Source organism: Trifolium pratense, linkage group LG7 (assembly GCF_020283565.1).
Source record: "Trifolium pratense cultivar HEN17-A07 linkage group LG7, ARS_RC_1.1, whole genome shotgun sequence".
NCBI lineage: Eukaryota > Viridiplantae > Streptophyta > Magnoliopsida > Fabales > Fabaceae > Trifolium > Trifolium pratense.
This window is the reverse complement of record NC_060065.1, coordinates 9,893,781-9,965,869: the sequence shown is the minus strand read 5'-3', so window position 1 is coordinate 9,965,869 and position 72,089 is coordinate 9,893,781. Positions and strand designations below refer to the sequence as shown.

Genomic DNA, 72,089 nt, shown 5'->3' with positions numbered 1-72,089 from the left:
CAGCAAATATAATTGATTTCCGTTGAAAAATAAAATATGGGTTTCAAAATTCTTGTTGTTTTTTTTTTGGATTAAAAATATCACATTTAAAACCATAATCACACAACAAGCATCTTAGATTAAAATAAAAATAATTCAATTAGACTCACTAATGGAATAAACTATTTTCTGAAAATATGACATGAATTCAAATCTTTGAAATAAGTTACAAAACAAAGTAATATATTAATAACCCAACCCAGATGTCACTATATCAGAGCTATATCCAACACTAAAGTATAAACAAGTCAATTGATTAGTCTAGCAAAGGCATAAATATAAGGCCAAGGAGTAGGCCTCAACTTCGTTCTCTTGAAAGAAAATCAACTTCACTTTGTGAAATTACACTGATACTTATCTATATCAAATAAAGCATAAAATAAGAGGACACACAAAAAGAAAGGGGTGAGATACTTTTCAAATCATGTTAATTGGTATAACAACAAAAGTCAAGAGAAAAACACACAACAAACATAACATCACGCGAAGATGTTTGCCTGAACACTAATTCGCAAATTAGAATCATCTTTGCCTCACTCCACGGCAAAGTACCTCATGGTCATAGTGTCAACCGAGTACCATTCTCGCCTCTCACAGACTAGGTGACTCAGACCTAATGACACAAACACAACTATAGCATCACCTAAGTACCATTCTCACCTCACTCCACAGCTGGGTAACTCAGACTCAATGATACTAACACAACTATAACATCACCCGAGTACCATTCTCGCCTCACTCCACGGCTAGGTAACTCAGACTCAACGATACTAAGCAAGCTATAACATCACCTGAGTACCATTCTCGCTTCACTCCACGACTAGGTGACTCATACTCAATGATACCAACACAACTATACCATCACCTGAGTACCATTCTCGCCTCTGACTCCACGGCTAGGTGACTCAATGATAGTAAGTCAACTATAACATCACGCGAGTACCATTTTCGCCTCACCCTACGGCTAGGTAACTCAGACTCAATAAATCAATCAACATATAGCATTCCCCAAGCACTTCGCCTCACTCCATGGCAAAGTGGCTCGAACTCAAGGAAACCATATCACAGAGCACAAAGAACCACATGGCATGCACATACACATTTCAATCGGAACATAACATGAGCACCATAGGAACTAGGTGTCATACACAAAGTGTCACTCGAGTACCTACTCTACCTATACTCTCTCATTTCTAACTATGCTTTTTAAGTCTCTTACAAAAATTTGCCAAATTTCCTGGACCATTCCATGTGTCTATTTTAATTTTTTCCTATTGTCTTTTCTAAGAGACCATTAGATGCTGAGGGGTTAACAGAGTGGTTCAGGTCATAGTTCATGTTAATTCTTTAAGAGTACAAGAGTTCCTTAGATGACTAAAAGCATCATAATATTATATATGTAGCCTACTATGCCATAGACTTAATATCATAGCAGGAAATTAACAAGACTAAGATAAAATCTCAATTAGCTAGTTATCACTTTTCATTCTTATATATATTCTAGCTGGCAGTACCACCAATTATAAATACACCCAAAACAAAATCCAACTTACCTAATTGCTTTCCTTCAACTAACTTGGAACCAATTGATCCAATTTTCCTACTTTTTTAGGTTCATTGCATAATTAATGTATATGGTCTAAATTATCTGCACACATGATTAAGAAAGTGTATATCTATTTGAAAATTCAAGATATGTTACATGTAGCAAATATATCTATTTGAAATTCCTGTAATTTCGTCAAGTATCCCTTTTATAATATCATGAATTTCATCCAATGTAGAATTAGTTACAAAGACTAAAGTATCATCATATTTCATATCTATAAAATACAAATTTGATAGCACGGCAGATTCTTGATAACTATAGGCTATTTGATCAATAAAAAGAAAATAGTTTTCCAAGAAAAAGATTCATTTACCCAGCAGTCAGCACATTTTGGAGGGTCGTGATTGAAAATCATTCCATCGCAAAGCTGCTCAAACAACCAATACGCAAAATTCAATTATAGATCTATTTGGCATAAGGATACATTAACGCTATAATCCCTATAAAACCAAAGGGTGTGCTTTAAAAGTCTATCTATTTATTGCTAGTCATACTAAATAGCTTGAACTTACATATTTACAAAAAGGAAAATCCTAATCGGTGCTCCTCGGGCACTAGTTAAGAAACCAAAAGAAGTAAAACTATCATGAAATTTGTGTAGTCAACATCTTAACTAGTGCCTGAGGGGCGGGGCACTAGTTAGAATGGCCCAGATTTGGATAATGTTTTTTATAAACACTTACGGAAAATGAAACATGAAAAGAATCCCACAATAACGACGATTTATTTTCCTCAACAATAGCTTCTCATATCAAATTTTTAAAAGCTCTCCCATTTAACTTCTCCGCAAACACATACAAGTTTATAACGACTTTATTTGTAGTTGAAGAACCTATAATCTTATTTTGATTTTAGCTTCTCTCATATGCTGTAAACAAATTCAAATTGAACCTTAATCATTGAAGGACAAATATGAAACAAGTTTCCTCTTACAAAAACCCTAAAATTATATTAAAAAAATGACTTCACAATCACATATACCTTAATCTATGTTTGTGAATGATGGCAGCTAAAAAATGATTACTAATCAGTGAAGTGTTACTAGTTATCAGAAATCAAAGAAATAAGCGTGACCTGATGGAGCCAACCTGAAACCAAAGAGTGGTCTGGTTCGCTGAAACTTTGTAAAACCTACAAACCCAAATCAAAACAAAAATGAAAATTTGTGTGAAAATCACATAATTATCATAGTGTAGTGTTTACGATAATCACAGAAACGTTTCTATAATTGAATCAATGAATGATGAAGAAATCAAATTAACCTAAAATTGATCAAATAAATAAATAAATAAATCAACAGAGAGAGTGTAGATCAGAGAGAGAGGATGGACCCGTCTTCGCTGAGAATGCCATGAGGGAAGTTAGGAATAGGAGAAGAGAGAGTGTAATTGTAAAGTTTGTTTCCGTCGCGAAAAATTGAATTGACAAGCAGTGGTGGGTGTTGCACTTTATTTTTTTCTCAATTAGAATCAGCATAGAGCATAAGTAATGGTGTTTGTTTTCAATAATAATAATAAATAACCCAACTGTGTTAAAGCATTACATTATCTGCACACTCACAAACAATGAATATAATTCTCTTCTCTATCAGCGAGAAGTGAAAGTTAATTTAGAAATTAGAAAAGAATAAGAAAATCTGAGCAAGTAGAAAATGAAAGAAGTAGATACCTTGAATTCGTTTTCCCTTTTCCGTTTTTCTCCTAATCCCCTTTTCGTTCAGATAATCAGATGTGCGGTGGTGGATGGGAAGGGAGCGCCGTCGACCCGTCGCCGGAGTCTATGTAGATGTGCGGTGGCGGTAGTGCGATGGGCGGTGTGGTGAAGGCTGAAGAAGTGCGCGCAGAGAAGAGTGCTCTTCGTAACCGCAGCTAAAGGCTTAGAGGGAGAGGAACGAAGAGTGAACTGAATTGGGTTTAGGGGGTGTATTGGTTCATAGAATTTTAAAAGAATTTTTTCTAATAAAAAAATCTGATGGTATTCTATCAAGACTTTTACAAAAGTTAAATAAATTATGTGGTATTCAATTAATACAATTAAGATTTTTTTTTCTTCAGGGCAACAAAATATGTTGGTATTCAGTTGAGATTTCTCACATTTTTTAAAATGTCTATTGGTATTCAAAAGTCTACGGATTTTGATGGATTCTTTTATGCGATGGATTTTGAAAAACTTTTTAGTTCAAAATACACATAAAACTCTCATCTAACAATCTCACCTAAACCCTTGAGACTTTTCATGATTTTCCAAGACTTTTTTTTCTTTCTCACCATCAAGTTCTTCCTTACTGCTTGAAGCGATATTATAACCACTCTAAAATATTGTTCATCGTTCTTTTCACGCAAAGCAAATCGATATATGAAACATGAATAACAACCCGATAATCGTTGTATACAATATAGTGTCACGATTCATTATAGGATATAGACATTGAAAATATATACGACAACAACATGTTTCAACAACAGCAACAGAACCTTGTTCGTCATTTTTTTTTTTAAATTGTTTTTTTTGTTTATTCATTGTTTTTTTTTTGTAGAATTTTATTCATTGATTTTTTTATTATATTAATGATTGTTGATTTTTTAAAGGAATGATTAATTTTCATTGATTGATTCATTATTATTTTAGAAAGGATTTATATCGAATTTATTGACTCATTTAAATCTTAAAAGTCTATAAAGTACTTCAAAATCTCAAAAGTCTGTGTCATAAAGTCTCACAAATTCTTGTGTTAAGAATCTTGATTGAAAAAGTCATTCAAAAAAGTCTTTTAAAATCTCATAAAATCAATACAATCTCAAAAAGGTTTTTTAAAATCTTCAAGATTTTTTTTTTCTAAAATTGTCTTGTGAAATTTTAATCCAATAAACCCCATTAGAGCATCCACAATGGAGCACTACATTTTTGAGTACTTAAATGGTCCCACATAGACACATCATCAATTTATTATTTTTTAATAATAGCACCTAATAGGTACTCAACCCTTCCAATGGAGTATTTCTTAAAAAGTTCTAAAATGGGTCCATCAATAACTCCACATCATTAAAATTTGAAATTTAATTTAAAATAATATTGCCAAATTAATTTTTTTTGAATATATTAAATAAAGTGAGTTCCATAAAAAGAAGAGAGAGAGTTCTTATATTAGAAGTAGTACCTATTAGGTACTAAAATGTGTTGTGCTCCAATGGTAGTACCTAATAAGTACCATAAGTACCTAATAGGTACTACACCATTGGAGATGGTCTTAGTTCATTTTTTACGTTGCACAACGGTGATTATTGAACACGATGTAGTCTTCTCATTAAATAACAAGGTTGGTATTCTCATTCTATTTAATTGTATGTGTTTGGATAATGGCAAATAATTTATATATAAATCATCATCATCATCATCATCATCCGTTAACAATTTGAGATATATAGACTTTGTTTGGTTACAAGCCTTTCCTTGTTCATTGAGTTAGTTATATTGCTGAATCTTTAGCTAACTCTGATTATGGCTGATTCAAGTGATGCATGACATACGTTTTTTAAAACTTTGAATTCTTGTTGATAATATATATATATGGTCCGTAAATGATATTGGCCTATATAGATTTATCGTTAGTTGGTTCAGTAATGATTGGTGTTGAACTTGGTAGGGAGGACCGCGGTTCGATCCCCCGCAACTGCGATCGGGAGGGGGCTGGAACCACTTGATGCCAGAACTGACCCCCGAACCAGGTTCATCTGGTAGTGAAACTGAAAGCCAAAATATATATATATATATATATATATTGAGATTTATTCCATATGCTGTCACATACTAATATTAATATTATCATTATTATTATTATTATTATTATGTTTTAATAGTGATCCTAGTATCACAGTTCCTTTAAATTTAAGAATGGTTGGTCATAGTATCATATTCCCTATAATTTGAATGGTCTTAGTTACTATATAAGAATGGTCTCGGAAACCATATTAGAATGGTCATAGTACCATATTAAAATGGACTTAAAACCATAGCGCATAATTCTTGTCCGATTCTATAGTGCAGTAGTTATCGGTATCAGTAGAACTGAGCTGGAGACTTCGTGGTTGATCATCTGTCTTGCACAATTTTGGACAGTGTCGTGAAACGTCTTAAAGAAAGCGTATTCACCCGCGACTCAGTTCAATAATCTCTTTGGTGGCTGAAAATTATTTTTAAAGATTTTGAACCTCGAAAACAACATAATGGCTCCACGATCAATTTCTTGAAACTTCTGAAACTTTTGTTTGGATTGGTGGTATGAGATGGAATGGAGTGGTATGTGGTGGTATGAAGTGAAGTTCCATTGTTTGGATTCTTTAAAAATGAATGGAATGGAGTGGTATGTGATGGTATGGATTCCATCCCATTCCATCATTTTCTCTTATTTTTCTTCCCCTCCAATTTGGGGTGTATGAGATGGAATACAAAATGTCCAAACAATGGAATACATTTTATGCTCCATTCCATCCCGCTCCGCTCCATTCCATCTTATTCCATTCCGCTCCATTCCGTTATGTACCATCAATCCAAACATAGCCTAAATGAACAAAATAGTTCAGCAAAGCACCAAGGAACAAAAGGCTAAACGTAAGATTAAACCCGAAATCCCATAGTTTTCCGGATTCACAATCAGTTAGAGAGTACAGATGAATACTAACAACTACAATAGATAGGAGCACCTGTGGCATAGACATATTTAAACCCACTACAAAATTGAGAAGATTACAATGCCGCAGGGATCATCAACTTGACAAGTAACAACACAAGTGGAAGCGTCAACGTGGGTAATGGTTTCACCAAGGAGGATGCAGCAGAAGCGCCAGAAGAAATCCCACTAATAGGGCCATTAGCAGGAGTAAATCCTGTTGAAGGCATGATTGATGATTTGGGCGATCTTCCATCGATTCCGTCAAACGATGATGGTGATGGTGCCGGTGCAAATACTGAATCTCTCTCAACAGATGTAGGTGGGGCGATAAGAGGGGGGAATTCCTGCTGCCCTGCAGCATCATTTAAAATATATATTTAGCAATTTGAAGGCGTCTCAGAAAATCTGACTGTAATGCTGTCTACGATGCACATTGCTATGTTTTTTGGTTCCTTCCATCATTTAAATCAGTATAATAATGCTACATGATAGGAAAACGCGGTCACTCTAGTTACCAAAAAATATGACACTCTGCGTTCGCACAAGTTGCTGTCATATAGCACATAGAAATATCATGAAGATAGAAGTAGTTCACTGTTTGCATCTCTTAACATAATGAAATTTTAGACATTAAAAGTATCATCCATTCAGAATCAGTCCGTGTTCATGTAGCTGAGTAGAAGACCTAGTGGTACTGACTACTGAATCTGGCCACCTAATGCAAATTGTATCGGTGACATCTCAGTAGATAAATCATTCAGAGTAAAAAGTTTAAAAAATGATGGTTTATTTAACAGTCAAAGAATGCCACTCTGCAATGTAAACTGACCTGGACATCGAGGCTGAAGGGATGGAGTCAACCTGCAAATTAATCCAGCTTAAATTCAAAGACCAGTACAGCAAAATATACATTATTGAAATTTAAATGTCTCAATGAGAAAAGCAGGAATGCATAGGAGAAACATACGTTGTTGCTATGGTGCCATTAGCAATACCATCATAAATGCAAGAAGTCACATTGCAACCACCACTAGTTTGTTGAATGGTAACATTGCCGAGCATAAGGTTGCTGTTTTTACATTGCATGCTGGAGCAAGAAACAGCTAGTGAAGCCGGCATACAGTACAAACTGCAAAGGAAGTAATAAACTCAGATACACAAGTCATGGAGTCTTTTCATTCTGAATCTCAACAAGTGTCGTGTCAAAACTCAAAACAGTAAAAATTGGGGGAAAATTTCACGGATCAATTTATCATTAAAAAAACTAAATCGAAAACTTCACCCTGAATATTTTGCCTACATTTTCAAACTTTTGCCTCAAACTAAAACGACCCTACACAAGAATCTAGATTTATGTATAAGGAGAGTAAGGTATGGATTGCAAACAGAAAAGGAAAAGATGCTTAGTAAGTACTTTAAGTTTCGGGGTCCACAGCTACATTGCACACAATGGCCTGCTGTAATGGCATAACTTCCATTAGGGACAAGCAAGCCAAAATCAGAAGAATATTTTGGGAAATTTGAAGCACAAGCTGCAAAATGAAGAACAAATGTTAGCAATTAAAGACCATTACATTTACACCATAAGCTTAATAAGTCAATGTTTAGATAAACAACTTTATCAAGCACCAATAGCATTAATTGCTTATCATATAAGTGCTCATGTATAAGCTATGATTATAACAAAAGATAAAATAAAGTCAAACTATTTTCCTATAAGCTATAAGTTGTTTTCAAAAGTTATCCCGAAAGCTTATGGAGGGAAGCTAAAAACAACTTATATACATGTCATAAGTTGTTTCATAAGCTCTCATAGATAATCTCAAATAACTCACATTTAGTAAATTATAGAAATTACAAAGAAAAACAAAACAAACAGAATTTGAAAAGTTTAAGGGCGAAGATAAAATCAAGAGCTTATAGCATAAGTGCTAAATCCCATATAAAGTGTTTATGTACAAGTTACTTTTATGACAAAAGATAAATGAAATCAAACCATTTTCCTATAAGCTATAAGTTGTTTTCATAACTATCTTAAAACTGAAAACTTACGGTAATAAGTTGAAATCAGCTTATATACATCCTAACCCGTTTCCATAAACTGTCAAACAGTCTCACAAGTGTTACGCTAGTAGATAAGCTCATAAAGTCAATACAAACAGACCCTAAATTCAATTATAGAAAGTACAAACAAAAGCAAAACAAAACAAAACAAAACAAAAAACACAATTTCATAAGTGCTTGTTTTTTGCTCTTAGCCTAAGGTGTTGATACAACCCTGTGAGGTTCCCTCTCAACGGCCCAACAATAAACTATCTTGAAACCTTATAGCTTATAGGAACTTATAGCTTATATACATGTCATAAGTTGTTTTCATGACGCTCACAAATATCAATCTCATAAGCACTTATGCCGAACAAATCAATCCAAACAGACCCTAAATTAAATTATACAGAAAGTACAAAGAAAAACTAATACAATACATACAGTATAAAAAGCTAAACATGAAGATGAAATTACCCGGAATCGGAATAGCAAGAATATCACCATTAGAGATAGAAGTACTTCCCAAAGCATTAACATTCATCAAATCAGTAAGAGTAGTAAAATACCTAGCAGCAATAGAACCTAAACTATCCAACGGTTGAACAACATAAGACAAATAAATAGCAGGCAAAGCATTATCAGAACCATTGAAACAAGTACAAGGAAGAGGAACAACAAGATTCTGTCCAACATCAAGAACATTAACATCAGTTATAGAATTAGCTTCTTTAAGTTGATCAGAAGAAACTAAACCACCATAAACAGAATCAGCAATAGATGAAAGAGTATCAGAAGGACGAATCTTATAGTTTGTTGAAACAGATTTACGAATTCCATCAACACAAGAACATGAGATTGGGATTTTGAGGTAAAGTTTTGAAGGAAGGATGTGATGTTCTACGTCTGGGTAAGATATGTCAATTGCATTGGCGGTTAGAAGAGAGATTGGATCGATTTGAAAAAGGGAAGAAACTTCGGAGACTTTGAGGTTTGTGTAGAGTGTGTAACCGAGTAATGCATTACATGTGTCTGAGTTTGTGCATGGTTCGATTGTTGATTTTGAGGTTGTTGTTGTGAAGAGTAGTGATGATGAGAGGAACAAGAACAAGATTTTTCTGTGCATTGTTGCAATGTTTGAAGTTGAAGGGTTTGTGTTAGGGTTTTTGAGTTAGTTGTTCTTGTTGAGAAGGGAAAGTTTGAGTTTGAAAAGGGGAAGAAGTAGAAAACAGGTGTGTTGCATTATATGCATAGAATAGAATAGGACAAGTGAAAACACAAAGGAACACTGGTCGAATAGTCAGATCAGGTCCTCGATTATAGAGATTTCAACGTTACTTTGTCTAGCTGGACTGTTTTGTCCCTCTGTCCAAATTTTTCAATTACTTTCATCATTTCTGTGCTAATTTGAGAGTTACTTTGAAGATATGAGAATAAAGGGGTGTTTTGGTAATTTAACGATTTTTGAGAGTTAGACATATTATAGATTTATTATTGGCAAGTTCTAATATGCACAAGTGCACCATATGGTGCACGGTGCACAATTATGTACAATATCAATGGTGCTCTTGGTCCTGGTCCCCAATAAAAATATGACACGTGTTTATTTTCTTCTTGCCAAAAAATTTCCATAATTTACAAAAACAAAAAACCCATTATCTATAGATTTCGGCCCCTTTTGTATCCAAAAAAAAAATCATTATCTCTTTCGGGAAAAAAAAACTCATTATCTTCATCTCACCATGCAGAATAATTATCAATTGTCATTATTATACCACTGTCCCTCACAAGAACTCAATATGCAAATTTGCCTCAACAAACACTATCACCGTCGACCTGCAAACACTTATCTAAATGAGTAAATCGCAACAAATGCAAAGAAAAAAATATGAATAGATTTGTAAATGTTAAATCCATGTGACAGATACGATTTCCATCGAGGATTCTCGTCTGGATATGTTTATCTCATGTGACTTAAATTATTGATTTGATTGGGTATGTGGAGGTTAACCGAGTCTCCTTGGTGAGTAACTAGTTTATCGGGATAATCTTGGCAATTTGTGAAGATATTATAGGGGCAAAAAGTAGTGTACTGACGTGTAATAATTTTATTGGGGAACAGGATCAACAGCACCATTGAGACTGTACCTAAGTTTTCTCCAAAATTAAAATACATATGAATATGATAGATTCTCTTCTTTCGACTAAAATAAAATTATTTATATTCCATATATACCGTAAGAGTTAAGATTAAACTTCTTACCACTTATTTAGATTCAAGATTTCTATTTAAGGACTCAAAATCCTCAACAATTGACCCCAAATCATTAATTGATTTCCTTTATTCTTGCTTGTAGACAATATGGTGTGTCCCACATTCAAGCTCATTCAATCTGGTTGGTGTGGGTATGGTATGACAAGTTTTTTTAGGAATTTAGGCAAAGAATTATAGATTTCTTGCTACCTTCACATTCGTATGCAAAAAATAGTCAATAAAAAAACATACGTAGAAATAATCAATAAAAAAAATATACTAAAGAAAATCTTTGCCTAAATTCTTAAACATAGTATTTGTGTAATAATTGATTTGTTCCATATTAAATTATCTATTTGATTGTTTCATGTATGTCAATGTATAATTTTGACTATAAATATATTTAATTATTTATTGGTAAAAACTTAAAAAAAAAATTGATATTTTGAATATATGCATTGAAATAAATTCAATAACATCTTATATACTACTAATATTTGTTTTTATTTATTAGTAGAAAATCAAAACATATGAGTAGTTTTCTTTATATGTCTTGCTAAGGGTACATATGCCTTTATGATACATGTTAAGAAATTTTAAATTTTAAATTAAAAAAAAAAGAAGCAATTTTCATAGTTTTAAAAAAATTAATTAAACTTTGTCAAAAAAGATAAAAAAATAAATTAAACGACTTAGACATAATTACTATACATATTTCCTTAACTTCTTTTAATAAAGAAATGTTGTTCTCATATGAGGGAGGGTCAAATTCATTAACCCTGTAAAATTGACACTTCTAATCGAAAAATACGTATATGGCTACAAACATTTGACCATTTTATTTAGTCACACTCACATAAAAGTATATATCATTTAATTATTTTAAAAATACATATTATTTAATTATTTTCTTTTTCTATATTTTATGAAACAGTGATCAAAATTTTGCGACCACTCAAAACTTCCCCTACTCCCCCCACCCCCAATGACATTTTCATGATTTTGAATGGCTACAAATCAATAAAAACAAAATAAGTTTCCAACAATAATTTTTCTCTTTAGTAAAAACAAAAAACAATAATTTATCTCTAAAATTTTAGCTTCAATATTATACTACGTTCGTACCAAATTATAAATGTCTACTGTGTACCGGACACTGAACTTTCTTTAGAGGTGAATGTAGCCAAGACATTTGCACGCTTGTTTGTTTTGCAAAAAGAGTGGCACACTTCCACTTTCCCAATTAAATTTCAACCACTTGATTATCAATTCACCTTACAAGAGAGCATATAAAAAGAAGCATTGTAGATTTGCAAATTTTGCATCGTTTCTCTGTTCATTCTCAAACTTCTCGCTTCCATCCATTTCCCTTTTCTCGTTTTGTTTTATTCGTTTGAATGATTATAAGATTTTCTCGTTTGGCAGGCTTTCCTTTCGGTCTTCTATGTGCGTAAACTTTTTCTCGTTCCCTTTCCCATTACTTTTGCGGTGACAGTGTTTTGGTTGTCCGCTTTTCCATTGATTTTTTTTGCGTTTTATGTATTTTCCAGTATAAATATGTTTGCTTCTGATTCATTCCTCTCCTCATCCATCATTTGTGCTCTCCTTTTTCCTATTATGATTTGCTTTTAATTTTTTATTTCAAGTTTGGAAGCTTGTTGAAATGGTGCTGGTTGATGCAAAGGTTTGTATGGTTTTTACGAAATTTATCTTTCTTTTTATTCTTTCTTGCTTCTCATTAGATTTTGTGTGTTTTGATTGTTTAGTTATTTAATTAAAGGGTTCAATTTTGATTCGTTTTTTCTTTTGCAGGGTTTGATTTTGATTATTTGTTGCGTTTTAAGGTTTGAACTTGTTTGTTGTTTTATTTGGTATTCTATTTTGTATATTGTGTAATTGAAGGTTAGTTTTTTACATCTAATATTTGTGATATATTCTTATTCATACCTAGTTAAGTCCAACTTTTTTAATCTTACATTTTTTTTTTAATTTTGCAAAACAAATGACTATCTATCTCTATCTCAATTTCAGTCATGAACACATGGTGTTTGTCCATACAAATTTCAAACTCAAATTTGATACTTGATAGACAAAAAAAAAACGCATAAAATAACATAACATTGATTTAACAAAATAAAATAAAAAAGTCAATTTAACTACACTACATAACCAGGAAAACATCTTATAGATATTTAAGTTGTTCACATCATTGTTTAAACAACATTAATTTAACAAAATAGTCATCAAAATAAAAATTTAAAAACACCTAGAAGTCGTTCTGAAACCCACAAAAAAAGTTCCACGAATGTGAGCAGTAGCTCACATCTTACGTTTTTGATACATCTCTAAAATCCAAATATTATCTTCCAACTCAAACTCACACACAATGGCACTTCATTTACGATTGTACTCATCAACATCAAAATCACCTAACATACAATGTTTAAATTTTTTTACAAAGTTGGTATTTTTTATGTTGCTGAATGCATTTCGTATTAGATGACACATACATAGACTATGATGAGCATTCATAAATACCCTTCTTATCGTGTTTCTCATTGCTAAATCCTCATCGTTTATAACTGACACCGGAAGCTTCACCTCCATTGCTTCAACAAAATTTTGCAAAAGTTATACATATTTTTCTTCAGTTTCATCACCCACAATTACATTGCCAAATATAACACCTTGGTTGTGATGGTTTACTCCAAAGTGTATTATATCTTATTTTTTATAGGTAGCATCAAAAGGCAAACATATCACCAAACAATGATTAATCCATACGACTAACCCCATAGATTATTGTCTTTGCATAGAAAGGAATACTTCTTTGTATATAGTTGTGTCTACATAAAACTAAGAGTGAAAATTTTCTTTTAAGTTTACTAAGAAAATAAGACAAACACCAAAATTGAAATACGAGTTACTCCCTCCGCTCCAAAATATAAGTCACTTTGAGAAAAAAATCTGTACCAAATTATAAGTCACTTTATATTACCGATGAAACATTTAATGTTATTTTCCCTATTATACTATTAACTATTTATTACTCTCTTCTTTCAATTATTCAATTTATTTTTCCTATACCATTAATGAAGGACAATTTTGTAAACTAACTCATAGTTTCTCTTTTTCATGCAACATTAATTACATTTCTTAATTTGGTCAAAGTGACTTACATTTTGGAACAGAGGGAGTAAAAAAATTATGCATACTTTTTTTCTTCAAGTAGCCTAGTGGCTACAAAATTCACCCTAAAGGTGAATAAGTTGAGTATTCCGGGTTCGACCCGAACTCCTGCACATATAGTGTGATGTCCCTACCAACTGAGTTAAACACACGGGAACATCATGCATACTTTTTACTTGTTATAAAGTAGAAAGAATCGAACGGAGTACAGGGTTTTGAATTCAATTTTTGAAAGCTTAAAAAGGAAATGGGTAAAAGTAGGTTAAAAAGATATAATAAACTAGTTATTTATGTTACGTTGTTATAATAATTTACCTTATGGATAAATCCATACACTTCACACAAATAATATAGTTTTTGACCACTATAGATTGCAAAGAAGCATGCCACATAGGATCAAAGTTGGTGGACCATCTTCTACTGTTTTGGCTGTTCATATTTTTTTCCTTATTTTTTTTAGCTGTGTCTAGAGGATGTTTTAATTAATGCATTAACTGATGTAGGCTTTAACTGATGTAAAAAATCTAAGTAATGCATTAGTTGGTGTAGGCTTTAACTGGTGTAATACTTTTTTCAAATAATCTCTTCTAAAGTAGGCTTTAACTGGTTTAGTGCTCATAAAGTTCAATACATTTGGACGTACTGTACGGCAAAATGCATTGTTATACTCTCGAGTCTCAAATATTACCTAAAACAAAATTTTACTTTAAATCTATCTCTTCAAATTCTTTATCTATAAATAGCAAAGAATTGCACATGATTTTTACGCATCAAATGCTGATAGTTTCTTTCATTTTCTCCAAGCTCTTTTATTCAACCCTATACAACAAATCTTCATTTCTTTTGTCATTGGGTCTTTGTTTTGCATCTATTTCACGAGCTTGAGAATAAAAAACTCAATTGATTAGATCTCATCCACAATAAATCTTTTAGTGAAGCATGAATATATATATATATATATATATATATATATATATATATATATATATATATATATATATATATATATATATATATATATATATATAGCTTGAGCCTTAAAACCACCTGTGCAAATCAAAACATCACAACGCAACACACAAAACTAGGAAATTAAACATACCTTTCCGGCTTTCCCTTAAGAAAATATTTCAATAGAGCCGCATTCTAAACTTGTTATCTTCGTTATATACAAGCATAACATCGGTTGGTTTCCTAAAATTATTAGCCTTTGCTACTGACATGCCTCCACACAATAGCCATCTACCATTGTCCTACTTAAAAGTAACCATAGTACCTCCTTTACCAGCAGTTGTAATCCATGCAGGGATATGAAAGTCAATATTGTTTTCATGTTGCTTCAGAAACTTTGTACACACATCTATTTCATCATATTAAGTAAAATATATAAACATCCTTGTACACTGATGTAAGCTGCAAGTTGTTACCTTTTACATCAATATCTTGAATGTTTTCGGAACATCCCAAATGTTGACCTGAAAATATCCTTAGCAAGTAAGATAAACCCTATATAGAAATGAAAATTAATGTATGACAAGCATCCATGTACACTGATGTAAGCCACAAGTTGTTACCTAGTGATCCCTCAACTTCTTCGACTGATCCATCAATTTCTTCGATACTTTTGACACGTCTATCATTTTCAACAGCTGAAAATATCCTTAGCAAGTAAGATAAATGTAACACCCTCAAATTTTTTTAATTTTTTTTAAAGTTATTTGTGGTAATAAGGACATAGCTTTGATTTGTTTGTGTAATTTAGTGGGAATCTATGTTTGCCTTGTCAATTAGAAAGAAAAAAAATATCAATTATCATCTCTTCCATTTCTTGTGTTCGTTGAACCCACAACCTCCACCTCCATGGTTGATTTTTCACAAATTCCACCATTGAACAAGATGCCTTTATGGAAAGGGAGCTATATACCTAGGTGCACCTAGTAATCCGATTTTGGTTAGGGAGAAGTACCCGTTAGATGGAGCCATCCCTATGGAAAGGCTGCCATTAGGAGGAGAGGGCTATCAACGAGATGTAAACTCCCTAATCGATAGATTTGATGTTTCATTTGTCTAGAGAAAAGAGCTATCCGTTAGATGGAGCTACCACTAAGAGAGGCCACTCTTAGGAGGAAAGAGCTATCAACGAGATGAAGCTAGCTCTCGGTTTTAGCATTGTAATGGTCGATATAATTTGATAACGTGTTTTTCCGAATCAATGAGAAAAGGGTTATCCGTTAGGTGGAGCTGCCACTAAGTGAGAGGCTGCTCTTAGGAGGAAATAGCTATATACGAGATGGAGCCCTCTCGATTCTCTCGCAGCGTTTTTATTTATTTATTTATTTATTGATACTATACTACTATTCTACTACTATACCATATACAAAAAATAAATGTATGACAAGCATTTAGAAATAAAGCTGTTGATTTGGTTTTCACCCCTATATAGAAATAAAAATTAATGTATGACAAGCATCCATGTACACTGATGTAAGCCGCGAGTTGTTACCTGATGATCCTGATTTTTTTTTTCTCTTTAACTCACTCCTTGTCCCACTTTCGTTATGGACCGTGTTATTTTCACCTTCATAGCTCTTATTGACGTTTCGAAACATTAGTGAAATTTTCCTTTTTCGAGCTACAGAGGAAAAATTGAAAAAAATTAAAGAAAAATTAAACCATAGTTTATGGAAAATCATTACAAGCTGTCATAAGTTAATAAAATCATTACAAGCTGTGATAAGTTTATGGAAAAATTAAATAAACACTTGTAAAAGAAATTGTTTTCACATACATGTGATGAATGAGCAAGAGTAGTAGATCGACTAACTTGAAATATGAGTTTCTGTGAGAGTAGAAATTTGGGACATATCCTGCGTCTCTTCCTTCTGCAATTGAAAGAGAGAAGGTAAGAGAATATGAACAGTGGCGAGGCGATTGGGGAAGGTGGAGCAAATCTTATTGCAATAGATTGAAGATGGACATAAATTATAGCTTTGATTAACATCCATCATGAGAACACCAGTTATGATAAAATTGAAAAAGATGGTACTCTAGTATAAACCATGAAAAAAGGACAACAAATCAGTTTTAGAAGAGTTCATTCTCAAATCAAATCCGTAACAAAAATTGTGAAACCCCTCTGAATAATCTTGAAATGTGGAAACGAAGAGCAAGTTTGGGAAAAGAAAAGTCGAAACAATCTACAGTGACCATGAATCTCTTAAATAATACATTTTCACACCAAATGAAATATTAATGAAATTCATTAATCACAGCAGCTAGTAGCTGTGAAACTCCACATTATCTAATAACTCTTTGACAAATTAATCAAATAAGGAATACTTGCGACTATAGCTGTTTAAAATAAAAGGTAACAACAATAGTTGTTGTTCTTCAACTCAAATAAGAGTAGTAATTATTAAAGGTCCCTAAACCCTAAACCCTAGTGCTGACCCATCACAAACATCACACCGTTACTGGCTAGAAACATAGAAAGCTTAAGAAACATAGAACAAAAGATTTACAAAAGTGGGACTTACAAAAGTATCGATTGGAACAGAAGAACAAAAGATTTACAAAAAAGGAAACAAAAAAGATCGATTGGAGCAATTACCGGGTTTTCTCTTGTTGAAACTTGATTTCTCTTCATTGATTGGATTTGGTAGAAGAATATTTATTGAAAATTTGAGTTGGGTAGAAGGGTAATAAATTGAAGGAAGATTTGAGCGGCAGGAAGAGATTGATGGGATTTTTTCTGGTGAACAATAAAGGTATATTGCCATTTTTTCTTTACCTTGACACTCCTTTGAGCGGTGTCCGACACCTGTAAGACACTCGGACGACACGTGTCGGATAAGATATATATATGGGGGTTGCTAATTTACAACCAACTAAAAACATTAAGGTGTAAATTAGCAATGTGCATCTTTTCTAATAGGACAAAAAAACCCTTGATATTTACTTATTAACGCTAGGAAATTTGAGGTTAGTTAGGTAAACTTTATTAAATGATGTCCACCAATTTGCTAATTTACACCCAAACAATTATAAATATATACAACCATGATAAACACAAGACAACCTAAGAAATCAAAAAAAGACAACTTGAGCAAATATATACAATCCAATTTTATTTTTTTAAACAAAAAAACTATTTTCTAATTTTATGTAAGCCTTGCTTACGTAAAAATAATAATTATGTAAAACTACACTTAATTTTATTTTTCATTCTCAAGTTTATTTTTTTATACATGTTTCTTGTCTCTACTCACTTTATAACCAAAAACGATGAATTTCTCATGCTTCAGTTTATTTTTTTTTTAAAAAAACGATGAAACAAGTTTCTTGAAAGAGAAACTATGCAAATTGAAAAAAAAAAAAAGTTTAAATAGGTTGTTTATTTATGTTGCACATATTTATAATTATGTGGGTGTAAATTAGCAAATGAGTGTACAACATTTAATAAAAGTTACCTAACTAATGTACCAAAAAAAAAAAGTTATCTAACCAACTCTCAATTTTCTAGTGTAAAATAACTAAATGTCAAAAGTTGTTTGTCAAAAGTGAAAAGGTGCGCATTGCTAATTTACACCTTAATGTTTTTAGTTGGTTGTAAATTAACAACCCCCATATATATAATTTTGGTTGTAAATGATTAGCGACATATAAAAAAAAACACAAACCATTAATTTTGATGTACTCAACAACATCAAATGATTTTGGATCTGTCTGAAATTTTACACAAATGATCTATATGATATAAACTTTTAATCCAACGGTGAATTTTATAAAATTTATATCGGTTAAAACATTATTGGTATGTGTAACATTTGGTGTCAAACCAGTTACCTTGTTTGAGACTAAATTGTGATTATGTTTGATCTATGTTATTTTACAAGCGAGCCTCGCTTCTTTAAAGAATATTGTTTGTGTTTTAAAAAGGTAAATAAATGGTTTCTTATCGAGTTTAATTTAGTATTTATTTGGGTTTGCTATTTTTTTGTATTCATATAAAAAAAGTGATGCAATTTACTAACAACGTAAACATGAGATTACTAACAACAATTTATAATTACATTTTATTATAGGAAAACCTAACATATCATTGACATACATATAAGCATAGAATCTATGCAATAAACATAATTTATTTAAATAAAACTTCCTTTTACTGTTTTTAAAAGTTTTATCACAATATAATTTGCATATAGAAAACTTAACAAGCAAATTGGTCAACGCCAAATATATTTCCTATAAAAAAAAACACCAAATACAAAAGGATTTGGGTTAACAACTGCTTGACAATTGCTTGAAGCTACAACAGAAACATGTTTGACAATTGCTTGAAGCTAACAACAGGTATCCAACATGGCTTAATCATCCTAACATTGGAAGGAAAGACCTTATAGCATTGTTGTTCAATAGTGGCACCACTCAACATCCTGGAATCAATATAGAATCATCATGCACATGCAAATTAAAAAAACAGCTTCAGTTTATCCAATGTAGTAATACTATAATTCTACTCTATATAGGTCTTTCGAAAATTATAATACATTCTCTATAATTGATTGATTTTGCAGATGTATTTGAAGATAAAAACATGAAACCTTTCTTCAAGGTTTGGGACCAAAGGAAAAAAAATTAGAGTTTAATGTATGCTCCAAGTTGATTTAATTTCAGATTTTAAACAATATATATATATGGGTTGCTAATTTACAACCTACTAAAAATATGTTGGTGTAAATTAGCAATGCACGCATTTTCTAATATGACAAAACAATCCTTGATATTTACTTATTTAACACTAGGAAATTTGGGGTTAGTTAGGTAACTTTTATTAAATATTGTACATCCATTTGCTAATTTACACCCAAACAATTATAAATATATACAACCATAATAAACACAAGACAACCTAGGAAATAAAAAAAAGACAACTTGAGAAAACATATACAATCCAAATTCATCTTTTATTAAAGTTTTTTTAAAAAAAAACTGAATATTCAAGTTGATGAATTAATTAAAGCCATTGATTTATGTGAAGTACACTTAATTTATTTTTTCACACTCCAGATTTTTTCACTATATGCTCCAGATTTTTTTAATTCACGTAAAGTGATTAGATTTTCAATATATATGATCCAGATTTTCACTATAACATGAATTTCATTTTTTCACTATACATACTCCAGCTACGTCAAAAGAAAATGCTCCATTTTTTTTAATTCACCAAATGCTGCTTCGATGTTTTTTTTATACTATAATTAAACAAGTTTGACAATTATAAAAAAAAGTTTGACTATCAGTAAAAAAACAAAAATTGTTTTGTTTGTCTTTTTTTATGTCTAAAGGAATTGTGTTTGGATTGTTTGATTTCCTAGGTTGTTTACTTAGGTTGCTTATGTTTATAATTGTTTGGGTGTAATTTAGCAAATGAGTGTACAACATTTAATAAAAGTTACCTAACTAACCATCAATTTTCTAGTGTAAAATAACTAAATGTCAAGGGTTTTTTGTCCAAAGTGAAAATGTGCGCATTGCTAATTTACACCTACATATTTTTCGTTGGTTGTAAATTAGCAACCCCCAAATGCAAAATATGTAAATTTAATCGCTGGATACGTTTTCGATAAAATTTAATCAATGGATGCGTCTTCGATAAAATTTAATCGCTGGATACGTCTTCGATAAAATTTAATCATTGGATATGTCTTCGATAAAATTTAATTGCTGGGATATGTCTCCGATAAAATTTAATCGCGGGATAGGTCTCCGATAAAAATAAATCACTGGATACGTCTTCGATTTTATCAATTGAAGACCTCATTTGGTACAAACGGGTTCCCTTAAATGTATACATTTATGTGTGGAGCCTCGTGCGAGACAAATTGTCAACAAAAGCAAATTTGGCAACTTGAGGCATCACTCCAGATGCTCATTTTTGTGTGTCCGGACGCGAAGGCGTTGAATCAACACAACACTTATTTCTCTCATGTAGCACTTTTGGTACTCATTGGTCGTCAGTTCGGTCTTGGATTGACTTGTCGTCGGTGGACTCTCATAATCTATCTTATCATCTATACTCAGTTCATTTACTGTTCAGGTGGCCTCGAGCTCGTTAGTCCTTAATGCAACTCATCTGACTAGTTTGTGTTTGAATTGTGTAGAATGAAAGAAATCGTAGATTGTTCAAAAATTCAGAAAAGTTCTCACCTCAACTTTTGGGCAGGATCAAACTTTATTTTTATTGGTGGTTGAAAGCAACAAACATTTCTTTAGTTTCAAACTACCATAGTTGGCGGTCGAACCTGCTCATCTGTTTGAGTATCAACTAATTTTATTTTATATGTTGTTACTTGATAAACTCTTATGTAAACTTTTGTAGTCTATCTCAACACAGCTTGTGCTGAGGAGACTATTCGATTGTTTTATATATTAACCATTTTTTCTTGTTCAAAAATTAAATAAATAAAATTTCCAACAACAGTTTTTCTTTTTAGTTTAGCTTCAAAGTTATAATAAAAATACACTTTAATTAGATGCAGAGTTGTGACTCCTACAATATCAATAACAAATAAATGTCTAATGTCAACCGAACATTGTTCGTATAAAATAAATTCATAACTTTTTTTGATTCAAACGTAGCCAAGACATCTGCACGCTTATTTGCTTTGCGAAAATAGCGGCTTCCAGTTTTCCAATTAAATTTTAACCACTTATCTACTACACAAGTCAACATCACGTCATACTTCCTCTAGTTTTTGCATGTAAAATATTAATTAACAATTATCCTTGAATCTACATGAAACCTCACTCGCCTTAATTTGCGATACCAAACTAACTTTAAACCAAATGAAAAATTCATTTGAAGACGCCCTTCGTCCATGTGTAATTTTGTTTCTTGTATTGCACTAAAAATGATCTTATGATAAAGCACTACAATAATTTTTTTTTTCTTCTTTTTTTTTTCTAGTAACCTAATAGACTAGACTCACACATTATAACTTATAAGCGTAGAAGGGAAATGCAAGGTTCGAACCTGATACTTCAAGTAATATCTTTAATAGATACCAACTAATATATTTTAATAATTCCAATAAGAATCATATTTAAGGACACATCAATATTAGGAAAAAAAATACGCACAATAAATTACTTATAAACCTTAATAAAAAGTTTGTCAAAAATATATCATAATTCATAATAATAATAATAATAATAATTATTATTATAATAATAATAATGAGTCAAAGTCCCGTGAAGTTAGCTCAATTGGACAGGAACGTTGCTATTTTCATGAATATAGATTTTCTATTTTGTTCCAATCTACTCTCTTCGTCCCAAAATATAAGAACTACTTTGACTACTGCACGTATGCCAACACACAATTTTGATCACTAATATCTTTAATTCTCTATTAGTAAAAATTATAAAAACTTGATATTTTGAAAATAGTTATCAAAACAAATCAAACAAGATCTTATATGTTAATGAATAATATTATTTAGTCAAACTGACTCTTATAAAATGGGACGGGGGGTATGTAGGAAGTTGAAGTTCGAATTTTGGTCATCTCACTTATCCATCTTAGTTTTCCTTTTGACGCAATAATAATCATAGTTTTTTTTTTACACACTAATAAATAATAATTATGAATAATGCTATCAACACACTCTTTAACAAACACACACTCTAACACACTCTCTTTTATTAATTGAAATTTACATGAGTCCCATAAAAAAATATGGACCCATATAACTTTTATGGGACCCATATAAATTTTAACTAATAAAAGATAATGTGTTAGAGTGTGTTTGTTAAAGAGTGTGTTGGTAACACTCCTCGATAATCATGATTAGGGAGAAAAAAACTTGTAACAGATCGATACAACTTATGGCGGGAATGAAGCCGCATTCCCTCCGAATTTTCTCACGCTAAATTCAAGTCCTAATCACGCTCTTCTCTTCTCCCTTCATCATTATCCAAAATTCCAAAACCCTAATCGAAAAATTCCAATTCTACGCGATGCTCGCTCCCGTCACGGATCTCAATCCCTCCGACAATCCCGCCACTCCGCCGGTCCGTAATGTCCGCCGGAGGTTGGTCCAATCAACGCTCTTCCCTCACAAGCCTCCACAACCCCGCAACAAACCAGAGGAAAACGGCGAAAGCAACGACGAACAAGACGAGGATTACTGCGATACGAAGAATCGCAGGAAGAGAAAATCTAAAGGAAAAATCACTTCTGTAAATAAAGGTTCCAAGGTCGGTGATCCACTTTTTCAATTTCTTTCTATATTTTACACTTCAATTTGAAATTCCATCATAGTGTTATGCTAGTTAGGATTTAGGACTTCAAATTCATGTAGTGTACTGTTTAATTTGAATCTAGTTTTTTTTTTGCGTGTATTAACAGAGTGCCACACCAAAGAAAAATTCTAATGGAAAGAGACAGAGTAATGGAAAAATCTCTATAGCTGATGCAATTATGGGGTCAACGTCGCGGAATGTTTTGTCTGATTTTGATAAGGCTGTTATACCTAAGCCTGATTTGCGGTTAGAGGCAAAATTGTCAGCTGAGGTTAGTGTTGATTGGTTAACTACATAGCTATCTATAGGACTAAGGTTTTTGATGAATTTTATGATTTGAATTGTGTAGATTAACAGCATATGGTAAATATATGCATGATGTAATTGTAATTCGGTGAAGAGTAAAGCCTGAAACTTTCATTAATGTGGTTTTGGTTTGATGCTTTCTACTTCCCTTCCCACTTAGCCGCGACCTGAAAATATGTGACTCTTTTGTGTTTGTTTCCTTTGTTTTATGATCAGGAAAATTCAAGGATGTATGCAGGACGGCAATTACATCCAATTTTTTCATCGTGTAAAGCGGGGAAGAAAGTTCAAGAGCTGTCTGAACCAGGAAGTAATGTATTCAAAGCTAAGGGTGAGGATGAGGATGAAAGTATTACCTTTGCTCCTATTCATGTTTTTGAAAATATCAAGGTATGGTACTTATGACTTCAATTTCCTGTTTGCTTTGCTTTGATGTGATCAACAGTAGATAATATATATATGCACTTGGTCTTTGGGTTTTGAATTCTATAATATCACATTTATTGATTCAGGCTTAAAATTCCTGAATGCAGGATGATACCTCATCCCTAGACTGGAGAAACTGGACATTTTTGGGAAATTCCACTTATGTGAACAGTGGTTCAGAAAGTTCAAATTCATCTATTTTGGGGGGTTCTGTCGAATGCTTAAATTTTGACAAACTTCTTAGTACTTTGGATCCAGTGGGAGCTTCAAGTTTTCAGAATTCCTCAAATTCCTTGGATATATTTTCTATGCATCCAGAAAATATGCAAGAAACATCACTGCCAAACTCAACTTTACTAGAGGAGCAAACAATAAGTGATCCGATGCCAAAAGATGCCAAAGTGGTATATAATCTGTGTTCTATTTTCAATTTTTTAATTAAATGTAGCATATAGTGGAGGCTAATTCAGATTTCAGAAGGGCAATGTACATTCTCACCTAAGTTGCCTTTATTTTCTAACTGTTGTTGACCAATATTTTTTAAGGACATGGAGTTGGATGAATCTGGTACATTTTCTGTTGAAGCTGGCTATTTTAGAAAGTCACATACTGATGAGCCGTTGAGTAGATTTCTTCAAGAAAGGTACTAGTAAATGCATGCCAGAATCAGGCAATAACAATATAATCATGACAATAACATTTGTACATTTGACCATCGTAATTATGCTTATACTTTTTCAATTTTATTTATTTCATGCATTTGCTATTGCTTATGGGTAGGAAAAACCTTCTGTTGAAGATTTCTCTTCAGCCATATATAACCTGGGTGAAATACGTGGAAGTTCTTTGTAAATGATATGGTGAAGAGATGAAAATGTTTAATCAATTAAATTCCCAGTAGTTCTTTGCAAATGCTTATGATCACTAAAGTTCTAATGCTTATTATAATCTCTCTATTAAACATGTTCAAATTTTACCTATTATCTCTTTTAGTTGTCAGTTCAAACTTCAAAGAAGCATGTTTATAATTAAAATAGTTGCCTGAATCTTACAGGATGAGTGTAATGACTGTTCCACATAAATCCCAAATTGCTATTCTTTTCATAAATCTTTTAGCATATATTTATGGCACGGTAGGAAAGATCCCAACTCTTATTATAGTTTGTGCTGAAACCAACCCTGTAGTATTAATCCTAGGTCCTTAAAATGCACTCAAGAAAGTGGAATGGTTTTGAAATACTAGAAGGTGTTGCAATGGTTTTAGTACTTCAGTTTATTAATCTTTTCACTGCCATTGTAGCTAGAAAACTGTTTATTGAATCACATTGTGCGACTCTTAAATGTCTAGAAAAAAATTCATGCCCTTATTGATTGGTCTATATACGATTCTCTTGGCTTAAAGCAAAGCAGTTGTGCGATGTTTTTTGGTGTTGATATTTTGATAGTCAGCATTTCCTGATGACAGCAATTTATATATATTATCTTCACTTTCTTTACTGTCTCTTAGTCTGCTTAAGCATGGTCTGGTGCACTTGGATTCCATGGGTAGTTAAGGGTTCAGAAGTGGAATATATTAATCTTTAGAGATAAGATTTGTAGTCTATTGTTTTTCTAGTGAGCGTGACTTCATTTTTAAGCTCAGTAAGCTATATGCTTGACTATGAAGTTTCACTCCCTGATAGTGGATGTTCTCTGTGTTCTATGTTGCAGTCTGAGGTCATACTATGTTGGTTGTGAGGATAAGGCAGAAGGCAGTTTATGGACATACAAATACAAGCCAACTAAGGCCGTTGAGGTCAGTTTTTTCTTTTTCTTTTTCAATCTTGCACTTTTTGAATTGTCGTGGTCCTAATTTGCGCTTTCTTGTTTCTTGATTTTTTTTTGCAGGTATGTGGTAATGATGAAGCTGTGAAGTTCTTGAGTGACTGGCTACATCAGTGGCATGAAAGACGTTACAAACCCAGGAAGGATACGTCTAATAGGGATACAAGGGTCATTCAAGATGACGATTATGATTTTATCTGTTCTGACAGTGACTATGATTCAGAAGATATGAATGAGGAGGATTCCCTGCAGAATGTTCTTTTAGTTACAGGACCAATAGGGGTGTGTTGAAATCTACTTTGTCTAAACTGTGGCATGCAAAAGATCAAACGAACAAAGTAAAAAAAATAATATAATCATATAACATTGAGCTATTTGAATTATACCAATAAAATTTAATGACTGCACATGATATGGGGAATGCATTTTTTATTCTTAACAAATAGAAATTAGCTATTGTTGCATTTTTCACTCAAAGGCCATGAAAAAAACACTAGATCTGGTTTCTTGTGCCCCTGTTACAAAGCCATGTGAATAATGTATTCAGAGCTCCATGCTCTTGAACTTCTATGTGCTTTATTGAATCCCAGGTAGCACATCTACATTTACACCTTGTACCGTTTTATTTTTAGTGCATGGGCCATTAGTCATTAGTGACTGTTCCCCCTCCAAGTTTATTTGGCCGTCACCATGTTTGCAATTTATCATTATCTACCAGTTGCTAGAATCATTGTTTTTCAGTATAAACACTTCTTGCTCATATTGGTAGCTAATGAACAAGTCTATCATTTTGCAGAGTGGCAAGTCTGCAGCAGTCTATGCTTGTGCCCAAGAGCTAGGCTTTGACATATTGGAGGTATGACTGGTTATTAACATATTACAACTACTTAATTTATGCCATAACCAATACACTTTTGTAATGATATTTATTGATTGCATATATTCTCTAAATAACCACCTCAACTTTTTAAAAGCATTGTTGAAGATCAAACATGTTAATTTATTAGCAAAATTTGGATTAGGTCTGATGCATTGTGAATTTGAAATTTGTGTTTAAGATTGTCCTTTCCTGCCCAATGTGAAGAATGGTAGTCTGAAAGATTGCTTTTTGTTATAGTTAAAAAAGCAGAGAAGTCGTGGTGGAAAATGCTACTTGTATTGTCCAGTAACTGTCCCAGTCTTCCCTAGGAAGTCACTGGAAACAGCTGTGCCTGTGCACAACACATTTCCCTAACACCTTTCAACTTCTTATTTCTTAGAATATCTACTATTCATTAAAGCATTTGTATTTTTGCCTTCCCATTTAACCATGAATATACCCAAATATAATGGAGTTTATGGCTTGTGTTGCTTCAACAGCTCAATGCATCAGATTGTAGAAATGGGACTATTGTCAAGCAATATTTTGGAGATACTCTTGGTTCACATGGGTTCAAAAGGTTTGTTGATCTGTGCTGTCTATGCTTGCTGATAACTTCATATTAGAGATATATAATATAAAAACTCTATATGCGTTTTAACTCTAGCTTAAGCTTTAGGGCTAGTTAGTTCAAGCATGGCATTAGAACCTCTATGATCAAGTGATGGCTTGATCCTTATATCACATCCATTCTTCAAATGAAAATGTTAAACTGGTGGGTGGGGCTATGCACCATATTTCAAGTTTGGAGGAGCCTTGTTGGAGAGTGTTAGAGAATGTAAAACCATTTACGAACCATCACCCAACAGTTTCAACTTTAGAGGTAGTTGGTCCATGACATTTCCAATTGCTGGAGCTGAGTTACTATAATCAACTATACTTGCATTATATTTTACAGACTTTTCACTTTTCTGCAATAATTTGTTGGGTTAGTTGAGTGCTCTACTTTTCTGAGTAGGAACATTGGTATTTCACAGCAAATCATTACTTTATTCAACATGAGAATGTAGATCTGTTTTTACAAATGGATGAACAATAGTGTATTTCATATTACAAAAGTGTTGCTAGTTGCTGCACTGCAAAATCACAGGTCTTCTTTGTTTGTTGTCTCTATGCCACTGGTTGGAGATTTATAAGCTATATTATTGTGACCATCCAATTGGTGCGCCAGAGGACCAGATTTATTTGTTAAGGAAGTAAGTAGAAATTATCAAACAAGTATGAACTTAGCATGAAGAAATGGTGTTGTAGTTCCTTGAAGCCTTAAGTTATAAGCTTTTGATGTGGGGTTGGGCTGTTTCTCCCCCCTTCAATCTTCCGAGATATAGAAAAATGAAATAGCAGGATTACATAAAATAAGAGAATATGTCACTTATAATTAAATTGTCTGTCTACCTTGATTCGATCTAATTTTTAGTTGAACCAAAATAAGCTTTTCTGTGAATCTATTCTGTGATAATATATATCTTACTTGATGTTAATATTTAGGTTATCAGAACACACTGCGAGTTCACAGAAGATTACTACAAAGTTCCCCCAAGCTCCTGCTTTGGTTAATGGTAAAGCTGCAGATGAGGTGAATGATGGAGTAGTTGAACTAATAACCATATCTGATGATGAAGCTTGTAACCCTGGTGAAACATCACAAAAGTTACATGGCAAGAATACTGTTGCTTGTGATAAAGTCCAGACTTTGATTCTAGTTGAGGATGTGGACATACTTTTTCCTGGAGATCGTGGATGTATTGCTGCCATACAACAGATTGCCGAGACAGCAAGGGGTCCAATTATATTGACCAGCAATAGTAAGATTACTATTTAGAATAATGTATGTTTGCTTAAGATATAGCTTTTGAGTTATTCATATTTATGAAAATGTATTGTTGTATAGGTGAGAATCCTGGCCTTCCAGACAATTTTGATAGGCTTCATGTTTCGTTCTCATTGCCAACACCAAAGGAGTTGATTTCCCATCTGTACTCTGTATGTGCACGAGGACTTTCCTCCTTCCTCCCTCAAAAGCAATAAAGAAAAATTGTCTAAATTTATATTAATGATATATTATATCAATGACCTACAGGTTTGTCTCAGAGAAGGAGCCGACATCCATCCACTTCTACTGGAGAAGTTTATACAGTCCTGTGATGGAGACATCAGGAAAACCATTATGCATCTTCAGTTCTGGTTGCAGAGTAAAATATATAGAAAAGGTATGTCACGCAGCATACAGTTATTCTCGTTGTCAGACACGTACTTGGTTATTGATATTCAATTAGGACCAGCTATTTGTTAATTTATATTAGTAGTAAGCCATATCTTGTACGCATCAAGGAAACTTTTTAACTTTTATTTACATGTATTTATTTGGTATGGTACAGTTTTAAGGTGATACTAGCCACATTTGAGGGTAATATGAATAAAGTTATGCAATTATGATATGTAAAACTATGGGGCAACCAGCAAAGTTAATTGAACCATAATTTATTTTTTCACAAAATAAATTGCTTGTAGGTGTTTTGTCTTCCTTCATATTTCCATGATAAGAATTAGTTTCTGGATCAGCATCATCAACATGTTTTTGTTTTTATCTAGTAGCCTAGTGGCTAGACTCACTATAAGTGTGGAGAAGTGGGGAATCCAGGGTTCAAACCCTGGCCCCTTCAACATGTTTAAATACACAATATCATCCTTCAATTTTTTTTTTTGAGCAATTATCATCCTTCAATTAACGTTGCTGTTCTTGCACAATGATGTTCATGTTTATATACACACTCCCCCTTCCTCTCTTTTGTCTTGCTCTTTCTTTTGGTGTTTGTTGGTATATGGTAAAGTTGATTTTGGATTCCACATGGTTTTAAGAAGTGTAAAGTATTTAGGAAAGTATTAATTAATTATGTAAGTAATTTTTTACTCATAATACTACTGTTATGGAATAATTGTTTACTCCATAATATGTTTTCTCTCTTGCTTTTTTCACTGAGTTTGACTCCATTTTTGCACAATTAACTTTTTTATATGCAATTCCCTTTATCTTATTACCATTGTAATGGCTTAGGAAACCTTATGAATGCCCCCTTTACAGATCTAAAAGCACATACAGGCTATGTCTCACTTCCATTTGATCTTGAGGTTGGTCATCAGATACTACCCAAGATAATGCCGTGGGATTTCCCCTCAGAGATATCCGAACTAATTGAGAACGAATTTGTCAAATCAGTAAATAAAACGGATGAGAATTCCAGTTTGCAAGGGTTAGTTGATGAAGAGCTTCTTCACATAAATGAAAGTCAAAATGATTTAGATGAGCAGTATATGGAGACTCATTATATAAAAGCCAAGAAGGTGGAGATGATTCAGAGAAATGGGTCTATAACAGATTACAGTGAGCTTGAAATTCAATGCAAAGCTATTTCAGAGTTTTCCAATTCTTCTGGATCCCCTGTAGCATCCTATCTGCAAAATGGTCGAAGGAAACTTGTAGTAGTGTCCTCTGATTCTGAAGAGGAGGATTCAAATAATCGATATCCTCAAGACACAGACGATGAAGCTAACAACAGACATTCCATCAAAGGAAATAATGAATGTACCTCTGAGTTTCAGTTGAATGATAGTTTCCCCAGCACATCTGTTCGTAAACTGGTTTGTTCTGAATTGGAGGATTCAGATGATGTACATGTTAAATATTCAGAATCAGCTGATGTTAATTGCATAAATGAGACATCTAAATCATTTGATATATCCTGTGTACCAGAATCAACGTTTGTTGTTGAGACTGCAATTGAAAATGGAACCGATACAATGTCTGGAGTGGTGTCTTCTGGCCACTGTCTGGAAGTTTCTATGAATAATGAGTTTAAACCGTTCACTTCAAGTGTTCGCAGGCGCTTAGCAAAATTGTCAGAAAATTCAGATATATTGATGGATACTGAAGTCCCAGATTCTTCTCCAAAAGAAGCTCTGCAAGATTTTGTAGATGAATATATGGAAACTACAATTACCAAGGTGATGGATGAGTGCAGTCGTGTGGATTTCAAACTAAAGTCAACATTTGTTGAGTCCAGTCCATCATTGGAAACAGATGTGGTACAGAATTTGTGGGAAAAACTCCGACAAATGGATTTAAAACAGCATGCTATCTCAGAACAGTTAGGTGTTTCTCAAGTTGTTAAACTTGCTAGTGGCTTGAGCAATCTAATTTCAGAAGTGGATTTGTTTCATAATTACCAACATAAACATGTAAGTTCCTTTTATAGCTGAAATAACTTTTCTTTCTTTTGGTGCTCTTCACTTTTTTTCGGGACCAATTATGATGTCCTTCACTTAATTATCACAATTCATGAATTCACAGGATATTTTAGAGCCCCGAAGCTTCGTTTCTAATGAAACTACAAGTAGTTGGTACAATGACGAAACAATGATGTCCAGTGTTGCTGTGCATGGGTTTTGTTTTTATGTTAAACTTATAGCAGATGTTGGATCAAAGCTAGGTTGTGCGAATAGGATTGATTTAACTTCAGAGGTGTTGGCTTCCACAACTAATACTATGGCGTTGGGGAAATTATCCAGACTGGATATTGCCAAAAGCACAGCTATTTATACTGGGAAGGAATTAGAGTTGAACAATCCAATAAATAATATGAAGAGGTATATAGCCTTCCTTTATTTTACGATGGTTAAATACACAATTTAATCCGAGTTGTGACACTTTTTCTGTTTCTTTTATTTTGACAATTTTTGGGCATGTGTTGATGTCAAACCCTTATATTGAGAACCTTTAATACAGTGAAAATAAAGCATCTCTGTTTGAGGTTGTCGAATCCATTGTTCCTGCAAGAATATCCTTAGCATTGAAAGGTGATATCTTCAATGAATATCTCTCTTCATTGCGCCAAATTTCAAGGTCAGACGCAGTCCGTGTTTCGCAAGGTGTCGAAAAGAAGAGAAGAGGAAGGTACGTGTTCGGCAAATTTGGTTGTTTTCCACCTTTTGATTGCAATATGTTAACCTGATATCCTCAAATATTTGCTCAATTGCATGATATTTAAACTCAGGTCGCGGGGTGCTCAACATTATTTGAGCAGATGCACAACACTGTCTCCCGAAGATATAGCGTTGGTCAGTGATGATTTGTACAGGAATGTTTCCTCACAACATACAACTAATGTGGAAAGTAAACTACTATAGCATAGGTTTAATAATGCAGCTATTGACTTTGATAAATTGGCAAAATGGTTGCTATCAGCGAGCCTGGATCCTCTCCTTCACATTACAAAGAGATGGATAATGGAGAATAGGGAATTGAAGGGTAAAAAGAGATAAAAGAAGAGAACAGATAGAAAGAATGGAGGGAGTGAAGGAGAGAGAGATAGAAGGAGAGGATCCACATCCGCTATAAGCAACTACAACTACAAGTACGCTCCTGTGATTCGGAAACCAGTGTTGCCGTAACGGCATGCATTGGAATGTAAGAAAATGAGGCAAGGGGCCGATTGGAACACACCGTAGGATGTTGAAGTCCATGTAGTTTGTTTTTCCCAATAATGATTGTCTTTAGGTTGAGATTGTAAATTAAACTAGAAGAGCAGTTGATAGAAGTTAGAAGAGATGGGAAACTAGTCACTGTAGTCATGCTTTTGTAAAGCTTAAATTAGTTATTGTCTTTTTATGCACTATACTGTTGGCTGTTTCATGTTTGAGAGTACAACAAAATAACATTGCGCAAGTGATTAAGTTTCAAGACAGTTGTGTTGTGAGATTCATAATCTTATAGAACAAATTTTAATAATTGTATAATGAGCTACGTTTTACACTTTACACTCACCAGGGCCCAGGGTTATCCAATATCTTCAATCTTGCAACTTGTTCGGGGAGTTAAAAATTTGGCACTGCAGGAATTTAAATGACTCCCCACACATCAAGCTACCAAATGAAGCAAAATGCTTCCAACCTTCCTCTGTCATGTCAATTTCGCCGCCCATCCACAAGGATTTGGTATACCACAATTTAATAATAGAATTGCATTTGAAGAAAAGATGAGTGTTATCCTCCTCAACCATAAAACAAAAAATACGAGGTAATTCATGTAGGTTAGTTAGAATATCTTTCGATGCTAAAGCTACACACGTCAGTAAATTCTCTAATAATAATAATCTCCAACCAAAAATATCCACCTTCAAGGGAACATCATTCTTCCAAAGTGAACAAATTGCACCCAGAACAGGCGACAAAATCACGACTTTACTACGCTGTTGTAACCTCACATTATAACATGATTTAGCAGTAAAAAAAATGAGTTCAGATCCACTCCATTGCCTTATCCTCCATTTCCCTCCAGTCCATTGTTAGATTTGTGACATGTGGCAAAAAGAAATCTAAAGGCTGAAATTAAAGAAGGCGTTTCTTCTTTCTCTCTGATACGCTTCCTTCCTTTTCTTCTTCGTGCATCAAAATTCATCTCTCCGCCGCATCCGCCGCCCATTCTCTCGCCGTCTCTGTTCTCCGTCCATTACTTTGATCAAAGCGGCAAAGCTCTCCCTAACATCTTCTTCCTTCATAAAGCAGAAGAAACCACAGTTCCACAACATCACTTACACAATCCAAGTTACAAAACAGAAAATGCTAGATATCACCGTCGTCGTGTTCTCGGTGGTGCAAAATTTTGTCTCTTTTCATCTCTTGCCGTCGTCTCCAACACACCTCTTCGTCGCCTCGTTCTCCGAGATCCAAAACATCGTCACAAATGGAACAGATCTTCGCCGTGCTCTTCAACCCCGGCCGGCAGTGGCGGCGAATAATTTTCTAAGCTGTGTTAGCATCGCGGTTGTAACTCATGATTTTAATTGACAATTACTCCCTAAATTGAAAAAGGGAAGCTGTAGTGGACTTGAGAAGCTAATTTAACAATTAAATCAAAACAGTGATGCAGCGGTGACGGTAACACAGTGTGGCGGCGGCGTTGGGGTAGTTCATTACGGTGGTGGCAAGAAGGCAAAGAGAATATGGTGGTGAAGATAGAAACCACGTTGTTGTTAGTTCACACAAGTGTTTCTATGTGATTTTTAATCACAGCCATTAAAATTCTTAATTGCCACGTGTCCTTAATCAGTAGAAAAACTGGAAGGAAATGGAGCATAAGGTAATGGAGTGGATCTGAACTCAAAAAAAATAGTCGAATCCATTATCCAATGCCATTTATCTACCCTACTTGTGCACAAATTAATTCCAAATGACGGTTATTCCATTTCAACTAATTCAAGTTCTTCTGACACCGAGAGGATATCAACGCATTCCCATCGTGGGAAGCCTCATTTGCAAATAAATTAGGCAACCAAACCCTAAGGATTATTTCCAAACCACTTTTCCTTCCAAAAACCAATACATTTAACATCATTCAAAATAGAGCTAACATTTGAAGAAAACCAACCACCATATGCTGCTCCTCCCATCCCCCACCACATTCCTCCGCCAAATAGAAGCATGACGATCATATAAATGCACCTCACAATTTAAAATATTTGCAGAAAGAGAAGCATATCTAAAATACAATATATCTACCAAAGGAGTTTCCCTTTCCGTTATACACCTCCACTTCTACTTACTCAACTATGTTTCATTAAACAACCGAACCACTTCACCCAACAAATCCTCTAAACCACCGTCCCACAAAAAATTCCTTTAAATCCTCACCAACCGTACACACAACTAGGTGCCTTAAGAAAATGAGAAAAAATAAAACGAAGACCCGTCAAAACTAACTTAATCTAAAAGTTGATTTAAAAAGTAATATTTCAAAAAGTTTATAGAAAAATACAGACAATTTTGTCGCAAATATTATGCATCTTCCTAAGAAAAAAGTGGAAAATATTTTTCCCCTTCAGTTAAATTAGGTAGGGGGGAATCTTTTCTATTTAAATACTTTTCTCCACTTAAGTTTTGATCTAATCCCCAAATTTTATAATTTTTTTTAATCTTTGAATTAGCTTCTTTTTTTTGAATAATCTTCTTTTTTTAAATTGAATGAAGGAGTACCAATTTTGTTGAAATATATTCATTTCATTTATTTGAGTTATCTCTTTTGTTTAAAAAACAATGTAGGGGGAATCTTTTTTTACTCAAATAGCCAATGTCCATTGATACACATTTTTATTCCAACGAAATAATCATTTGAAGCTTCTAAAAAGCTTGATGCGTCCTGATGGAACAGTAATATTTTCTTCTTTTGATTTGCTTTTTGCATACCAAGCCTGCCACTCCCTAAGCTTAGCCTTATTCTCTCAGTCTCACACAGGCCTTTTGTGGCATAGACCTTCATAATTGCCATCACTAACATTTTACTTTTGGTTTTCCTTTCCCTTTCTGTTCCAAACACCACCACTACCCTAACACGTAGTATTGCAACTCCAATGAAACATTTGAAACCATACATCATCACACTCCGATGATCTTATTTAACACACTCCAATGATATAGTCACACTCTTTAACACATCCTTAACACATTCCAATGATATTTAACCACATCATCCTATTTTTATTTTCCTTCACCTATTAACCGGTAATTCAAGTTAGTAAAATTTTTTATTTTGTTTTTATTTTTAAAAAATTCAATTGCAAATTGTCGGTTCCTTTCCTTCTCGTCTCCTTCTCATCTTTGTTATCGCCACCAAGTTTCCGTTTCAAGCTTCGGTGGTCGTCAATTTCTTTTGTCGTCGATGATGAATTGGCCTTCGTTTTGTTGCAGAATTTATAAGTAAAAGTTAACTTTTTAGTTTCATTGAATAATTGATGTATTTGAACTATAATTGATGTAGGAGGGTTTCTTTAGTAATTTATTATTTTAGATAGATTTAGTTTTATTATATTTTAGGTAGATTTCTTATTTTTATATTTCACCTAGATTAGTTATTTTTATATTTTAGGTAGATTTGTTATTTTTATTTAGTTAGGTTTGTTATTTTCTTTTACAATCTTTTAAGAGATTTGTTATTTTTATTTTTCACTCCTATTTAAGCTAAACTATTGTAGCCTTGAAGACAACATTTTGATTGAATAAAAATACAGAGATTTTTCTCAAATTTGGTGGATTCCAAATTACTCCTTCCGGTGGATTTCGGAAGTCTAGTGGATTCTAGATTAGTTACTCTTTCTGGTGGATTCCGGAAATCTGGTGGATTCCAGAGCCTTATCTAACAAGTTTGTCGCTTGCAAACCTGTGTTTTATTATAGGATTAGCGCTTGCTTTTCCTTCACGCTTTCGTACTACGTCAATAATATAGACCAAATACATCAACTATTCAATGAATCTAAAAAGTTAATTTTTACTTATTGAACTATTTTTTTAAATAGACGACTCTAAGAATAAAATCGAGTTAATTGAAAATGAAATCTAAGGCCAATTAATTTGAACTATATATAGGAAAAAAATATATCAACCGACCACCCCATTAGGATTTAGTCAAGAATTATACATGGTTGTCTTATTGTATGTGATTTGTCTTATTGTATTAGTGAGATGATACCAATTCACGAGTTATAAAGATTCAGTCACTTGACGCTGAACACTAATTCGTCTCTACTCTCTTTTTCTTTCGAATCTTTTATTCCCTTCTCTTTTTCCAATGGCTGTACAATGTTCATGCTCCTTAACTACATATACGAATCTATATTTAACTACCGTTTCACGTTTTCAAGTTCAAATTTAATTGGATATTTGGATGTTGCATGTGTATACTGTAGTGCTTTATGTATACTATATATCAACTAGCGGGCCAGGCAGCGCCTGCCTGTATCTAACTTATGTACCAAAAAAAAAAGATACGCCTTATGTTATGGTGAGTTTGTTAATAAAAGATTTTTGTTGCTACTAAAAAAAAGCAAGGGTAATGTTGGTATTATGAAAATTCTACCCCAAAACTCATGTATTCTTTTTATATATTACTAGCGGGCCAAACAGGCGCGTTCCGCACCTGCCTGTGTCTAACTTATGTAAAAAAAAACTCTTATGTTATGAAATTAAAAATCAGAGATTAATAAAGTTTTGCAATTAAAAAATGTACCTTATTTAAATTTTTGCAAGAATTGTGATAGTTAGAAGACCTTAATAAGAAAGAACCATTTTGTTATTTGAATTTAAATTGAAGGGTAATTTGGACAATATAAAAAATCTAGCCCAAACTCACCTATTCTTTTTATATATTGTTATAGATTAACTTGAATAGCATAACTTTGTGGTATGCAGCGGTTACCATTGGGTGGATGTAGTTTGATAACCAACCAAGTAAATGAGGGTAAAATAGGTATTAAGAAAAATCCAGCCCAAACTAAGGTATCCTTTTTATATATTGTAATAGATAGTATAGAATAGATATAAATGAAAAAACCATAAAAAAAAAAGAGAGGAAGTTAAGGGCAATTATGAAATAATTAAAAAACCATAAAGGAAGTTAAGGGCAAAATAGACCAAAAAAAATCCAGCCCAAACTCCCTTATCCCCTTTATATATTGTTATAGAATTATGGAATAATTAAAAAACCATAAAGGAAGTTAAGGGCAAAATGGACCAAAAAAAATCCAGCCCAAACTCCCTTATCCCCTTTATATATTGTTATAGATTATAGTATAGAATAGATATAGATGAAAAAACCATAAAAAAAAAAGGGTAAATGATCATTTACCCCCCTGCAAAATAAGCAAATTTTCGTTTACCCCCCTATGCAGATTTTTTTTCTGTTTACCCCCCTGCAAAAAATAGATTCCCTCATTTTGGCCCCTGGGTGTACAGCAGGACATGTGACTGTGCAAATCTGCTGACGTGGCTTGTACACGTGGAAAAAATAATTTATATTTATTTTTTAAATTCCATGTCACATAATATATATTTTTTTTCAAAAAAAATTCCTACAAAAAAAAAATGATTTTTTTTTTCCAAAAATTAAAAATAAAATTTCCTACAAATAATTTCTTTCCTACAAAAGAAAAAAAAAGATTTCGTACAAAAATAACTTTTTTTTCCTAAATAAAAAATTAAATTTTCTTATTTTGTCCCCAAAATAAAGAATTTAACGATTTATTTTCAAATATCTTTTAATTAAAAAAAATAGAATCTTTACTTTTGTCTGCATAATTTAGTGCTGCAGATATAGTGCAAGCTAAGGTTGCTGCACAATTTAATATCACATAAGAATTGAAGCATAATTTTGCTTTATTTTATTTTTTGCTGCATAATTTAATATCACATATTATTTTGGTAGAAGAGGAAAACATAAATAAAACTTCTTCTTCTATTTTTTTTTCAATTCAAAGATATTAACAAAAAAAATAAAGTTTTGTTTTTAAAAATTAAAGATTATGTTTTTTTTTTTAATTCAAAGAGATTTGAAAATAAATCTTTAAAATATTTAATTTGGAAATAAACTTTATTTCGGAGTAAATCTTTATTTTGGGAGTAAAATAAGAAAATTCGTTTTTTTTATTTTGGGAGGAATTTTTTTTTTAAAATTCGTTTGTTGGAAAACAAATATAATTTTTAAAATTTTGTAGGAAAAAAAATTATTTGTAGGATTTTTTTAAAAATTTTGGGAAAAGAAAATAAGAAAATTGGTTTTTTTATTTTGTAGGAAAAAAAATTTATTTTTTATAAAAAAAAAATCTGACGTGGAATTTTTAAAAAAAATATAAATGATTTTTTCCATGTGTACAAGCCACGTCAGCAGATTTGCACAGTCACATGTCCTGCTGTACAACCAGGGGGCAAAATGAGAGAATTTATTTTTTGCAGGGGGGTAAACAGAAAAAAAATATGCACAGGGGGGTAAATGAAAATTTACTTATTTTGCAGGGGGGTAAATGATCATTTACCCAAAAAAAAAAGAGGAAGTTAAGAGCAATTATGGAATAATTAAAAAACCATAAAGGAAGTTAAGGGCAAAATGGACAAAAAAAAATCCAGCCCAAACTCCCTTATCCCCTTTATATATTGTTATAGATACAGACGGTTTGCATATGTGAGCGGACATTTGGATACTTGGATACATATTAGTTGAAACGGTGTTAGGAGAAAACACACATTTAAAAAATTATATTTATATGACTCAAATTTCTATCTAAAATATTTCTAAATCATTTCTTTATTTATCTAGTGCACAAGAGTCATTGAAAAAACTTTATTCTGTAAATTATCATTGATTGATATGCTTAATATGAGTGTGCAGTTCATATCATGTTTCAATATTATCCCGAAAGAAATTTATCGGTTGACCCATTTGCATTCGATTTGCATAAACTCACAGAGGTGAATCAAACCTAAAATTTAATTTATTCACACACGTTTTGAAATTTATCTGCAACCATTATCATATTCTTCTTAATCTTCTTATTTATGTATTTGAAGCAGATCCAAACATAAAATCTAACCCACCTTGCCAAGTGACAATAAACTTTTAGAACTACTTTGCAAGATCAGATGCTTGAGTGATCTCATGAGTGTATAGAGGACCATTGCTAGAAGAAATCAAGGATGGGGCAACCAAAGAAGGAGTAGCAAACATATCAAACATTCATATGATCCAACAAGAGAAACACGAGATGAAGGCCGTCAAGATCCGTTGAAATATAGGGTCTGTTTGGTAAAAATAAGCTATAAGCTAGCTGATAGCTGATAAGCTAGCTGGTAGCTGAAAAGCTAGCTTATAGCTGATAGCTGAAAAGCTAGCTTATTGAAATTAAAGTGTTTGGTAAAATTAGCTTTTAAAGTGGTTATTAAATATAAAATTACATAATTGATAGTGGGTAGTTTATTTTTTAGAGTGGGTAGTTATTAAATTAAAGGGTAAAAATGGAATAAAGTGTAAAAAGCTATAAGCTATAAGCTCAAATGCTACTTGAAATAGCATCTAAAAAAAAGCTATAAGCTAGTACAAAAAGCTTGTTACCAAACACCTCTAATTTTTTGAAACAAGCTTATAAGCTCATATAATAAACTATAAGCTAGCTTATTTGTGTTAACAAACAGAGCCATAAAGGGTCTGTTTCATAAAAATAAGTTATAAGCTAGTTGATAGCTGAAAAACTAGCTAATTGAAATTAAAGTGTTTGGTAAAATTAGCTTTTGAAATAGTTAATAAATATTAAATGACATAATTAATAGTGGGTAGTTTATTTTTTAGAGTGAGTAGTTATTAAATTAAAGGGTAAAAATAGAATAAAGTGTAAAAAACAATAAGCTATAAACTCAAACGCTACTTAAAATAGCATCTGACAAAAAACTATAAGCTAGTAAAAAAAGCTTGTTACCAAACACCTCTAATTTTTTGAAACAAACTTATAAGCTCATATAATAAGCTATAAGCTAGCTTATTTGTGTTATCAAACACACACAAAGAGGCAAAGACTAAAAAAATATTTAATCCTTAATTTTTACTTTTAAATAACTAAAAAAATATTTAATCCTTAATTTTGTCAAAAAAAAAATAACTAACGTGTTTTTTTTTTTACAAAAAATAATTAACGTGTTAAAATCTATTTTATATACTTTCTAAAAATTAATTGGATTTAAATTTGCTGCAATAATAAAGGCCGGTCCTAACTTTTCAAAAGTCCTATTTGAATATTAAAAAGAGAACTTTAATAAAAAAAAACATAAAATTTTAAAAATAATCATTCTCTATTTAAATAGTAAATTGTTGGCGCGGATGGCTGAAAAACAAATAACCGGAGGCGTATAATTACTGAACTAAGGAATTATCCGCATATATTGCGCAACTCCCCCAGAATACAACCGGTTCTTCTCGGTGATAAACATACCGAGGCTATCAAGACACGAGAATATTAACAAGGTAGGTAACTCAGACATTGTATAGAAAATATATTTTATCTTATTATGAAACAATCATGGAAGTGAATGTTATCTATAACAATATATAAAAAGGATAGGTGAGTTTGGGATGGACTTTTCAATATACCTATTTTACCCTTGACTTAGTTTCACAACTTCCATTAACTAATCAATTTAAAAATAAAAAAATTTTAAATCATAAAAATGTGAATAAGTGGCAAATGAGTTGCCTATACATGAATGATTACCAACTTAATACTACATCTATACTATATAAAAAGAGAATACAAATATTTTTGGTGTCGATTTTTCATAATACCAATAATATCCTTATTTTTTTAGCAATAAAAATTTTTTATTAACAAATTCATCATAACATAAGACATTTTTGTTGGACATAAGTTAGACACAGGCAGGCGCGGAACGCGCCTGTCTGGCCCGCTAGTGTATACATAAAGTTTCTTCCACTTTTTTCTTTTACCAAAACTCATGACCATATATATATTGTCCCGTAAAAACCTTTCTATAGGTAAAACAATCAAGCCTATTAATTAGGATTGTTCCAACCGTTATCAAAATAAAAGCACGATTAATTATATGCTTAATTCCCTAAATTTCTCGATTTCTCACTTAAATTATGAGACACATATTAATTTAAACTTTTGAAATATTCTCAAATTTCCAACAATCCCCCACATATTTCAAAAGTTTTCAACCAAAATAAAAATATTAACTTGTTTTGAAAATAATGTCTGAGTCACTTTTGAGTGCGATGCATCAAACTGGTGTAGCAAGCTATATGAACCAGTGCTAGAATGATATACTTAACACACAGTGAATTTGGTGTAGCAAGCTATATGAACCAAAGACACTTGGCGTATGTTAGCGGTATAACATCCACATCACACCCCCACAATTCTCGTGTTACGCGGTGTTGCGCATTTAGGCCGTGCGCGTGTCTGGTTTTCATGAGTGCTCTAGAGACCCGCCACGGTCTCAAGCAAGCGGCCCCACTTGACACTCATATAGGTGATTCCATCTAATGTATGCTACAACCATACACCACCCATAAGGGCTTATGGTATTTATTAAAAGCCTTTAAAGCTTACCCCTCAAATTTATTTTAATTTAGCACTTCTCATAGCCATTATCATAACACATAGGATATAGACAAAATTTTAGTGCTAACATAACTAACAAGTAACTTGTTTTTACCCATATGAACCTTCTTCATGGGATCTCCAATCACAAAGGTTGGGTTCCCATTACTTATCGTTTTTCAGTGGCATAGTCCATTCCTATCAATTTTCTTCCCAGGGGTTTAGTATCCGGATCCGCTAAATTCACAAATATTGACTAAGACGTTTCAAAGTCAATTAATCTCATATTTTCTTTAGTCTATAAAGTAAACTCGATTTTCACAATAAGTTTAAACAAGTCTACTTAGATGGCTACTAAGCGACAACTTATTCATCAATAAAATAAATCTACTTATAGATTTATCTCATTGGCACATATCCAATCATCATAAATTTATTATACAAGTCTACTTAGAATACTTTCTAAGCGACACCCCCACATTAGATAAATGTGACTTCATTTGTGAATTTATCACACAAGCTTACTTGAATAGTTTTCAAGTGATAACACTCTCACAATAGAGAAATAAATCTTAAATATATATTTTACATAAACAAATCTCATGATACATCATTGTATTGTTCTAATACAATGGCTAATCTGCTTAGATAAATTATAAACGACAACATCTTCACAAAGAAGAAAATTAGATCCAATTATAGATTTATTATCAAACATCATTGTATAACTTTGATACAATGGGTACTTCACAATATATCATATCATCTATCAAATATTTGATGATTCTATCACCAATAATTTTCATCAATTTATGAGCGATAGCTCTTTAAATATTTTACGAGGTTAAGATCATCACAAAAATATTTCTACAATAAAATTATTAAATGAATAATACATTAATCCTCCAATAAATTGGGATTTACTTCAATTTATTTTTTCTTTCGATCAGGTAGTACATATTAGACTCATAAGGGATACTTAATAATTAATCACACATTCTTATGAACTCAAATCATACAAGGTCATAAACTCCACAAGATTTACGTCGTTATCAAATTACTCATATTACTTAAAAATATGGCTGGACAAGTTAACATAGCACACCACAAAAAACTATTAGAAAATGGCTATATTATATCACAAACTATTAACACATATATGCAAGCACCAATGACACTATCACATGACTAGAAATCCACATGAAAGTCTACGGAGGAAGGATTAAACTTTTCAAACAGATTCTCAAAAACACTCAAGTTTGACAAATGACAATTCTCCTAATAGTCATAAGTATTCTCTTTAATATAAAGACCAACATATTGCCAAAAACATTCCATTAATTATCAAATTAAGCTGTCCACTTTTATGAGAAAATTCTAATTTTATCAATTGAAATGCAAAGGTTTTTATATTACGTTCAATCCTTCTATATCAGCAATCGCTCATATATCCAAGTTCAGCCGATCAAACTATATGATAAAATTTACCAAATAGCTATAGGCACATACTTAAAGAAACAAACACACATTTAATTTTAAAATTAACAATAATAATTTTTCAATAACACGGCACATGCAAAACGATATATATGAAACCTTTTAGGAATTAAGCTAAAGAGTCCTAGTTCCTCAGCACCAATTTTTTATTCACAACAAATATTTTTAGCTAGACAAATTCAATACAATCACAAACTCAACATAAAATTCAGAACTTGCGGAGATTAAAGGTTAGAATATGCACCTGACCCCCTCGTAGATGGTTTCAAGGGGAAATGTAAACTTACAAAGAATTTGATCACCATGATGGTCCCTTTAGTAGACTAACCCCCACATTTTTGCGCCATAAAATAATTGGAGAAAAATACAGAACCACATCGGTAGTGTAGATGACCATCAATTGGAGTGCCAATAACTGTGGGAGAAGCGAAGCCATCAACCTCAACCTTGTTGCCATTGCCGTAACCATCTTCAGCCATAATTCCTTAGATTGTTGGCGCGAATGGCTGAAAAACAAATAACCGGAGGCGTGTAATCACTGAACTAAGAAATTATCCGCATATATTGCGCAACTCCCCCAGAATACAACCGGTTCTTCTAGGTGATAAACATACCGAGGCTATCAAGACACGAGAATATTAACAAGGTAGGTAACTCAGACATTGTATAGAAAATATATTTTATCTTACTCCCTCCGGTCCTTATTATAAGAAATACTTTGACAAAATCACACAGACCAAGGAAGGTAAATTTTCTCATTAATGATTCTATCATTTTATGTTATATTCCAAAACTAACCTTTGACTAGTATGGGAAATAGACTTCTCTAATTAATGCACTAGCATTATAATGAATTATTTGATTGTATTTAATAAGGGTACAAATGGAATTGTGTCAAAGTGTTTCTTATAAAAAGGACCAAATAAAAATTCCAAAGTGTTTCTTATAAAAAGGACCGGAGGGAGTATTATGAAACAATCATGAAAGTGAATGTTATGTATACATAAAGTTTCTTCCACTTTTTTCTTTTACCAAAACTCATGACCATATATATATTGTCCCGTAAAAACCTTTCTATAGGTAAAACAATCAAGCCTATTAATTAGGATTGTTCCAACCGTTATCAAAATAAAAGCACGATTAATTATATGCTTAATTCCCTAAATTAAAGCAAAACATGTAACCATTAGATATTAGTGTTACAATAAAATAGGAAATCCCATGTGAAAAGACTAAGTCAATTTAGATAAAAAATTTAAATAAATATAATAGAATATAAATTATTTTTAATAAAATATATTTCTCGATTTCTCACTTAAATTATGAGACACATGTTAATTTAAACTTTTGAAATATTCTCAAATTTCCAACATAAATAACATGAAAAATAATCTTAGTAATAAAACTATTAAAATAGTCATTATTGTAAATAAGATCAAATACAACATGAGGCTAATATCATTATCAATCTTCAAATATTTAAAAAGAGTGTTCTTTCTCTTCCCGTTATTGTGTTTCACACTTTTCACTTTTATTATGCATGTACTTTTATTAATTTATTTATTTTAAAATTATTATAATACTCATTTTCAGAATAATATGGTAATGTTGCTAATTTTTAAGCGTTCGAGTTTCTTAATAAATATTTGGGGTTTGTATTTGAATACAAAGTGTTGCTTGTTTATAATTTTTTTTTTTAGTAATTTTACTTCTTTTCGTATAATCCGCTGCAAAATTACTTTTTTTTATATAGTATGCAAAGTTTTTTTTTTTGCAACGTTAAAAGTATGCAGAGTTACTTATAAAATAAAAAACGTGTCTATTAAATTTTATTAAATTTTTTTTTTTTTGAAAAAGAAGCTAAATTAGCCCACTCAAATTGGCGCCAGAGAAAATTGAACCTCAAACTTTAAGAGGAACACACTCCCAGGTCTCAAGCCAATTCTATTAAATTTTTATTAAATTTAGTTATTATTATTTTTTAATACACATATGAAAAATTAGAGGCCCATTGTTTGAGGGTCTATGGGGTAGTTCACTTTTGCACACTCCATAGGACTGGGCCTGGCAGTAATATTTGGCACAATTTTTCAGTAGTTTAAATCACAACCATTATTTTTAAATCGAACGATTGCAATTAATCTCAACAACTAATTTAAATCGGACGGCTGGTATGTTGACTCAGTTAGTGCAATGTACTCTATTTCCGTGGGCTAAGTTGTATATTGAATTTTCCATTGTACTGTAACATTGAGTTGAGTGTTTGTGTTTGTGCTTGAGTTAGTTCAGCGAGCTAGACGGGAGCAATTATTTGGAAGTACAGAGTACTGAGTTGTGATCAAAGCACTTAACTCAGTCGTCATCACTTACTCGATACCAAACAAAAAACAAAACCCAATTCACGAGGCTCTCTATTCCTTTCTGACATCATTTCTTTATATCTCTGCATACATAATTCATTACATTATTTTTTAATTTTCAAACTTGTTATTACATTTTTTTTTTCTTTAGTCTACTGTCACAAAATTTAGTCCACTGTTCTTAATATAAGAGGAAATTCATTTTTTAGATATATTGAAATATTAATGTATCTAATTTAGATATACTATTTTAATGTATCTAAAAAGTAAACTTCCTCTTATATTAAGGTATCGTTTGACCTGACTTTTTCTCCTCTTATTTAGAGCTTATGCAAACAACTTATGCAATTTTTATATATTATTATAAGTTTGTCAGGTAGTTTATGATAAAATAGCTTATAAAATTACAATTTTTACTAGTGTGAACTTATAAAATATCATAAAACATAATTTATATTACATAAACTGTTTACATAAATTTAAAAAATGTTGGGCCAAACGATACCTTAAAAAAAGTTGTTGCCGTGATTTAAACAAACTACAAATTTTAGGGATGATGATCCTCTCAAGGGGAAACACATTTGAGGAAATAATGGGTTACATTTACACCCTTAAAATATAAAATTAAAGAATTTTATAATTTAAAATAAATGGAGAAAAGTGGTTTAAGAGTTGAAATTAGATTTTTTTTTAAAGTGAAGATCGTCTAGACATCAGGGGACAAAATGTGTTTCACCCCATCCTTTGCCTATATCTCCTTAGACAAATATGTACTTGGGCACAAGCTTTAGACGCACACAAAAATCAAAAAAATTAAAATAAAATTATCACATTAATTTATACCACTTCCATTTTCTCTTTATTATTATTATTTTTTATATTTCTTGTAAATGTGCCTAACAAATATTATTTGGGGTTGTGCCTATAGAAGACTTTCTCGTCTCCCTATATATTAATAAAAAAAAGGAAAAAAAAAAACATATACAAAAATTGGGAGATGTAATTAACCCAACCTTAGTGAGTCAACAAAAAAATAAATAGAAAATTCGAACAATTGAACAAATCGATCCTATAACTCTTTTGATGGAGATGTTTGGAAGAAACTTTGGGAGGTGAAGTTTATTTCATGACATATTATTTTAAATCTTCTCTTTTTAAAAGAAGAATTAATTGTTCCCCTCTATGTTGTTTGTGTGATCAACAACAAGAAACTATTGAGCATCTTTTTATGGGGTGTGAATGGACTAAAGCAGTCTGGTTCATGTCACCTCTTGCGGTGAATTTTAACAAGTCTGACGAGTATCAAATTTCCTTTATTAGTTGGCTAGAGCAAACTGTGAAACAAGAAGATAACTCTACTCTCCAAATGGTGTTTGCGATGTGTTATGAAATATGGACTCTAAGGAACAAAAGATGTTTTGATGGCATTACTCTCCCGAAGGTTGAAACGGTAAATAGGAAAGCAATGGATTCAATTTTCTAGTTCAACAATTCTACAGATTTTTTGTCGAATCAGAATTCAGCCCCTATTTTTGTGCCGCAGTCTGCTGTGAGGTGGGTGCCGCCTATCTCATGTCGTTACAAATTGAATGTGGACGCTGCTGGTCCAACGGAAGATGGTAATTATATTGGGGTCTTGCGGCTGTTGTGAGAGACTCAAATGGGGTGGTGATGGCTGCTGGCTGCCGGTGCCGACCAATTGTTCTGGACTCAGATGTGGCTGAAGGTATGACACTTTTGCTAGGAATGGAATTCGCCAAAGACATGCTATTTAAAGATGTGGAGATTAATTCAAATTCTGCTAATGTGGTTGTATCTTTCAACAGTGACAATATGCAACATAATTACTTGGGAACCATTATTTTGGAGTGCTCTAATCTAATTTCTAGTTTTAATAACATTGTTATTGCACATGTTAGGAGATAAGCTAATCAAGTTGCTCACTATTTAGCAAAATTTGCTATTTCTAATTTGTCTAATTTCATATGGATCGAGGAAACTCCTCCTTGTATCGAAGCTGTTGTGGCATTTGATTTATTGCCACGATTTGAATAATGAAATTAGTTTCCTGTCAAAAAAAAAAAATTCTAATTAATCCTAATAAGAGACTAATTAAAAGACCATATTTTGATGAAAGGACCAATCATCAACATAAAACTGATCCAAAAACCAACCAGTCACTACAATGAACAACAAACAAAAAGACTCTTTCGAACAATACAGTCCAGCGTCAAAGAGAGCAAGCAATGATGTGGATATCATAAATAGTCCGAAATCAATCTTGAGTACTACTACGAATACTAAGTGGCACAATCTCTGTAACAACTTGGACTCATTTTCTACATCTTTAGTAGGCAATCTCAACGCTGTACCTCACAATCTTTTTTATTCTCTCTATTAGAGTTTTGACCTTCCGTGATAATCGAACCACGTACCATGTTCTCTCAATAACTAGAGAATTAATAAAAAAAAATGATTATATTTATTATAATAACATTAATAAGTTGGCAGGTCCGGATTCTTTACTCCCGTCTGACTTCTGAAACGAGTGAATGAGAAGTAAAGAAACCTTTTTTTTTATTACTCCTGTATATTTTAAAAAATTGGTGCAGTGAAATATTAGTACTATCATTCAATTATACTGTTATTTAATTACGTTGATTATGTTTATTGTTTATACCCAGCAAAGGATGACGATTGATAGTAAGATTTTTTATTAACGTGTTAGTAGTACACTACTGTATCATCTAATAACAATTTTATGTTTATTTTTTTGTCAAAAAAAAAATTATGATTATTTTATATTTTCTTATGATAAAATTTAATTATTTGATCCATGTCTATTTGCTCAGATCTCAAAGACAATAAATTGATTTTATTTTTGGAAGGTGAGGTTGTCTCACCGAAGCTTGCTAAAATGGTGAAAACTTAAAAATCATACCAATCTTCAACAAAAAACTAGAACAATGGAATTAAAGCTAGCATCCTCAAAAATAAATAAACCAATCATGACACATCAGCGTTTTTTATTACTAAAGATTTTTAGTTAATTTATTACTCTCTCCGTCTCAATTTGATTGACACAGTTGACTGTTGTGTCCTATTCAGTATTCACACATATTGTTTTGACCTTATTTTTCTGCTAATAAACAAAAATAAATATTAACATATAAAATGTTGTTTGATTCGTCTCGATGAGTATTATTAAAATATCATATTTTTATAATTTTTACTATTATACAATTAAAAATATTAATCATCAAAATTATACATTGACATGCGTGAAATAGTCAACTGTGTCAATCAAATTGGGACGGAAGGTGTAAAAATTAATTTCAGAACAAACTTAATGGTACTATTACTATACACTCCATATTCTAAATGCATCTATGATGCTTCCCTTACGTTAGCTCTACTTGGGGCATTGATTGATTATTTGGTTAAAATCATAAAAAGTATAGAAGGATACAACATGACAAGGATAATTAATTTTTCGTATTTGAACTAAAAACAAGTAGTATTAAGTATTTTATTTTATAAAAAAAAAATGATTTTTAACTACTACTCCTATATCAAAATTGAAAATATATAACCTCATGAGCATATGTATGCAAATGTTGAATTTTAGATCTATGCGCATGCCTTTGCTCATCAAAATATGGTCTCTCTCTATACACATACTCCTATAAAAGAGTACATTGTATGGGGTCGAAAAGAGTGGTTGCACCATATACTCCAGATGATTATATATAGATTATTTGATTAAAATTAGACGGTCTAAATTTGAAAATATTAACAGTTCGATATTGATCGGATCAAGATATCCTAATCTATGATCAAACTCCACAAAATCCAAATTTATACTGATCTAAGTAACTAGTAGTAATGACATTGATCTTTATTGATGGACCACTTTACATCATGTGCATCATGTGACATGAGTTATTTAACCCATCTTATTTTTTTGGTACATAACCCATCATATGTTATGTGTAACTTTTGTTTTTTATTATTATTATTATTATTATTATTATTATGAGCCAGATTATAATTATTGTATGGACCATAATTATACAAGTCAGATTATAATGACCAAAATCTATCATAAAAAAGAAAGATTACAATGATAAAACCATGTAATTAGTACATTGTACAAAGGAATCTTAAATACATGATAGAGATTTCACAAAGATCTAGTTTTCCATGATACACAAATCAGACCACAGATTCCCGTGACACTTTAATCTGCACAAAAAATAAAACTTGTGCAATTTACTACATTACCTCTCTCTCTCTCTCTCTCTCTCTCTCTCTCTCTCTCTCTCTCTCTTTTTCTTTCCTGTAGTAGTTCTGTTTTCCCAGCAATAGTAAGTAATAATCTGCCAAACAAAACCTCTGCTACACTCTAGCACTCTACCCTCCCATTTCCATCTATATTCAACTAGCAATAATTGTTACATGTGTGGTTACATTACATAAATAACACACAACACTTTGTGAAAATGCCAAGTTCTTCATCTTCATTTTTGAGACAGTTAAGTTCTAAAGAAACTTGGAAATCAACATCAAATAGGTGGAGTAGTAGTAGTAAAAACACATACAACAACAATAGTTTAGGATTGTCTTGTGAGACAAATCTTAATCAAATGGAAGGTTTTAACATTAACATGTATGGAAATGAAGAGAGTAGTGGAATTATAGTAAGGAAAAGAGTTATGGTTATTGTTGATGGAACTTCTCATTCTAAACATGCAATGATTTGGGCTCTTACTCATGTTGTTAATAAGGGTGACTTGTTAACTTTGCTTAACATTGTTTCTCCACAATCTGCTTCTGAATCTTATTCTCCTACTTATCTTGTTAATCATCTTGGTTCCATTTGCAAGGATTGCAAGCCAGAGGTAACTTGGTTAAGTTATTTTTTCTTCAATTCAATTAGATTTTGTCTATGCTTGGTATGACGGTGTGTATGTCAATCATGGTCGGGATTTTTCCAAAGCCACATAGTGTAGCTTTTGTGAAGTCACCGTGATTTCAGCTTATCCACCGTGATACCAAACATATGCTTTGTTGATTTTCTCTAGTTTCATTTACTTTGTAGATCTTGACTTACAAAATTCTATGAATTTTAAATGTTGTTTAAAAAGTTTTAATTAAGTTGGAATTAAGATACTTAGTAGTAGTACTACTTCATTTACCTTTTCAACTAATATTTCCTTTGAAATTAATTGTTTTTCCAACTTTTCTATTCTTTAGATGGTAATAATAGTGTCTGAATTATTAGCTGCATGCACTGGTCCTTTGTTTTAATTTCAGCTTTTTCTTTTTAAGTTTTAACATGTCTTCCTTTTTTGTCCCATTAATCTTATGGTATGACATAGGTGGAAGTTGAAGCACTTGTAATTCAAGGACCAAAACTTGCCACAGTGATGAGCCAAGTTAAGAAATTGGAGGCCTCTATCTTGGTACTAGGCCAAAAGAAGCCATCTTCTTTCTTTAGCTGGTAAGAGTCATATCATCCAAAACACCTTCAATTTGCATCCTTTTGTCCATGAGATCTTAATAAGCTTGATCATATAAAATGAATATTAATGTCACTTTAATTAATGTTAATTTCCTACTTTACCAATTTGTATCTCACTTTCAAAATTTCTCTTGTTACTAAATGACTGTGTTTGTATTTCATTACTGTTTACAGTCTTTGTGGAAGCAGTAGCAGCTGCAGCAGCACAGAAGAGTTTGTGGAGTACTGTATCAATAATGCAGAGTGCTTGACTATAGGAGTAAGGAAGAGAAGCAAGGGCAATAATGGCTACCTTATCAGCACCAGGTGGCAGAAGAACTTCTGGCTTTTGGCTTAGATTATAGTTAATCTGCTAGCTAGCACTAGTGCTTACTAGTTTAGATCTCATAAAAGGGGTTAACTGAGGAAATAAATTAACTTCTATATTTGGATTCTCATCTAGTATCTAGTATAATCTACCTCACCATGTAACTAATTAATTCTAACTATATATCCTACTTTTACTAATGTAATAAGTCTTGTGATTTTTAGGCACTATGGTAATTGTCACCCCAACTACATGTTTGAAAATCATAAACTTGGCCATTCTTGTGATGTGAGCAATTTTTTCATTATATTTTTGGGTAGATGATTCTGTAGTGTAGGATCTAGAAGAAAAAAAATTCACTGTAGCACATTAGTAATGTGCTGGTAACTGTACTACAATCTGATCTGATAAATAAGTAACCTGCATCCATTTAATGCCAACACTATATATTAGTTGCAAATTACAAGCATTTGAAACACTAATGGACAAATCAACACTGATAAGAAGCATTGAAATTGAAACAGAAAATTTGAAGTTGAAACTCAAATATGTTAGAATTATTACTGTTAGGTATGTTATTCATTGCAACACATTAGTGATTGTACTGGCTATTGTACTACCTACAACTACAAAGTATGGAAATAAGTATCCAGCATCAATTTAATGCTAAAACTACATTTGTACGATTGTAGTCATGTAGTTGGTTTTTTGGTGCAGTTGTGCAATCGCCCTATTTATAGCCATCCGATCAAGATTGAACGGTCATGATTTAAAAATTATATTTATTGACTGCATTTGTTTGATCGGACGGCTATTAAACGACTATACCGAAAATTTGACACCTAATCCATTTCCGTACGATTGTATCACATGCATTAGAATTTAGAAACACTAATGGACAAATTACTGTTAGGTATGATAAGTCCAACTCATTTGCAATTACAAAATCACAAAAAAAAAAACAATAACTTAACAATCATCGCCCGTGGGCTACATACAACCCATAAAACTCTATGCTAAGACAAGAGAATTGACAAAGATGGGGGGTTAAAGAAACAAGAAAGAATCTTGTATTAAAACTTTTGGTGTATTCTAACACATTAAATAACCAAACTCACTTTCATATTTTTTTATACCTATTGCTATAATTACCTTCCAAATGACAGGAGAAACATCATATATTATATGTAGCTAAGAAAATTAGACCTTATTTTCTAATTTATCATTTACAAGTGGAAGCGACTCCATTTTACTCCGAGGGGTTCTTGGTGTTCGAGGAGTTCCTGGAACTGGTGGCTGTTGGGAGAGCAAGTGCCTAACATAACCATAGAATGTACAACCCACAAGAGTGATGGCACACCCAACAGCATTTAAATATGAAATTGGGTTCCTAAATATCAGCCAAGAAACAAGGACAGCAACCGCAACCTGCGAAAACGCAAAAACAGGATTCTGGTTAATTTCAAAAATGCAAAAATAACTACTAACATATCGTAGTTTCCTTTTACCATTACCAACCCACAATACTATCTTGACATTCATTCAATAATCTAGTAACAGAACCAACAATGCATTTGGTGACTAATATGCAACGTTGCAGAATGAAGATATTGGGTAAATTGAATGATGAAACCATGAATTGAAACCAATTATCGACCAGGAGAACTTGAATGTTAAAAGACAGAAAAATATAGTTTGTGGTTTGAAACATTGTCTTATAGATCTCACCTTAAGGTTCCCAGCGACGTTAAATGTTACAGCAGTGGTGGAGTGGATCACGTAAAAAATGGAGAAGTTAAGACAGAAAGCCAACACCCCAGAACTAAAAATAATGATGAGGGCCGCCCAAGGATATGGATGAGTATTTAGCCATTCAAGAACTCCATTGCCTTCAAGTACCATGGCAGGAACCACCAATATCATAGTCGCATAAGGAGCCATGTAATAAACCGTGTTTATGCTAAAGATAACATGAAAAGAAAATTAGATTGTGTACTGCAGAAAAAACATGGCAAAGCAATTCATATAAATCAACACAGGCACATGAGTAGAACAAAGTAAAGCATGCCTAAGACAAACGCATGGAATAAAAGGTGAAGAGAAGTAATAATTGAGAAAAAGTCTAGTATGCAAGGATAAAGATGAACAGAAAATTAAGAAAAAAAATCCTGCAACAATGAATTAAAAAATTATTCCTTTTCAAAAAAATGAATTAAAAGATCATTTGACACACAGGTAGGTCTACCTAGGAGACAGTTGGTTTGGAGAAAAGAGTGGGACACAGGCATCCAAAAAGCATAATACAAAATGCAACAGTATTGCATTTTACCACTGTGATGGTAATATATGATAGAATAGGACATTTGATTCGATGCGACACTATTGCATTTCACTGCGGTGCAAATATTGAAACATTTGAATGCAAACATGAAAAAGACAAGTATTTTCCAAAAGTTCATCTTTCAAAATATATGGTTGGGCAATTTCTAACACAAGTTGGTCCATTCAATGGGTTTGATAGTTTTATACCCAGCAGCATAGGTTAAACCAGCCTGGTTTTTACAAGAAAAACATCTGCTTATTTTATTTGTCAGTATGATGCATGTGCAATTGTATTTTGTCGATATTACAGAGCATTTCTCTATTATAATATTACAGTGTAACACAAACATTGATCATCAATGATTACAAATTTACATTCACTATGTAGAGGACTGATAGAAACCCAGAATAGAAGAATTCTGGTTCAGACAGGGAGGTACCATCGTAGGAGCCTCACCAGTGGTCCATTATTAAATATTATTGGATATATCAATTATAAAATTAAGAAATATGGTTTTAAATGATATAAACTTTTTCGAACTACAACCCAATCCCCAATCTTCTCTGAGTTCTCCACATTGATTTTTTCGGCTTGATGAGAGGCAATGTCATTTCTACCTCGTCCTCAAAACCAAGCCCTTGTGATGGTTCGGGAAATTACACTCTCACTAGCACCGCCAGCACCACTGAACCTAAAATCCTGAAAACTACACATTACACATGCCGCCGCCGCCAGGACAACTCTATTTGAAGTTATCGGTCATCTGCGACAACGATTTATTATGGGATCCAAGTCATCCTCACACAACAGGATGAAGAGAATCTCAATGCAATTGACAATGGGGTTGCTGAGAAGCTGGTTTTCTACACTATTCCCAAGTCCCATTTTAAGGAGATGCCTTTTGCTGAAAATGAAACCGAAAGACATGATTGTTTATACCAAGTTCGAAACAAGTTAACTCAGCCATGTGCTTTTCTCGTCCCTCTAGGCCTTGTCAGACCCCATCATAAACTCTACTGGGGGATTGAGGTAGGGAAATCAGTGTCCTCGAAACGGAGTCAAAATGGATTTCCTCATCCCTCTTGGGATTCAAGGTAGAGTGGTGTTATTATTGATGTCCTCCAACAGTGTGTCATCATTGGTAAGAAACTAAGGCAGGAGCTAGAATTCCCGATCATTTAAATTTTTAGCCATGGAATTTTGATTTTGTTATAGACATGGTTTAATAATAATCAGCGGTAGTGGAATCAAACTATCATGGATTGAAGGGGGGATGGTAGGACACTGAGTTGTGGGCTTTATCCCCACAAATAGGCTGAGTAACCATTTAGATGTTCGGTGTAGATTGGTGGTCATTGTTGGAAGGTAGCGATTGATGGGAAGGTTGGCGAAGATGCAAAGATTCTCTTAACAAAATCTAGACATGTAAAGGAGAGGCATGGGAGAAACAAATAATAAATGAAAGAATGAGTATTTTGCAATTTCAATTTGATGGCACTCTGGTGAGGCATCATGATTTATTTGTGCCTCACCCTAGACAGCACCAATTCAAAGAAATGTTTATCGAATTAAAACAGACCTCAAAGAGACTACACAATGACAAGGAAACGTCGGAGCCTAAGCTCCTCATAAAATATTCTGTGCCCGGCTGACGAAACACACCGCCTTCTTTCCATGCATACACCTCCCTTGTATCCTCCTTTCCCAAGGGCTTCATTTCCCTATCCACCTGCTACCTGTTACTTAACACGATCTAGGATTCTTGGTATTTCTTCCAGAGAAAACATTCCATATTGTAGGCCTGTTTGTTGGGGAATGACCCAATAATTGGACCTCTTCCGTTACTGGATCATTTTCCACATTTGCATTAGAACTCAGCCAGGTTCTATCGTGGACCTTCTATATTAACAAAACTACCCATTGCAAGCCAATTTTGTGGGAGGTAAGTTCAGTAAATTTTGAATCATAGCTTAAAATACATTTGGTTGTTATGCCTGAAAGGTGCTGATTTGAATAACATTTGCTGGCTTTCTGCAATCAAACTTATCAGAACCCATAGATGTCCCTAGTTTTAATATAATACTTACTATTGGTTCAAAATTTAATGAGAAGTGGAGAGAAAGGTATTACAGACACAAAAATAACTGAGAAGTGGATAGTCTGTATAGGGGAAATCCAGAAAACTAGATAGAAAGAAAAAAAGAGAAACGAAAGATAATCAAAATATGATGTTACAATAATAGAAATTGTTAGCATAATAATGATACCTGTCAAATTTGTATCCATGGAGAAGAGATTCTGCAAGGATAGTCTTTGTAGATGTAGCCAAACAGCCGAATAAGGCAGCACAAAATCCAAACATATTAAAGCTCATCTCTGTAACAGATGTGAGAAGAATCCCTCCAACAATGGGTATAAGAGAGGCCCAAATACGCCAGTCAAAATGCTTCCTCCACACTAGCCATTGCAAAGCAACTGTGCAAGTTCACCAAAATCAGATGAAAATATCCCAAGGTAAAACATTAACTCTTACGAAACCTTTTATCGAACCTTACCTGTGGTTGCGGGTGTGAATGACTTTATTGTCTGCATAAACGAAACTGGAATGTATCGTAGGCTCACATTCCCCAGCACTATGTTAATACAGAACACCAATGACATTGGAAAGATTCTTTTCACGCGATCTTCAGGGTCAACAGTAATCAGTGGTTTAAGCTTCAACACCTTAATTACTACATATGCTCCAATGGCTGAGATGATAAAGTGGACACAGGATACTGATAGGGGAAACTTGAAATCTAATTTCTGCAAATAGAAAATAAAATAAAATATTTGCTATAATCCATACAATTCTTTACCATGATAATGATTATTGGGTGATTAAAGTAATGATTGTGGAAATCCTAAATACCAATGTGGATTGTGGAAATCCTAAATACCAATGTGGATTGTGGAAGAAGTTGTAAATATTGATAAATCTTTTCTTCACAATAAGAGATCTAAACAATCTAGTGAGTAGAATCGCTTAGGTCCTCAATTTTTTTTTCTAGACCTCACTACCATCATTAAAGATACCTTTAAATATATAACTCCTTCCTTTGCTTGCTCATAAAAAATAAAATAATAATAACTCCCTTCTAAATATAGATCTAAATCTCACTTATGGGAACCAGGAATACTCCCACCCTTAACCCGTGAGACCCACCCGAACCCAAACCCAAGTCAACGGGCGAAACCCGAATTGACTGGGTTTGGGTGACACCCGAAAATATGGGTGTGGGTTTGGTATCACTCAAACCCACACCCGAAACCCATACACCCACCCGAAACATGTTAAAATTACCTAAATACCCCCACATATATATATAAGTGTAAAAGTAAAATTAGGTTTTTCACAAACCACAAACCAAAATTGTGTTTGAATTTTGCTTGAAAGTTGGAAGAACTTAATTTTGGTTTAGTTGTAATTTAATTTCTTGAAAGACTATTTTGTAATTTTAAATTCCCTTGTAATTTTAAACCTATGTTTTTGCTAAGTGATTGACAATATGTTTAAATTCCATTGTTTTTGCTTAAATTTACCTTGTTTTGCTTAAATTTGCAAAGTAGTACAAAATGTGTTGTGGGTTTGGGTTTGGGTGTAAAAAACCCGAACCCAATGGGTGTGGGCGTGGGTGTGGTTTTGCCACCCGAACAGATTTGGGTTTGGGTTTGGGTGTTGATTTCGGGTGTGGGTTTGGTATCACTCAAACCCGCACCCGTGGGCGCCCATTGCCATCCCTAATTATAAGCAAATATTCACGTGTTAGATTCATTGAATAACTGATGTATCTAGTATATATTAAAGACCGGATACATCAATTATTCAATAAATTTGAAAAGTAAATATTTGCTAGTCCGGAGGGAGTACAATCTAAGAAAACCAGAAGACCTTTTTTGACCATCCAAACAAACAATTGGATATTTTAGATACACAAGGAGAAAACCAATTTCCATAGGAAAAAATGATACATTTTTAGAGGGGGCAAAATAACGGAATCTTAAGCCAACATATTCAACGAGGGGCTAAAATGACAGAATCTTGACATTGCACGGGGATAACTGGAAAAAAATATATATTACAGGGGGTAAACCAAAATTCGCTAACATTCCAGGGACATAAACACTGTTTAACCCTACAATAAATTTGAAAAGTAGATATTTGCTAGGCCGGAGGGAGTACAATCTAAGAAAACCAGAAGACCTTTTTTGACCATCAAAACAAAGAACTGGATATTTTAGATATACAAGAATTGATCCAATTTTCAATTTAATTAGAATCACATTCACAATTTCTTGTGTTCTAATGTAGTTTAGAACAGTTAGTTACAAAATTTGATGCAATTAAGTGAATTAACCATATAACAATTTATAAATTTTCATTTTTTAATTAAAAATATTCAAATTGAAACAAAATTAAGAACGCGTAGCATTTTGAAGCTCAATTAAACAGTTTCTTAATAACTAAACCATTTGTTTAACAGTGAAATTCTTATAGCAGTAGCAACAACGTAAAAAAGGGGGTCAATTAACAATGAAATAAAATTATTATCCAAAAATGGAAAACATGAACCTGGAAGATCCACTTGTTGATGATGATAACGGTAACATTGAAAGTCCACCATTGAAGGATAGATAAGAGAGATCTGATTACAGTCCATTGGAAAACAAAGGTTTCTTCCATTACAGAGGAAGAGGAAGAAGAAGAAGAAGAAGAAGAAGAAGAAGAAGAAGAAGAAGAAGAAGAAGAAGAAGAAGAAAGAGAAAGAGTTGTTCTACTCAACTCAGTTTCTTTCTCTTGTCATGTAATTTGCATCCTCTCCTCTACTCTTTCTTCACACCTTTCTTCTCTCTTTCTTGAGTTCCTTTTTATTGTACAAATTCTTTCTTTTTCAAATGTTTTTATTTGTCATTTTCTCTCACACATTGGAAAATTATGGCCTGCTTTTATTTTAATTAATTAATTAATAAAGTTACAAAATAAAACAAAGTCTTTATCAAAACAGAAAAACAAAACAAAGTAAATTGTTGATTTAAAAAAATATATATATAATTCAGCAAGTTTATTTATGATTCTCTCAAACCTTAGAAAATTTTATCCAATAAATATTTTAAATTTTCTTTTCTAATTATGTATCTAGATGTTATTCGTCGTGATTTTTTATCTCTGTTTTTATTTGCATGTTTATAGTATTATAAAAATATTTCTACAAAAATTTAGAATATTTTAGCAAAAAAATAAATGAAATATGAATTTTGAAACACAAAAAACTTAAAAAAATCATATTTAATCTATTTCTTGTTAAAAGTTCTAAACTTTTAGAATAAAAATTTCTATAATGTAAAAAATATAAAAAGTCACTAGGTTTGGTCTAGTGGTAAGAGGTTTAGGTAGTATGTAATAGATCATGAATTTGATTCTCAACTCACCGTAAACAAAAATAAAAATAAAAATATAACTATAATAAATAATTTAAAATATTTAAAACTACACAAGTTAACCTAGCAGAGACCAAAAATTATAGTGAAAATCAATTGAAAACGAAAACTTATGAAAATTTTGAGAAAGATTAAAAATAAAATTTGAGATTTTAAAAGAACCACAAATTTCTTTTTTTTTTTTTTTTTATAAAGGGGAAAATAAAAAGACAACAACACAAACTAACGAGGACGCTGCCTCAAGACACCCGTTGCATCCGCAAGCAGCACATGCGCTATTTGCGGAGGCGGAGAAGTCCATAACTTACTATTAACATCTGACTGAGCACCATATTTAGCCAACCAATCAGCACATTCATTCCCTTCTCTAAGAGTATGAGAGAAAGATAAAGACCAATTACGCGTTCGGAGGATACGAATCTGACCAAGAACAATTGCGTGAGGGTGAAAATTATTGTCATCTTCAAGGATGAGATCAATAGCTGACTTAGAATCAGATTCCAAGTTAATCGTACGGTAGCCTAAGCCCCAAGCCAATTAAAGCCCTTTGAAAATAGCATAAAGCTCTGCCAAAAGGTTAGAAGCACGATCACAAAAACCGGAGAAATCATGCATCTATTCGCCAATATCATTGCGGATAAGACCACCAAAACCAGCACGACCCGGATTTTCGAAAGAGCTACGATCCACATTCAACTTCAAACACGGAGCCATTGGTGGAATCCAAGCTACTTGTCGAGTGATGTGCGCCCTATTGGGAACCACAAATTTCTTTAACTTACAAACAAAATTGTAAATTAAATGGTTTAGAAGACACAAATTCAATTTTGGATGAACAATTTTTTATTAAATTTTGCTTGCTTACTTTCTTTCAAATTTCTAGATTTTACTTGCACGGAAAAAAGTTAAAAAATAAAATAAAAACCTAATTCTGTTTATGTTCTCGATTAGCTTTTTATTATGTTAGGGGGTTTGTGTTTTTGTGGGTCCAAAAGCATTTGAGTTCCGAGGTTTAGGTCAGTTTGATCATAAAACGGCACCCTTCCCCTAAATGTCTTTATTTTATGGTGGTTCTTGAAAAGAAACATAGATGATAGAAATTATTTTTTGTAAATTGAGAGTTTCACGTGATTGAGACTAATTTGATATTTTTTTTTAGTTGTAATGATAAAATTATTTTTTTGTAAAAAAGAATGATAAAATTATTTTTTCTCTTTAATAAAACTCTTTTATTTTTGTCAAGTAGTCAATTAATTAAAAATTCATCCGTCTTAGTGAAAAAGAGCTAATAACTATATAAGTATAAAAGAGTTTTATTAAAGAGTTACATATTAAAAGATTGCTATTAGAGTTCCTGTGAGCATTACTCAATAGTTACTATTAGCTCTTTTTTGTAATGTAGATTCTGTTTGGTAAAAATAAGCTATAAGTTAGCCGATAAATTAACTTATAGTTGATAGCTGGTAGCTTATAGCTGAAAAATTAGTAGAATAAAATTAGGTCCTGTTTGGCAAAAATAACTTTTGGCTGATAAGCTAGCTGATAGCTTATGGCTGATGACTGATAGCTTCTAGCTGATTGAAGTGTTTGGTAAAATTAGCGGTTCAACTAACTGATAAATGTAAAATGACATAAAAGGACATCTTCAATTCAATAATATTTTTTTTATCAAATTAATACTATTTAAGATATTTAGAATTTAATATTTTAAGTTTATTTTATTTTTTTGGTACAATATTTTAAGTTTATTAATTCAATAAATATATCTTTCAAATATTATTATTAAACTAATTTTTATATGCTGATTTTTTTTTAAAAATATTATTTTCATTTCAGTTGATATGCTTTATGAAAAAATAACAACAAAATATATTCACAATATAGTATAATGGTTAATTATAGTAAGGTACGTTGTTTCAAAAAAATTATAGTAATGTACGTACTTATGAATTTATAAAAAAAATAATATGTTTTAGCCTTCATATTTGATAAAATAGATAATAAGACAACATTAAAACATACTATATATATATATATGTGTGTGTGTGTGAGATTTTAAAAGAAGCAACGTTAAAACATGTATTTACTTATTTTATTTTAAATTCTAATGATAACAAATTATAAAGGGTAAATGTGAATTTTAGTTAAAATAACAAGGGTAAAAGAGGAAGAAAAAATGAAAAGCTAGAAGCTATAAGCACAGAAGCTACTTGAAATAGCTTATGAAAAAGAAGCTAAAAGTCAGTAAAATAAGCTAAAAACTCTTTCTAAAAAGACTGTTATCAAACACGTCTTTTAGCTTATAAGCCATAAGACAAAAGCTAAAATCTAGTTTTTTTGGCTTGCCAAACAGACCCTTAAAGTGTTTGGCAAATTTAGTTGTTGTAAGTTTAAAATGACATAAAAATACATGGTTAGTGGGTAGTTTTTTTTTTTTGTAAGTGTTAGTATGGGTAAATATGGAATAAAATGTAAAAAGGTATAAGCTCATACGCTAATTGAAATAACATCTCAAAAAATGCTATAAGCTAGTTAGAGAAGTTCATTACCAAACATTTAATATTTTTATCAAACAACCTTAAAGGCTAGTCCAATAAACTATAAGTTAGCTTATTAGACTTACCAAAACAGTGTCGTGTTTATTTTTTTAGAAACCTATTACCATACAAATTTTTTCTAGGCCCCTAAAAATTGGAGGTCGACCTCTTAGCACACCTTATACTTCTGTAGGGTCGACCATAAGCATTAATATAGTAGTAGTATTTGGATTACCAACACTATGTGCCACCCAAAGTGGAATTGTACTAAAATATCTTTAACTAAGGTCCATATTAATTAACTCAAAAGTATTTAGATGAAATGATGCAGGTCTCTTCTAGCTTAATATAGGTTACGAATTTAATCTCTGACTTGAGCATGCAACAGTGTTAAAACTCTTATGAAGAGTTTGCCACTTATTTGGATCCTACAAAACTCGAGGGATTAGTCTCCAGTTACACGCAGATGATACTTGATTTATACCGCAAAGTAGCATATTTAAACCTTATAGGTTAAAAATTATGGTTGAGATGAAAGATCCATTAAAGATGGTCAATCAAATTTTGTTGTGGATATTAGTCTGTATAGCATAGTCGTAGCTACTTCACACAATTTGTTGTGAAATTCTCTAACTCAAATTCACACCAATAACAAAAGTGTGTGAGACAGGTTTTGATGACAACCAAAACAAAACATCTCAAGCAATAAGAATCTAACTGTCTATTTTGCAAGAAATTCAAGCAAGCTAAAACAAAAAGACTAAATATGAACAAACACAAAAAATGTTTATCCAGTTCGGCTCAAAATTGACCCGCGTCTGAGAAAGAGAGTAACTCTTCGATTCACTACCAATGAGTCTTTACAACATATACATATGTGTCCTAAGAAAATAGTTTCAAGAGTTCTCACAAGAACATAAACCCTAATTTCTACCAATCTCTCAACAACGAAGATGAACAATAATTCTCACTCTCAAAATATTTATAATGTCTTAAAAAATCTTAGATATTACCCCAAAGATCACTCAATGCTTAGGTTTGAAACCACTAAAATAAAACTCTCTAAGAATTCTCTTTTTTCCCTCTCTCTAGAATGAATTTAAATATGAGACAGAGGACGAAGCATCCGCCTTCCGCCTCTGCACTGACGCCTTGTGCCTGCATGTGGTAACAAAATAACCGCCTCCACACTCACACCCTCTTCATCCACCTCAAAGGTGAGGTATAGTGGTGAAAAAGGCCCAATAATGCATCGAAATCCCGCCTTGCAGCCTCTATTGAGTGCCTCATGGGCGAGGCATACACATTACACACAACTAATATCATAAAAACATTAGACTAAATTCTATGATTTAAAATTTAAGCCTAGGTATTCAAATTTAATGATTAAATCACTATTTTAGTCTTCAAAATTGCAAGGCCGTCAATTTAATCACTTAGATTTGCAAAATATCAGTTTATTGATTTTGATGGATGTTTATAAAACAAATATATATTTTGCTAGATGGACTAAATAAATTCATTTAAAATAATTAAATATATTTTATTGGACTGGCTAGATATAAAATATACCTGCTTATATAAATAAAAATATAATTTTTTGGGGCCACCCCATCCTTACCCACATAGCTGCAAGGGGAAGGTAGTATCTGATTTTGCAACAAATTTTTGCATTTCATTTTCAAATCTCATATAATAATATGATAAGAATATTCGTTAATTCCGTCAAAAAGGAATATTCGTTAGGTAGCAATACCCCCTAAAAGGGTCAATTTTGTAGTGTTTTTTTAATTTTATTCCCCAGAACTTAAAAGGTTAATTTTGTAGAGCTAATGCTGCTTGCTACTCCTAGATCAACATTTTTCTTTTAGTATTGTATTTTCTTTTTTCTAATATATTTTTCTTATATGCCTAAAAAAAAATCTTATAAAAAATGGAAGATACAAGTCCTGCAATTAGGTATCGGAGTCACAATGTGTGTTCTCCTTCGTTGTTGTAAGCTGTTGGGGAAACCAGACTAAATAGTCTCTTTAAAATGCGGAATTAACTCTCCCAACCACCTGTGCAATTAAATGGGCAACCAGAAAATTCCAATCACAGAGCAAAATAATAACGACGGTAAAATAAATATCAGACACCAGAATTTTACGTGGAAAATCCTCTCAATGTGAGAGAATAAAAAACCACGGGCCTAGCCAGATAAATCTTCCACTATAAATCAATAATGGGTACACAATAGTTTTCTAGTAAATACTAGGAATACCAATAATCATCACATAAGGTGGAATCAAACAACAACTCAACTTCCACACAAGTGGGTAAACTAACACAACCTAGAGGGAGATTTAAACAACCAATAAAATTATCTAAGTGATAGAAAACACATACTCAAATTGTTACTTAAATCAAGTAACACTTTATCACTTGAATCACAAAAAAAATCTCTTCTCAAAAGAACAAAGCCGTCGCTGCACTTTCTCCCTGTTTCTGTGTGCGTGTGCTGCTGCCGTTGTTGTTCTATATCTCACTCACGCTACAGTGTTACATATTTATATACCACACACATATATATATGTTTCAAAAATTAGGGATTAAGGAACCCTTATTTTCTTCTCACGTGACAATTCACATGGCACACCATGGGCCAAGCCCATTAACTTCTAACACCTCCCCTTTTATTCTTTCTTTTTTTTTTCTTATAATTGGTGTGGGCCCCACTTGGGGAGTGAACCCACCTAACAAATCTCCCCCTCACGACTCAAGTGGGGAGGGATCGTTCTACCATGCCTGCCTTCTTCCTACAGCAAATCATCTTCGTCACAGGCAACGTTTTTGTCATCATATCTGAACCATTCTCGTCAGTATGGATCTTCTCAAGTGAAAACGATTTCATCTCCAATGCTTCTCGTATCCAATGATACCGCACCTCAATATGCTTTGACCTGGAATGAAATGTCGGATTCTTTCCGAGATGAATAGCACTCTGGCTGTCACAAAACAACATAAACTTCTCTTGCTCAATGCCTAACTCTTGTAGGAATTTCTTCATCCACAAAAGTTCTTTGGCCGCTTCAGTAGCTGCAATATACTCAGCTTCAGTAGTGGATAAAGCAACACACTTTTGTAACCTTGACTGCCAAGACACCGCTCCCCCTGCAAAAGTCATCATATAACCAGAAGTAGATTTTCTACAATCAAGATCACCTGCCATATCTGCATCTGTGTAGCCATCTAACACAGGATCACCACCTCCAAAGCATAAACATACTTTGGAAGTGCCTCTAAGGTATCTGAGAATCCACTTCACTGCTTGCCAATGGTCTTTACCTGGATTAGAGAGAAACCTACTAACAACACCAACTGCATGAGCAATATCGGGCCTTGTGCATACCATAGCATACATCAAACTACCAACTGCGGATGCATAAGGAATCTTCTTCATATCTCCTTTGTCTTTCTCACTTGTAGGACATTGTTCTGAACTCAATTTGAGATGACCAGCAAGTGGAGTACTCACAGGTTTTGCCTTGCTCATGTTAAACCTCTCTAACACCTTCTCAATGTAATTGTGTTGAGACAACCATAACTTACCATTCTTCCTGTCACGAGAAATTCTCATGCCAAGGATTTGCTTTGCAGGACCCAAGTCTTTCATTGCAAAAGACATGCTTAACTCTTTCTTCAAACTTTGAATCTTCTTAGTGTCAAGGCCAACAATCAACATGTCATCCACATATAGCAAAAGAATAATAAAGTCACCATCAGAGAATTTCTTGACAAACACACAATGGTCAGCTGTAGTTTTATCATATCCATGCTTCTCCATGAATGAATCAAATTTCTTGTACCATTGTCGTGGTGCTTGTTTAAGACCATATAAACTTTTCTTCAATCTACAAACAAGCTCTTCTTTTCCTTTGACTTCAAAGCCCTCGGGTTGCTCCATATAGAGTTCCTCCTCCAAATCACCATGAAGGAACGCCGTCTTTACATCAAGTTGTTCAACCTCTAGATTCAAACTTGCCGCTAAACCAAGCACAACTCGAATAGAAGTCATCTTCACCACAGGTGAGAAAATCTCTTCAAAGTCAATACCTTTTCTCTGATTAAATCCTTTCACAACCAATCTTGCTTTGTATCTTGGCTGAGATTGATCACTTTCAGTCTTTATCTTGTATACCCATTTGTTCTTGAGTGCTCTCTTGCCTTTAGGCAACTTCACCAACTCGAATGTGTGATTCTCATGCAAGGAATTCATCTCTTCTTGCATGGCCTTCAACCATTTTTCTTTATCAATATTTGCAATAGCCTCTTGGTAGTGCTCTGGCTCTCCATTATCAGTGACTGTCACATAGTCATGTGGAGGATATCTCTGAGAAACTTGACGCTCTCTACTTGACCTTCTCAACAGGGGTTCAACCGATGGCTCAGGAGGCTCCTCTTCAATTGGGTCATCATGATCATGTGTGTGATCATCAGTTACATTCTCATCATCTACCTGTACATCTCCCCCATCAACAAGTGTTCTACTAGGAGGTTTAGGCACAACATCAATGTAACTTCTAGCATCAGATTTCTGTTTCTCAGCTTTATCAAAATCTTCAATGGTCTGGTCTTCGAGGAATATCACATCTCGGCTTCTAATAATTTTCTTATCAACAGGGTCCCACAATTTGTAGCCAAACTGTTCATTACCATAACCCATGAACAAACACTGCTTCGATTTCTTGTCAAGCTTGGATCTCTCATCTCTTGGAATGTGGACAAAAGCTCTGCAGCCAAACACTCTCAAATAACCATAAGAGACATCTTTCCCTGTCCATACTTTATTTGGAACATCACCATCAAGTGGAATAGAAGGAGAAAGGTTGATCAAATCCACTGCAGTCTTCATTGCTTCACCCCAAAAGGCCTTTGACAACTTTGCATGAGAGAGCATACACCTAACCCTTTCATTAATGGTACGATTCATTCTCTCTGCAACTCCGTTGTGTTGAGGAGTCTTTGGAACTGTCTTCTCAAGCTTGATACCATGCTCTTTGCAATACTCTTCAAATGGACCTCTGTATTCACCACCATTGTCTGCTCGAATACACTTCAGTTTCCTTCCCGTTTCTCTTTCAACACTTGCATGGAATTGCTTAAAAGCACCTAGTACCTGGTCTTTAGATTTCAAAACAAAAGCCCACACTTTTCTAGAGTGGTCGTCAATAAAAGTAACAAAATATAAAGCACCACCAAGAGATTTACTATCCATCATGCAAACATCAGTGTGTATTAAATCTAAAATATTCTGCCTCCTATGAGGACCAGAACTACGAAAGGAAACTCTATGTTGTTTACCAGAAAAACAATAAGTGCAAGTTTTTAAAGGTGTACCTTTTACCGGAAGAAAATTTTTCTTCACAAGAATGTTGAGTCCTTTCTGACTCAGATGACCAAGGCGTGTATGCCACAAATCAGTCGATACATCTTCAACTGCGTTCACCTCCTCCTTGCACAACTTTACAGGCATCCTGTAAAGACTCGTGGGACTTTGCTCATTTGCTACCACTAAAGAACCTTTGGTGATCTTACATATTCCACCACCACCAAAGTAAGTGTGATAGCCCTCAATATCTAAGGCTTTGACCGAAATCAAGTTGAGACGGATATCTGGAACATGTCTAACATTCTTCAACTGAAGCTTGCAACCAATACTAGTTTCAACCCAAACATCTCCCATACCAACAATTTTACAAACTCCCTCATTTCCCATTTTTACCGTACCAAAGTCACCAATGGTATAAGATGAGAAGAAATCGCGCCTAGGAGTAACATGGTATGAGGCACCCGAATCAATAATCCAAGTTGAATCATGGCTGACAAGATTTATGGAATCATCATCATCACAAATAATGTAGACATCGGTAGTACTATCATGTGAAACTGCAGAAGTGTCTTTATCACTTTCATTCTCACTATCATCGTCTTTTTCCCTTAGTTGATCTCTCTTGAGCAATCTACAATATTTCTTTATATGTCCCTCCCTGTTACAATAAAAACAGGTAAATTCTTTTCTGGCTCTTGACTTGTCGCGACTCTCAGATTTATCACGCTTATAGAAATTTTTACTTTGGCTTCTCCCCCGTGACTCTGTAACAAGAGCTTCTGACTGAGTAGGAGAACCAATCAAACCACGCTCTTTTCTTCGAGCCTCTTCATTAAGCATGCTTTCTTTAACCGTTGACATTACCAGCTTCCCACTTGGAGCTGAGTTTGTCAGTGTCACAACAAGAACTTCCCAGTTGTCAGGCAAAGAACTGAGCAATAATAAAGCCTGCAACTCATCATCCAGCTTAATATCAGTAGCTGTCAACTGATTCACCGTGTTCTGAAACACACTCATATGCTCTGCCATTGACTCACCGTCTTTATACTTCATGTTAACCAGCTTTCGAATCAAACATGCTTTATTCTGCACATTTTTCCGTTCATACAATTCTTTCAATTTATTTCACATTGTATGAGCATTCGTTTCAGCTTCAACATGAGGATACACACTTAAATCAAGCCACTGTCTGATAATAGCAACTGCCTTTCTATTCATCTTCTTCCAATCAGTATCTGAAGTATCCTTCGATCTAGCACTTTCACCCTCAATGGGATCATACAAATCTTTTGTATATAACCAATCTTCCATGAGAGTCTTCCAAAGTGTGTAATTGGAAGAGTTCAACTTAATCATATTCGGCTCTGAATTTTTCTCCATTTTAAAATTGCACAAAACAAATCAACCAAAGCTCTGATACCACTTTGTTGGGGAAACCAGACTAAATAGTCTCTTTAAAATGCGGAATTAACTCTCCCAACCACCTGTGCAATTAAATGGGCAACCAGAAAATTCCAATCACAGAGCAAAATAATAACGACGGTAAAATAAATATCAGACACCAGAATTTTACGTGGAAAATCCTCTCAATGTGAGAGAATAAAAAACCACGGGCCTAGCCAGATAAATCTTCCACTATAAATCAATAATGGGTACACAATAGTCTTCTAGTAAATATTAGGAATACCAATAATCATCACATAAGGTGGAATCAAACAACAACTCAACTTCCACACAAGTGGGTAAACTAACACAACCTAGAGGGAGATTTAAACAACCAATAAAATTATCTAAGTGATAGAAAATACATACTCAAATTGTTACTTAAATCAAGTAACACTTTATCACTTGAATCACAAAAAAAATCTCTTCTCAAAAGAACAAAGCCGTCGCTGCACTTTCTCCCTGTTTCTGTGTGCGTGTGCTGCTGCCGTTGTTGTTCTATATCTCACTCACGCTACAGTGTTACATATTTATATACCACACACATATATATATGTTTCAAAAATTAGGGATTAAGGAACCCTTATTTTCTTCTCACGTGACAATTCACATGGCACACCATGGGCCAAGCCCATTAACTTCTAACACCTCCCCTTTTATTCTTTCTTTTTTTTTCTTCTTATAATTGGTGTGGGCCCCACTTGGGGAGTGAACCCACCCAACATAAGCTAAACTGAATTTTTTTTAGGAAAATTGCATTTAAGGTATTTGTTAAGAAAACAAATATAGAAATATAGGATCAATTGACATCAAAGTGTCAAACTTTATTTGAACCAAATCCTATCCCTTTATTTTTATTAATCCAAGGCTAGGATTACTTCACTTAAAAAATCACCTGACATCTAAGTTGGATCCAAAATCCCCAATCTCTAATTTTGCCGTTTACCGCCATATATAGTTGTTATTCCTCTGCGGTTTGTTTTCGGCTTTCATCTTCCAAATCGCCAATCTCTATTGCACTCGTCTTCAGATTAACTTGGATATCTGATTCTTTTTTTTCTTCCCCTCTCATCGTAAATTTTTTCAAATCACATCCTATATATGCAAAAACATCCGGACACATGCATATACAATTCCGTAAACCCACATGTTTTTTTTTCTTTCTGGGTAGAAAACCAATATTTTTTTTTTTAAAGAAAAATCCATATTAAAAGAATAATATGGGTTTTTTTAATATTATTTTCAAGTTAAAATAATATGAAAATCCCATATTATTTTAATATAATGAAATTCATGATAAGTTATTATAATTACATATGCATGCATTATGCATACGAATGTGCCACAGCTCCACGATGTTTTTGTTGTATATTATTAATACTAGTAATAATAGTATTATTTTGTTTGATGGTGTTTACTAAGTGCAACATTAACCGATGCTAATTCACCAAAGCAACCAGGAAAGGGATTTGGATTATTCCGTAGGAGTACACAATTTAACGTAGATTAGTAAAAGATTACTATTTGCATTTATATATTAATAAAAAATATTGTATGATCAAAGTAGATGAATAAAAAATATCATTAGTATTTAAATTTATATATACTAGTAGCCAGGCACGTTACGTGCTCGTCTGTGTGGTCCAATTTTTCTATTATGTTGAGTTGTGTAAAATATTATATTTTAGATTTTTTTTATATATCTTTTTTTTATAAATTTTGTTGAAGAAATATGGAGAAATGTATTTTTTTGGTTACAATGAATTGGAATCAACCCACGATCTATAACATACTACTCAAACCTATCACCACTAAACCAAACCTCTAATGGCTTAAATATGGAGAAATGTATAAACTAAAAAAATGAAACAAATAAACAGAAACTGCTATAGTTGATTTTGGAAGTTAAAAAAAGTAGTTTATTTTGAAAGTTATTGAAGAAAAATGTGAATAAAAAAAACTATTAAGGGTATTTTTGGATTTTTAAAAAATATTACACCAAAACAATGTTTTCCCTTTATATATGGTATAGATTAATAAAAAATTACGGGGCACATTGTTAATATTTTCTTTAAGAATGTGCTCTTTGATGGTCCAACTTTGACTAAGAGTTGGTTGATACAACAATTAATCGTTTTTCATTTTGTTGCTTTTTAGATCTCTTTCCACGGCCACCTAACAAATTTGATGAGCCAGAAATGTGACTGTAGCCGCAAGTTTGGCAAAGTAAAGTACATGCATGCAATTGCTGAAATTGAACGATTAGATGCATGGATGTAATAATTAACAATATAGACTTCAAACTGTGAAAGTCTTCTATTCAATGTGATTTGTTTCTTCATCCTACGAGATGAGATATCGTGTGAATATTTTTGGGTTTGAAAAATGTGGCCGTGCCTTAATTCCTGTGGGAATCAATAGGGACTGTTTAATTAATTGCCATTGTACCAAACCCATAATATGTACTAGTATGCTTTGTGAAAAGAAAAAGAAAACAATATGTAATAGTATGCATTAAAAGTATATAAAGAAATTTACATTGATATTTGAAAGATATTTGTTTTTTAAAAAATAATATTATAATATACTTTTAAATGATAAAAAATCTACCGTATTAGTGCAAGCAAATTAAACTCTTTTTCAATTTCTCATATTTATTTTAAAAAGGCTATCGACAAAATTTATACATTTTACTTGTTAAAAAGTAGAAGTAAAGAGTGACATATCCAAACTCGCGTCCTATTATATAAAATGTTTCTACAATCTTTTAGAATTTCAATATTTAATTTATCGAACAATATTTGATTATGGTGTTTCTTTAAAAGTTTCATTTTATGAGTTAGTGATACACACATTAAAGTACAACCCAATAATATATGAGTTTAACTGATATGCACCGACGGTGTAAAATAGTTTTACACAATCGTCCAATAAATAACCACCATTTTGCCACGTCATATCAAGAAAGTGGAGTGAAGTGGGGTGATGTGGCGAAAAACATGATTGATATTGATTGACGGTGTAAAATTATTTTACACTGTCAGTGTATTTAAATTAAATCCATGATATATATGGATCGAGGCAGGAATTAATTTTAGGAGGGACCGAGTTTAAAAATATAATAAAGAAAAACAAAATTTTGAAAGGATGGCATATATATAAGAAAAGTTAAGATAAATTCAAATTTAATATTATGAATATGTATTTTATGAGAAGAAAAATGAATGCATGACTAAGATTACTACACATAACCAAAATAAGAGAAAAAATTGAAAAGGATCTAAATTCATTTTAGTTTGGTTTAAATTTTGCTATTTTTTTTTTTTTGCAAAACCAAACCAAACAACTATTTGTTATTTGTTTGAATTTTATTACCTTTTACACCTCATGTATGATCTATTTTATAGACAATATGTTAATGTCAGTATATTTTCAATTTAAGATATACAACCTTATTTCAAATAGATGATTGATTGGTTCACCAAAGAGAGATGTCACCATTTGATGAGGGCTTGTTGGAGAATAGGCATGACAATGGGCTTAATTTTGTGGGTATCCGTTTGAATCCAATATGAGTTTGGTAGGAATATTCCACTTTCATTGAACTAATTTGTTAAGAAAATTTGTCAAAAAAAATTGTTAAGAAAATTGCAGCATGTCAAAGTTCGATATAGTATCCGCATCACTAACCATTAGACTAGGAGGAGTTTTGCTCTTCTGGCCGCCCATATT

The 72,089-nt window shown here is 32.7% G+C and overlaps 5 protein-coding genes and 1 long non-coding RNA gene across 16 annotated transcripts in view; 2 read left to right on the top strand and 4 right to left on the bottom strand.

Moving 5' to 3' along the window:
* The window catches only part of LOC123897417 (general transcription and DNA repair factor IIH subunit TFB4-like), a 10,365-nt gene extending 6,794 nt beyond the window's left edge, over positions 1–3,571 (bottom strand). Inside the window, exons 1-4 of one of the 5 annotated variants that reach the window (XM_045948049.1) lie at positions 3,317–3,571; positions 2,980–3,196; positions 2,723–2,779; positions 1,962–2,015 (exon numbers count right to left, since the gene is read on the bottom strand). The gene's annotated coding sequence lies outside the window, so the exon portion shown is untranslated. Of the gene's footprint in view, positions 1–1,961; positions 2,780–2,979; positions 3,197–3,316 lie in introns of all 5 variants that reach the window. The other 4 variants (XM_045948050.1, XM_045948047.1, XM_045948048.1 and 1 more) reach the window with 4 other exon arrangements.
* A 2,669-nt stretch (positions 3,572–6,240) lies between these two features.
* On the bottom strand, positions 6,241–9,654 carry LOC123899002 (lysM domain-containing GPI-anchored protein 1-like). Its single transcript, XM_045950057.1, has 5 exons — positions 8,838–9,654; positions 7,732–7,849; positions 7,285–7,446; positions 7,147–7,178; positions 6,241–6,669 (listed from the first exon to the last, which is right to left on the bottom strand). Exons 1-5 carry the CDS (start codon positions 9,484–9,486, stop codon positions 6,392–6,394), a joined length of 1,239 nt encoding a protein of 412 aa, XP_045806013.1. The 5' UTR covers positions 9,487–9,654; the 3' UTR covers positions 6,241–6,391.
* Positions 9,655–15,230: 5,576 nt separating this feature from the next.
* LOC123899176 lies at positions 15,231–17,493 on the bottom strand. Its single transcript, XR_006805528.1, has 3 exons — positions 17,414–17,493; positions 16,628–16,685; positions 15,231–15,278 (listed from the first exon to the last, which is right to left on the bottom strand). It is a non-coding gene; the product is annotated as an uncharacterized LOC123899176 (long non-coding RNA).
* Positions 17,494–22,646: 5,153 nt separating this feature from the next.
* Positions 22,647–32,259, top strand: LOC123897403. The gene is made up of 16 exons (XM_045948008.1): positions 22,647–23,067; positions 23,219–23,383; positions 23,635–23,808; positions 23,952–24,248; positions 24,390–24,487; positions 25,555–25,639; positions 25,732–25,950; positions 26,465–26,524; positions 27,028–27,107; positions 28,076–28,392; positions 28,479–28,570; positions 28,668–28,797; positions 29,670–30,823; positions 30,936–31,231; positions 31,371–31,538; positions 31,639–32,259. Exons 1-16 carry the CDS (start codon positions 22,828–22,830, stop codon positions 31,769–31,771), a joined length of 3,708 nt encoding a protein of 1,235 aa, XP_045803964.1. The 5' UTR covers positions 22,647–22,827; the 3' UTR covers positions 31,772–32,259.
* A 17,315-nt stretch (positions 32,260–49,574) lies between these two features.
* LOC123894868 lies at positions 49,575–51,483 on the top strand. The gene is made up of 3 exons (XM_045944953.1): positions 49,575–50,275; positions 50,756–50,877; positions 51,073–51,483. The coding sequence occupies exons 1-3, from the start codon at positions 49,877–49,879 to the stop codon at positions 51,233–51,235; spliced, it is 684 nt and encodes a 227-aa protein (XP_045800909.1). The 5' UTR covers positions 49,575–49,876; the 3' UTR covers positions 51,236–51,483.
* Positions 51,484–52,080: 597 nt separating this feature from the next.
* LOC123894866 (UDP-galactose transporter 1-like) lies at positions 52,081–58,451 on the bottom strand. 7 transcript variants are annotated; one of them, XM_045944945.1, is made up of 6 exons: positions 58,291–58,451; positions 58,141–58,257; positions 56,084–56,333; positions 55,796–56,003; positions 52,934–53,165; positions 52,081–52,633 (listed from the first exon to the last, which is right to left on the bottom strand). In XM_045944945.1, exons 2-6 carry the CDS (start codon positions 58,249–58,251, stop codon positions 52,406–52,408), a joined length of 1,029 nt encoding a protein of 342 aa, XP_045800901.1. In that variant the 5' UTR covers positions 58,252–58,257; positions 58,291–58,451; the 3' UTR covers positions 52,081–52,405. The 7 variants fall into 7 exon arrangements, with proteins under 7 accessions (XP_045800901.1, XP_045800903.1, XP_045800902.1 ...); XM_045944947.1 differs by having other exon boundaries at positions 58,294–58,450; XM_045944946.1 differs by having other exon boundaries at positions 58,297–58,450.
* Positions 58,452–72,089: the final 13,638 nt, after the last annotated feature.

What these genes read in the sequence shown, in the direction of transcription:
- LOC123897403 (XM_045948008.1), top strand. Translation starts at nt 22,828, where the DNA reads ATGCTCGCTCCCGTCACGGATCTCAATCCCTCCGACAATCCCGCCACT. An exon ending in GGTTCACATGGGTTCAAAAG is followed by an intron (nt 27,108 to 28,075) that starts GTTTGTTGATCT and finishes GTTAATATTTAG; the next exon opens with GTTATCAGAACACACTGCGA. An exon ending in CCAATAAATAATATGAAGAG is followed by an intron (nt 31,232 to 31,370) that starts GTATATAGCCTT and finishes CCTTTAATACAG; the next exon opens with TGAAAATAAAGCATCTCTGT.
- LOC123894868 (XM_045944953.1), top strand. Translation starts at nt 49,877, where the DNA reads ATGCCAAGTTCTTCATCTTCATTTTTGAGACAGTTAAGTTCTAAAGAA. An exon ending in GCAAGGATTGCAAGCCAGAG is followed by an intron (nt 50,276 to 50,755) that starts GTAACTTGGTTA and finishes GGTATGACATAG; the next exon opens with GTGGAAGTTGAAGCACTTGT. An exon ending in CCATCTTCTTTCTTTAGCTG is followed by an intron (nt 50,878 to 51,072) that starts GTAAGAGTCATA and finishes TACTGTTTACAG; the next exon opens with TCTTTGTGGAAGCAGTAGCA.
- LOC123894866 (XM_045944945.1), bottom strand. Translation starts at nt 58,251, where the DNA reads ATGGAAGAAACCTTTGTTTTCCAATGGACTGTAATCAGATCTCTCTTA. An exon ending in TCAACAAGTGGATCTTCCAG is followed by an intron (nt 56,334 to 58,140) that starts GTTCATGTTTTC and finishes TTCTATTTGCAG; the next exon opens with AAATTAGATTTCAAGTTTCC. An exon ending in ACGTCGCTGGGAACCTTAAG is followed by an intron (nt 52,634 to 52,933) that starts GTGAGATCTATA and finishes GCGTTTTCGCAG; the next exon opens with GTTGCGGTTGCTGTCCTTGT.
- LOC123899002 (XM_045950057.1), bottom strand. Translation starts at nt 9,486, where the DNA reads ATGCACAGAAAAATCTTGTTCTTGTTCCTCTCATCATCACTACTCTTC. An exon ending in AATGGCACCATAGCAACAAC is followed by an intron (nt 7,179 to 7,284) that starts GTATGTTTCTCC and finishes ATTAATTTGCAG; the next exon opens with GTTGACTCCATCCCTTCAGC. An exon ending in CCTTCAGCCTCGATGTCCAG is followed by an intron (nt 6,670 to 7,146) that starts GTCAGTTTACAT and finishes ATGATGCTGCAG; the next exon opens with GGCAGCAGGAATTCCCCCCT.